The sequence below is a fragment of the Dendropsophus ebraccatus genome, chromosome 2, assembly GCF_027789765.1.
Source record: "Dendropsophus ebraccatus isolate aDenEbr1 chromosome 2, aDenEbr1.pat, whole genome shotgun sequence".
Classification (NCBI taxonomy): domain Eukaryota; kingdom Metazoa; phylum Chordata; class Amphibia; order Anura; family Hylidae; genus Dendropsophus; species Dendropsophus ebraccatus.
In genome coordinates this window covers 196893530-196952444 of record NC_091455.1, presented here as the reverse complement: position 1 = coordinate 196952444, position 58915 = coordinate 196893530, and the positions used below count along the sequence as shown (strand labels likewise).

At 42.6% G+C, this 58915-nt stretch overlaps 1 protein-coding gene across 1 annotated transcript; it reads right to left on the bottom strand.

Annotated features, from left to right (window-relative positions):
• Positions 1 to 3932: 3932 nt before the first annotated feature.
• MRC1 (mannose receptor C-type 1) lies at positions 3933 to 58708 on the bottom strand. The gene is made up of 30 exons (XM_069959029.1): positions 58438 to 58708; positions 55040 to 55435; positions 52166 to 52339; positions 43287 to 43448; positions 42116 to 42229; positions 41780 to 41923; positions 39350 to 39532; positions 37851 to 38008; positions 37245 to 37355; positions 35543 to 35658; positions 30725 to 30873; positions 30083 to 30276; positions 29674 to 29801; positions 28131 to 28218; positions 27110 to 27254; positions 25085 to 25126; positions 23058 to 23221; positions 20465 to 20532; positions 18844 to 18944; positions 17356 to 17498; positions 15962 to 16076; positions 15705 to 15871; positions 13782 to 13884; positions 12166 to 12401; positions 10789 to 10954; positions 9846 to 9995; positions 7732 to 7848; positions 5742 to 5909; positions 5593 to 5631; positions 3933 to 4872 (listed from the first exon to the last, which is right to left on the bottom strand). Exons 1-30 carry the CDS (start codon positions 58493 to 58495, stop codon positions 4631 to 4633), a joined length of 4341 nt encoding a protein of 1446 aa, XP_069815130.1. The 5' UTR covers positions 58496 to 58708; the 3' UTR covers positions 3933 to 4630.
• Positions 58709 to 58915: the final 207 nt, after the last annotated feature.

Here is a 58915-nt window from a genome sequence, read left to right as displayed (position 1 = left end):
CACCTGCTACTGCCATCTGCCAATCCAGAGCCACCTGCACCTATATAAACTAGCTCCACCTGCCCCTTCTTGCCTGAGCATTGTTGTATTTCAGCACACGTAGCAAAGGTGTCTGTCTGCTGTTTCTGCCAAATTCTTGTATATCCTGACCTGTGCCTATTCTTTGCATTATGTTTTCTGAGGTGCCTTTAAAGGCACCTGCCCTAATCCTTCATCTGTTTGACTACAACACCTGTGTTATCCCTGGTACTGCTCTGACCTTCCTGTTGATGACCACTTAACCACGTATACTCAACCTACTCCCCGGTGCCTTTCTTCGACTCTACCTGGTTCTTGGGAACCAGCTGCTGATCACACTGGCAGCACGCTTGCAGAAAGGGTAGGTAGGAGACTGGTACAGGTTTTCTTGTACTACATCGTTCATTGTCAACATTTAACAATATGTATTGTTTGCGTGCAAACTTTTCTAATTTTCTATTTTTTTTTTTTTTTTTTTTGCTGCTGAGAAGCATTAGCCTGTCTCACACATCAAAGTGTGCGGTTGCCATGGAGAGAAGGAAAATTTCTTCACAAGTTATAATATAAATAGCAGAAATCAGAATTACTCAGAACTTTACTATCAACATTTGCTTTAGTAAAAATGCATTATGGAAAAAAAAGACAAAAAAAAAATAAAAAAAATTGTAATTATGTGGGGGATGCTTTTTCCCTGCACTTACTACTGCATTAAGGCTTCAATTCCTGGATAAAATGGTGATGTCACGACCCGGGTACCGCCTGGAATTAAACCTAGGATTTTCTGAGGTTCTATCAACTCTAGTCGTGACATCACCATTTTATCCAGGAAGTGAAGCCTTGATGCAGTAGTAAGTGCAGGGAAAAAAGCACTTTATAGGCATTTCCCATAATAAGTGTATATTGGTAATTCATATAACTTTTGGATGGCAATACTTTAATAAAAAAATTTGCCGGACTTCTCCTTTAAGAATCATATTTATGCCTTATGACAGATTTAGGATCATTTGGGTCAATATCATCCCCATTGCAATATCAGATAGAACTCCCAATGATATGTCCCCATACCTTGATCAGAGTTGGACACATCAAACTTTTTGTAATCTTAGAGTGAAAGGGGTTCTTAGGGACTTTTACATTAATACCTCAGTGAGTTACTTATGGTGCGTTCACACCTACAGGATCTGCAGCTGATTTTCTGCAGCAGATTTCAGTTAAATAACTGAACACAGCATCAGATTTGATGCTGTGTTCAGTTATTTAACTGAAATCTGCTGCAGAAAATCAGCTGCAGATCCTGTAGGTGTGAACGCACCCTTAAACAGCATAGCTTGCAGGTCAGTGGGAGTTATGCAAATTGTATAACTGGACAGCCGCAGGCCACAGACGGTTGGAGAGTCTAGGGAGCCCTTCAACTGAAGATAGGTGCCGGTTCCAGAGGTGGGACCTGCCTCTAAGGGACACTTCGGCCCTCTGTGTAATAGATCAGCCAATGACAATGATCATCGGCTGATCATGTCAAATGATCTGATACAAAAATCATTGACCACAGACTGCACATTGCTACGTGTAATACACACATGTAATGCACGGCCAACAGCTAACAACTGAATAAACTGTTATACATTACCTCTCCACGCTCCCAATCTTCTCCTGCCCTCTGCTGACTTCCAGCTGCAGCTTCGGGGCGGTCTCTGGGCTGACAGGTGGCTCAGCCAATCACTGGGTGTGGTGGCCCTGACCAGTGATTGGCTGAGCGCCCTGTAACCCCAGAGACTGCTCTGAAGCTGCAGCCACGACCCCAGGAAGCAAGCAGTGGGCAGGAGAAGATCAGGAGCGTGGAGAGGTAATGCATTATAATTGTTTAGGGCAGGGGCTGCATGGACATCACTAATGATGTCTGTGCAGCCCTTACTAAAAGATACTCAAGCCGTGTAATAGGCTTGTTCTAGCAGAGCTGTGTAATAGGCTCTGCTACATTAGTACTTTATTGATCTGGCCATCATCAGCCCGTCTAATAGGACCCTAACTGTACTGTTTCTTTATGCTAGTTAGAAACAGAATTATTATTATTATGTGGTCTAGGGTATTGAGAGTTGGAGGTGATTTTGTGAGTCTTACTTCCAAGTAGTCTTGGATTTTTTTTGGAAGAGGTTTTGGGTCACTGGCCGCTCTTGTCTGCTCTACATACAACGCATTTTGGAAAGTAGTAAAAAAAAGCGACACACACACAAGACTAAAAGAAACACTTTATTGTACATCTGTAACAATGATTGGAAACTGCCCAGGCAACTGAAATCTGGCCAATGATTTGTGATTATGTGTAGATCAATGCACAAGTGTGTGTCGTGAGATAATAGAACAAGGCACATTTATCTGGAATAATGCTGTTTTAATATGAATGTGGGATTTACACGGTCTGAATCGTATATTACATCACCTACTTTTTATGAGCACTATTTTAAGTGGCGTCTATTGTATCCGGTCATGTCTCCTTAAATGATGAATCACAACATTTCATACTCAATAATTCTCAACACCATAGCAACCAATCCTTATCCTGATACTTCTTGCTGTAAACAAGCCTTTCTGTTGAGTGTTGTAGCTATTTTAGATACGGAGGTAACTGTCGCACCCAGGTCAAAGGGTTTGGGGAGGCCCATAGGCTCCTCTGCCATGTATAAAGACACCAGTATTATGAACATCACCGGAGTCCTGTTCCATATTTTACATTTTGTCTTATTTCTTTGTATGTTTTGTGATTTACCATATATATATATATTTTTTCTATCACCTGCACAAGGCTGGGATGGGCCACAGGACAATAGACAATAGGCAAGGATTTTTGTATCTAACTCACAGGCCCTCTATGGGTTTGGGAATTAGGACTCACAGGCTCTCTATGGGTGAGGGAAGTAGGACTCACAGGCCCTCTATGGGTGAGGGAAGCAGGACTCAGAGGCTCTCTATGGGTGAGGGAAGCTGGACTCACAGGCTCTCTATGGGTGTGGGAAGCAGGACTCACAGGCTCTCTATGGGTGTGGGAAGCAGGACTCACAAACTCTATGGGTGAGAGAAGCAGGACTCACAGGCTTTCTATGGGTGAGGGAAGCGGGACTCACAGGCTCTTTATGGGTATGGGAAGCAGGACTCACAGGCTTTCTGTAAGCGGTGGTGGTGGGGAGCAGGACTCACATGCATTCTCTATGGATGAGAGAAGCAGGACATAAAGGCTTTTGCTATGTTAAGGGAACCAAGACTTCTGAGTGGTGGGGAAGCAGGATTCCGTGCAATCTCTATGGGTGAGAAAAGAAGGACTCACAAGCTATCTGTAAGTGATCGGTGAACCATGATTCTCTTTATGGGTGGGGGAAGTAGTACTCAAAGACTTTTGATGTGGTGGAGGAAGCAGGACTCACAGGCTTTTCTATAGGTGGGGAAAGCAGGACTTGAAGGCTTTCTCTATTAGTAAAAGGACTCGCAGAAAGACTCTTTGCAAACAATAGAAATTGTATATCCCGTAAGCTCAATATCTCCCCTTCTGCCCTACGCTGACCTTAGGTACTGTATGTGAAACATTTATTTAACTCCAAGACTTTAAAAGGGTTATCAATAGGGATGAGCGAACCGGCCGAGGTTCGGGTTCGTATGAACCTGAACTCTCGGCTTCTGATTCCTGCTGTCTGCCCGCTCCGTGGAGAGGGTGGATACAACCTTGAGGACCGTCTGGAAAGCTGGGATACAGCCATAGCCATAGGCTGTATCCCAGTTTTCTAGGCGGTCTTTAGGCTGTATCCACCCTCTTCACGGAGCGGGCAGACAGCAGTAATCAGAAGCCGAGAGTTCAGATTCATACGAACCCGAACCTCGGCCGGTTCGCTCATCTCTAGTTATTAAGTGCTACAAAAACATGGCCACTTTCTTTCAGAGACAACACGTCTCTTGTCTCCAGTTCAGGTGCGGTTTGCAATTAAGCTCCATTCACTTCAATGGAACTGAGAAGCAAAACCCCGCCCAAGCTGAAGACAAGAGTGGGGCTGTCTCTGGAAGAAAGTGGCCATGTTTTTGTAGGGCTGGATAACCCCTTTAAGTTCTCATTGCAGTTATTATACCTTTGCCCTTTTCCTAATCTCTTCTTTTGAGGGATTCAGGTGTCAAGTCTGAAGCAGTTAAAGTAAAAAAAAAAAACTAAAATCACTAGAAGCCATATTTACTAAATGTAAATAAAAATGATTACATCCAGACCGTCCCATGTATTTAGAGACTTTCAAGATTTGTTCACTCCATAGAACAATATGTACAGAATGTTGTAGCCATCAACCATTAAGTGCATAGTCCTTGTAAATAGTAGTTCAACCTACGATGGCTGCTATTGTTGGGAGTCAGTTTTGGTTTTCCTTTTTGTTAGGACCTCTGTCATATAAATGGTGCCTGTCTATTGCAAAAAATAAAAATAAAAGTAAAAAAAAATAAAACAACCCTGTATGGTGGAGCTCTTGGAACAGCCTCCAGCCTTATTAATTTGCCATTGGAGTCATAATAGGGGTCTACATCTCAGCAGCATCTGTCACTACCTGAGACTTACTGTACACTCGACGTCTGGTTTTATGGAGAGTTAGGAAATGGCATGTTCATTTTGCTCAATGTTTTCCACTAAGATGTTTGTATCATGTGTCGAAGGTGCAGGGTTACCATCAAAGTATAACGTGTTGTTGAAGCTGGAGTCTGGTGGTGGTTTGTTCTGTTTTCTCCTATATAGATAGTAAACTGCTATGGTGGAAACAGCAATGACTAGTATTACCACAAAAACCACCCCACCGGTTATGCCATGGGAGGGCTTCTTGGACTTGATTTCCTCTATTGAAAAAAAACAAAAACATAACATCAAAATAAAATAAAATAAGCATTTTAATAAAATCAACAGAAGGTTCTCCAAAAGTTTCCTCAAACTTTCAAGCCCAAGTATATGACTATGTGGGTTCAGTAAATAAATAGGGCATGGTTTTGTCTGGTATTCGTCCATGTCACCTCTGAAGTTATACCTCTGAGCCATGTCAAGGGCAATTTTAAGAGTTTTATATAGTCTGGTGTAAGGTCCCACTAACAAAGCCTTTTTTGGCTGTTTGCCGTCTGTTTTTTGGGAGAGTCGTAATTTCACGGCCGAATAACGTCTGTTATTTTACAACAAAGGCCGTTACTTGGGCTCAAAATGACAGCCATGACTGCATAACGTCTTTTTTTGGCTGTTTGCTGGCCGTTTTTTATTGGACAGCCGTCATTGCGAGCTCACATAATGGATGTTATTTAAAAACAGCGGTGATTATTCCACAAATAACAGGGCTTGCTTTGAAATAATGGCCCATATTTGGGCCCAAAACAGACAGCTGTTCGAAAAAGTCTGTCAAACAGCTAAAAAAATTGTGTGGTCGTACCCTACAGGTGACATTTTGGTTTGTTGGAGATTAACAAGCAGCACCAAACATGCAGAATTGTGAATGCAGCTCTGGAGTATAATACAGGCTGTAATATAAATGAATATATAATTAAATGCTTATATGAATGCAGAATATACTGTACCGGGGGGTTTCTCGTTGGTCTTTTCGGTAGGCAGTGGAACTGTAAATACAATTTATAACATATTGTGAGTTTTATAATCGATCATTGTACAGTAAGTATAATATCAAATATTTTGCACGTGCAGGGACTGTTTTTGGCAAAAAACTTACTTTTTAACCTCTTACATATATAGCCTTTATAAGAAGAGCAGTATATGTTATTCCATGTCCCCTTGGTGGCGTACATTTCCACGCAGTTTTCATCAGAACTGTCTGAAGGTTCTCCTGTATTCCAGTTCACATAGTCCAATGGTGTGTTATCTAACCAAAGCCATTTTTCTAGAAATGAACACAGATACATTCTTATTAGAGATGAGCGAACCTCGAGCATGCTCGAGTCTATCCGAACCCGAACATTTGGCATAGCGGGGGCTGCTGAAGTTGGATAAAGCTCTTAAGCTGTCTGGAAAACATTAATACATGGATATGTTTTCCACATAGCCTTAGGGCTTTATCCAAGTTCAGCAGCCACCGCTATGCCAAATGTTCGGGTTCGGATAGACTCGAGCATGCTCGAGGTTCCCTCATCTCTAATTCTTATTAAAAATAGGCAATATCCCTAAAGAAAATCTTTCTTGCTCTGGACGTTCCTTACATGGACAGAGGTGGCAGCTACTGTATGTAACTGTACTTGTATATTGCACAGCTGTAGTAACTAAGGGGTTATTGTTTGTTACAATCTGCGTACCAATGAGAGCCCTCTTTTCTTCTCTACCTATCTCTATGCTCCTTTCTTTTTATACTTTCTTCTTTACCACTCACAGGGGACATTACACCTCCTGTAGGAAGTCGTTACATAGGGAGAGGAAGTACACACCCACACTTAGTCAGTGTGTAGTCTAGTCGGTGGTAGTGGACAGATGCGCATTGGAGACGTAGACATCAGTTTCTTGAAAGCAGCACTTCTACACACTATGCAGTGTTAAGCTACTCAGGAGAGGACAAGTCAGGGAACACCCCAACCCACACTGAGAACACGTCTAAAAGTGCAGGACAGTACCCTGATATCAAGAGGAACTGATCCGGATAAAGCAAAGTTTCTAGAAGCCTACATACTCTTTCTCGCATCACGGGTGTCACCAGGAAATCCTGACCACTCTGCTCAACTCAGGTAACAAGGTCTGGGGCTTGTGTAACCCTCATAGGACGGGTCACCTGACACTGTAGGGCAAACAGGTGGTACACGACAACAAAGGTCGAAACACGGGCACAAGTATACTTCTTCTTTCAAGTCTTCAGTATTCTACTCCTTCTTCTTCTAAAGTTTCGGCAGAGCACAGTACTACTTTGGGTTGGGACTCTAACAACAAACTTCTCGTTACTGTTCTGGACTCTCAGTACAAACTCACAAACTCCTCTCTACTCTACTTCTCAACACACAACCAAGTCAGCTCAGCTCTTCTATTATACGGCACAGATTCTGTTCAGTCACATCTACAGTCTATGTACAACTGCTGTATAAAGTGTTCTCACAGTAAAGAAGATTTATTTATGGTAACAGGACTCAGTGATTATTGCTACACAGTAGGTTATCTTGGGTTATCTCCCCTTTCTGTGGGTGGAGGTACCAATAGTCTGGGTGGGTCACAACTCCACTCTGGACCACCGTGATAAGCACCCAAAGGACCCCCTCACAGCCTGGCAGGTCACCGACCACAAGGGAAAGGATATAGCCAGCCTCCCTTAAATAAAAGCAGGTGTGCCCCCATACCTGTGTGCCCCACTGGCACTGGCATCGTGACAGAACAACTACAGGCTGAGCTGTATTCCGACCAACCACCACAGTGGTGGCGTCACACATCACCATTTGGCAAGTGACTGGTCGAGCGCCCATGCGGGCGCACACCACACAAACAGCAGCTGAAAAGTACTGGAAGACTTGAGCTATTTAATTAGAAGTAATTTATAGTTCTGTATAACCAGCTGATTTGAAAAAGAAACATTTTCTCTGGAGCACTGCTTTAAGAAAGTCATGAGCACAGAGACTTGAATGAAGAAAAAAAGAATAAAACTAATTGATGTTAATATAAGAATATAAGGTGAAAGAGTGGGTGAAACCAAACTTATCATATATAGGGTAGCAAGTACCGTAGTACTTTACCTTCCACATTTCTGTAAAGCCCAACCCAAAAAGATTTCACATTGTCGCTGAGCAGCTCCATATGATGGAAAAGGAAATCTAATTCAACTGAATCTTCAACTGAGACTAAATTGGCTCCTGAAAAATTCAAAGGTTATTGGTATAAAATACAGATGTAAAATACAGTTAGTATAAAATCCTTATAATATGTTGGTAGGCTGTAACGCTTCGCACCATATTCAGTGATCTGCTGTTGGTTTAGAGATACGTAAAACAGCAATAAGGCTCAGAATGTTCAGGCCATGTTCACATCGAGTTTTTTTGGAACCCTTATTGTAGTTTAATTTTACAGCTGTAGACCGTGTCACAGAACGGCCGATGTTTGTGAAGATCATCCTGGCCGGCCGGATGAACTTCAATTCTATTGAATTGGGATGCGCCTGCATCCCAATTCACCATAGCACACAATGGAAATTGCGTCCGGAGCTGCACTTTCCATTGTGTGAACATTCAGTGGTGTGCGGCCGCTATTCAACGAATAGCAGCTGCGCAAAACTGACGTCAGTTTTAACTGCAGCCACTAGGAATCCTGGCCGGAGTGTATACTATGTGTATACACTCAGGCGGGGATTCCCTCTGACTGTAATGCAACGTGAAATTTCTATTAATTACGGCCGTTGTTATAACGGCCGTGATTAATAGAAATTTAATGTTGTGTGAACTTAGCCGTAAAGTGTAAGGGTAAACGCACAGTACATGTTTTGATATATTTTTTATAATTTTTTTTGCATTTTTGTCACTTTTTTCTTTTACAAGAACGCTTCATTACATGAAATCAAAAAGCTAAAACCTGATTTAAATAAAACACCTATAAAATAACCTAATATATAAAAAAAAAAGAAAAAAACAAAAACATGTATAAAAAAAAGTTTTAAAGGGCAAAAAAATCTTAAATATTTGAGTCACTAAAAAAAAAACCTAAAAATAGACTGTTTTAACATATCCATACAAGATACAAAATGAATGCATTATGTGAGGCTTAGATTAACAGTATTTTGAGTAAGTTGAGACCACAGCTTTATGGAAAGCCAGAAACTGACTTTAAAGATTTCATAATGTCAATTTAAAATAGAAAAATAAGATTTAAAGTGGACCTGTCACCCCCCGTGCCGGGGTGACAGGCTCTCGACCCCCAGCTAGATCCCCTTATACAGACCTCACCTGGCCGAGTCCTGCTCCCGGAGCCGGTCCTGGGACGGAGATATTCTGGTCAGAAGCCGGAGATAGGTCCAGCGTCCATAGAGAATGAATGGAGCCGGACGCATCTCTGCAGCGCGCACACGGCTCCATTCATTCTCTATGGACGCCGGACCTATCTTCACAGCGTGCACGCCGGCTTCTGACAAGGATATCTCCGTCCCGGGACCGGCTCCGGGAGCGGGACTCAGCCAGGTGGAGTCTGTAAAAGGGGATCTAGCTGGGGGTCGAGAGCCTGTCACCCCAGCACGGGGGGTGACAGGTCCACTTTAAATCTTATTTTTCTATTTTAAATTGACATTATGAAATCTTTAAAGTCAGTTTCTGGCTTTCCATAAAGCTGTGGTCTCAACTTACTCAAAATACTGTTAATCTAAGCCTCACATAATGCATTCAGGTCTCCTTTAAGGGGTTGTTCAGGCTAGAGTAGAAGCATAGTTACTTTCTTATAAAAACAGCAACACCCCTGCCCTCGGGTTGTGTGTGGTATTACAACTCCATTCAATTCAATGGAACTGAGCTGCAAAACCACACCCAAACAAGAGTGACGCTGTTTCCTGGAAGAAAGCAGCCATATTTTTCTAGGCCCGGACAACCCCTTTAAGATTATTATCCTCGACAATACATTGATCTCAGGATGTTTTAAGGGTCTTTTACACAGGCCGTATATTGGCCAGGAAAGTTGCTAGAAATGCTCCTTTGGCCGATAATTGGCCCATCTAAAAGTGACAGTGATCAGCTGAGTAGCAGGAAAAAGCCTGATCCTCGGCTGATCGCTTCATTTGAGGAAGTTTTAAAATCGAATCTATTTCTATATGAAGCCTTTCTTTCCTCCCTGATTGCACATGCAGCACAAGGTAACTAGTCATAGAACTCACCAACTCGAAGACATTCCATGGATGCTTGAGCCCAGTTTCTAGTATATGATGATTCAACAAGGTAGCAATGGCCACGGAAGGGTAACCAGGACTTTCCACCTGTTTCCGGGCAAGTTCCAGGTCTTTGAGGTGGTTCAGTGGGAGCAAGAACTTTAAGAAACAAAATGTAAGTAATGATATGTATCTGTTACTATAACAATAAAAACAACACATGTAAGGGTCCTATTAGACTAAGCCATTTTTCATTTCTACCGATTAACGATAAACGATTGCAAACAAGCACTTGACCTGAAAGTATTCACCATAATACAATCGCGATATACAAATGATCGTAATTATGAATGAACGATGTGTACATACACTGAATGATTTGCGAACCATTAACAATGATTTTATGGTCATCTCAAAAGATGCGATCAACGACATACAAACAAATCTTTGTTCGTCATTCGATCATTGCCTGCCTATTTGCATGTGGCAGGGCCCTTAGTGTCTTCATGACCATTGATAGCCCACACAAGCCGACAACTCACCCTTGAACTATTTGCTGTAAAAGTGTAATAACAGGGGTTGACCTGGGAGCAGAAAACATGTCATGTCTTTGACTCCCTGGTGCTCACTTCTGCTGTCCCATCTTGGAAGGGAGAGATGTGAAGGGAGAATGTAAGTCCTGGTTATCACATGTGAGCAAATCCTTGCCCACACATGACCAATAGGTTCACATTGTAGCCGATCATTGGGATTTACACCTTCCAATGTCAAAGGCCTGTTTCTCTCCATTTGGTACTGGGGTAGGTGACTATGACTTATTTTGTCCCTTTACTGCACCCGCAGCCATATATCACAACTTTTGTGAAGATGGACATCCCCTTTATGTAATGTTTTAGTGTTTCATATTTCTAAGGTATAGTATAGACCTTCTACACATGGAGCCCCATTTTACCAGTTGTCTGTTTGCAGATAGCTGAATAGTTCACATCACAAGACGATGTCTTCCATTGTCCATCGACGTCTATGTAAACACAAGAGTTTCTCCTCCTTGGTTCCCCCGCGGCCCATTTTGTGTAGCGAAGCTTCCAGTTATCAACCCAGCGGTACATATCACTAGACTTGAATAATAATAATAATAATAATAATAATAAGTAAATGAATGTTACCAAACAGTCCATTATTGATGAATGGAAGAGACAATACCTGGTTAAGGCTATGTTCACACAACGTATCTTTTCAGAAAAACTATGGCTGTTGTTGCAATCGGCAACAATGGCCGTACTTTTTACAGAAAGATACATTGTTTAGTATTCTATGGGATCCCAGCCGGAGCGTATACACATAATATATGCTTCATCTGGGATCCCTAGCGGCGCCGCAAATACCTGACATGTCAGTTTTCTGCGGCTGCTATTTATTGAATAGTGGCCAAAGAAAACCTTGTCACTAGTCACTAGTGCGCACTATGGAGCGAGCAGCTACGGCCGCTCACTCCAAAGGATGAAGTGGAGAGTTCTGATGCAGGTGCGCATGGATGCACCCGCATCAGAACTCTGCGGGGCTAAAGATCATCCGGCGGCGGTTCCGGCGAGCGGCGGTTCCGTGACCCGGCCGGCCTCTTACAACGTGTGAACATAGTCTAAATAAAGCGCCTTTGTTTTCTTACTACATGTTGAAGTTTTTGATGAGGATTGGCATGGTGGTCTTCTTTTCTACAGGTTACATGAGAAATTTAAAGGGCCCCATACACCTTAGACTATGGTCAATCTAATATATATGGGGGTCTCCCGAATGACCACCAACAGATGATGTTGGGGAGATGGGGTCAGATGTGATAGAAAATTGCCAACCCCTTTGTTCAGGGAGAGATACCCCTCCTCTCCCCATAGAGAATATAGGAATGCTCGGCATTCACACGTTCCGGGCACGGACCGTAATAATGAATGATGTGCTATGGAACGGAGTTTGAAGTTCCCAGCATCATGATTCATTATGACGCTGTAGGCTCGGAAAATGTTTAAATCCATGTCAGTACAGTAGGTTAAAAATTTAAACTGTTTTGGGGCTCCCGGCATCATAATGAATCATGATGCCGGAAACTTCAAACTCAATTACATAGCACTTTTTCCATATTTACAGCCCATGCACGGAACATGTGAATGCCCCTTAAGATAAAGAAACTGAAACACATGAAAAGAAAAAAACTAAATAATAGCAACTTCTAAATACAAGGGTATACAAAGAAGAACCGAGAACCGCCTAAGGAACTAGGAACGAGACAAGAACAAGGTACTAAAGAGAGCCAAGGAATATATAATATTATACAAACCTTGTTACTACTGGTCAAGCCGATCCAAAAAGGCTCCTTATGTTTAGCTAAGTGAAGTTTCAGAAAAGACGTAGTATATTCATTCAAGATGCTGACTAGTTCGGCGTCTGAACTCTTGCACACCCGACGGGCTTCATCCCACTTCATCTTGGTTTTAATAAACTTGTAGCTGGCATCTCCATATTTATATTGGTTAGAGACCGAAGCTGTAGTAGGAGCAGCTGGTATATTGGCATCTAAATAAGAAGAGATTGAAAAGGGTTTAACAGAAACCATGGATATCTACAATATCAGTCTATATTCACACAATGTATGTTTTGTATAACTCACGGACGTTGTTGCAAGTTGCAACAAAGGCCGCGATTTATACAAAACATACGTTGTATTGAAATGAATGGAATCCCAGCCGGAGCGTATACACATAGTATATGACATGTCAGTTTTGTGCGGTCACTATTCATTGTGCTCCGGCCGCAAGCTCCATTGTGTGCAGTGGTGAATTGGGATGCGGGCGCACACGACTGCGCCCGCATCCGGATTCAGCAGGAGTAAGGATCATCCGGCTGGTACTGCAGTACCTGCCGTGATGATCTTCAGTAACACCGGCCGTTCTGTGACCCAGCCAGATCACAGCACGGCCGGTGTTATACGCAGTGTGAACACAGCCTCATACTGTATGGTGGTATCAATAATGACTTCCCAGGGACAGAAGCTAGTACTATTTTCTAGGTTTTACCTTGCTCTGTTAATATTTTAGAAAAAATTGTCTCTGTGGTTGGACTGGACCCCCATTGCTCCATAGAATTCTCCCAGGTGGAAGGTGGGATTCTAAAGGTGGCCATATACTGTACCTTCAATAGGTATTAGCTATTTCCCACAATCTCCCCATAACAATGGAGAGAGTAGGGGTAAGGCAATGCCAGACAGATTTGACAGAGGCTTATCGCCCCAAGAATATAGGGTCATCCAAACAAGACAAACCCATCATCTCTTACAGAAGAGTTGGAAGGCCCAACGGACTGGCCCAACTTTTGAGTAAAGTTTAATGGGACCTTAAGACAAGTATGGGCCCAGACGCAATTCCTTTACTGCAGAGAATGCTCCAGTGGACCAAGTTCTAATCCAAAAATGAATTCCTACCACAACAAGGTCTATAAGGTTCCACAGAAGAAGTCTTATATATATATATATATATATATATATATATATATATATATAGATATATATAGATAGATATACAGTATAGAATACTTGTGGGCCTATTAGATCGTTGAGACATTTCTCACCCAGCAGACTTGTAATAAAAAATGAATTCTGCTTATTCTGTATGTCTTGGAATAATTTTCTCCTATGGTGTAGTATACCCGAGGTTTCCCATAAAAATTGCTCTCCCCCTTTTATTTGATATACAGGGTATCATACATAAATGCATTCAAGATGGCTGCTTTGTTGGTGGTATGGCCAAACAAGTTTCCCTTTCCCCAACAGCTTTTGTATAAAATTGGATCACCACCTGTCAAACCATTTTCCTGCTCTATAGGTGTCTCCTTACTTTACAGTCTCCTCACTTTTGAGACATCTTGGACTTCAGCATATGAAAATCCCAGGCGGCCTACCTTTAGATTTCTGGCAGATGTATCCTTTGTTTAATTCACATTCTTCTTCAGTCCATGTACCAGCATCCAGTATAGTTCCACGCTTTATAGATACACAGTCAGTCTAGTACAAAATATAGGTATTCAATATTGATTAAAAGGAAAGACCATGGGAGAGATTTATCAAGCGTGGTTTAAAGTGAAACTGGCTCAGTTGCCCCTAGCAACCAATCAGATTCCACCTTTCATTTTCTAAAGAGTCTGTGAGGAATGAAAAGTGGAATCTGATTGGTTGCTAGGGGCAACTGAGCCAGTTTCACTTTACACCATGTTTACACCACATATCTTTTCATATACACCAAGAAAATGGCGCAATTCTGCTGCCTCTGTGTAGGAAGCTGTAGAGGCAGCAGGGGTGCAGCCACAAGTATTGGGGGAGGTTTAATAAGCAAATTTGTGATTTATACAGTTTTTTTTTTTTACTCTTCTTTAGACAACCAGGCGTGGCTTAGAGTTAATAGGTGTGTTTTATTTAGAATAGAATAGAATTTTCAAAGCTTCATATTTGGGTTCTTTTTGCCTTCATTTTAGGTTTGTGTTCTCTCAGCCAGCAGCTCTTAAAGGGGTTATCAAGGAAGCAGATAAGGTACTACCTGTTCTGCTACCCGGTGCTTCACTTCCATCCTTTGGCCTCCATCTTGAAAGTATGTCAGGAGCATTGTGTGTGGGTAAATCCATACCCACACTGGACATTCAAGAGCTTACCAATGCTGCAGCCAGAGGAAGTGTAGCACCAGGGAGCAGAACAGGTAGGACTTTTTCTGCTTCCTGGATAATCCCTCAAACAAGAGAAGGATCAGGAATGTTGGTACCCGATCCTATTGTTCTAGTAGATATAAGCCAGTAAGAGATCTGTCTGGCCGAAACTTCCTATAGACTACACATGAATGTTCAATCACATCAAACATTCATGTGTATGGGGAGGCCGGGAGATAACTGTTAACTAGAGATGAGCGAACCTCGAGCATGCTCGAGTTCATCCGAACCCGAACGTTCGGCATTTGATTAGCGGGGGCTGCTGAAGTTGGATAAAGCCCTAAAGCTATGTGGAAAACATGGATATAGTTATTGGCTGTATCCATGTTTTCCAGACAACCTTAGAGCTTTATCCAACTTCAGCAGCCCCAGCTAATCAAATACCGAACATTCGGGTTTGGATGAACTCGAGCAAGGTCGAGGTTTGCTCATCTCCACTGTTGACCAAACAAATGCTCATCCAATAGCGTTGAATGAATGGCTACCATTACTGGCATTAAGTAAGCTGTGTTCTGGTTCAATCAGGTGTCTTCTTATATGTTAGACTGAAACCCTGAGGGAGAAACTGCAGCTTCATCCCCCATCTCCCCTGTTTTCTGTATTGGACTTATTGTTCACATTAAAGAGACTGACCTCCTGAATAACATGGACAATAAGTAGTCCTCTTCATTATGAGCATGAGCCCAGTAGTCCTCAATATTCAAATGAAGCAAAAAACTCTGCCCATCAGCTGCTGATTGGCAGTTATCTATCCATGCTGCGTATAGGCAGTCAGCCCTCAATCAACAGCTGGAGGGCGGGGGGAGGGTGTGGCGAGAATCCCATTCTCCTGCATATTAGGAGAACAGCTAAACAAAATGATGTAAGTAATACACCCATCTGTTCAGCATTTCTATCACTAGTTTATGCTGCCCTTAAGGTGGAATAAACCTAGTGAAAGATTCACTTTAAACATTTTGGGGACCAAGGAGGTGTATGATCTGTGGTATGTCCAAGTGATTCTTCTAGCAAAAAAAATGATTGTTCAAAGTGGACAATCCCTTCAAGCTGTGATATGAGGCTTTTAACAATGTGACTACTATCCTGTCATAAAAATCTGCCAGATCAGTAATACATAATATAACTTACATCGTCATCGTAGGCATAGACGTGACTTCCTGAAGGATGGCCTTTAGCCCAGTTTGTGTAATACACCCCGCTCTGATCTGTCCAAAGAAACTTGTGTTCTGAATTCACGTCATTCATTCCGATCCACACATCAGCCTTTGCGTCTATTAAGTTAGCTGTCAGGAAAGCTGGAATATAACAGACCAGATACGGTATTGATGTAGATAAGCAGCTGTATAGTCATAAAATGGGAGACCACTGGGACATGTCTTACATACATTGGGTCAAATCATCATTTATGGTGACCAGATTTCCTCCATTGGATATACATGCGGTTCTTGCAGCGTGCCAGTCAATCAGTTCCCCCTCTTCATTGCCAAATATTCTATAACACTGAAGCATATGATATAAAGTGGATTGAAAATGTTATGACAATAAAAATCTACCAAGGGAGCTCACTGTATAGCTTCCCCTGCAGCTACTTAAAAAAAAATAAAAAAAATCTAATTTTATAATTTAAAGACGTATTCCGGTGAGGTAAAATACATGTTGAATCATCCCCCCTCCTGGAGAATAACAATTTGTTGCATACTTGTTATTATCTATTTAGTCTGCTTCCCCCAGTTCTGAGCTGCTGCTTTCTGCTGAAGACACAGAAATCTGTGTGTGAGTTGCTCTCTCCATCTCCGCTCTGAACCCCCTTCTCCCCCTTCCTTTCTGAGATGGCTCATGTAAACAGTATACCTGACTGGCTGTCTCTGCACTCTGTAATGCCGGGAAGGTTAATTTGATACCAAGTTGCTGGTGAACTCATTGCGATTAGCAATGTCTCTGCACTTTGGCATTACAGAGTGCAGAGACAGCCAGTCAGGGATACTGTTTACATGGAAGGCAGGATTTCAAAGCAGAGATGAAGGGAAAAGCTCACACACAGTTTTCTGTGTCTATAGCAGAAAGCAGCAGGCTCATAACTGGGGGAAGGAGACTGAAAAGGTAATAATAAGCATGCAAGGAGTTGTTAGTCTCCAGGAGGGGGGATGATTTAACCTGACCAGAATACTTTAACTTTTACAGCTCAGGTGGGAGGTCCTAGATAAAGCTAAGAAACCCTGTCTAAGTGCACCTTGCTAGAAATAAAGCGACTCAAACACTTGACTGCATAAGTATTCAAGTCCCTGCATCCTAAGGCTATGTTCACACAACGTATATTTTCGTAAAACCACAGCCGTTGTACAATGGGCGTGATTATCACGGAAATATACGTTACATAGCCGTCTATGGGATCCTGGCCGGAGTGTATACACATAGTATACGCTCCGGCTCCCTCGCGGCGCCACGAAGAACGGACATGTCAGTTTTCTGCGGCCGCTATTCAGTGAATAGCGGCCGTAGAAAACCATGTCAGTGCCCATTATTGAGCGAGCGGCTACGGCCGTACACTCAATAGTGTGCAGTGGAGAATTCTGATGCGGGCGCGCATGGATGGGCCCGCATCAGAACTCTGCGGCAGGAAAGATCATCCAGCCGGTACTGCAGTACCGGTCGGGATGATCTTTTCAGAGAGCGGCCGTTCCGTAACCCGGCTGGGTCATGGAACGGCCAGTCTTTTACTCCATGTGAACACAGTCTAGGGGCCCAGTTGTATACTAATTTGTAAGAAGAATAAGGTTACCTGTTTTCCAAATGAAAGCCATTCCGATGGACAGCCGCCTTGCGGTGCCGGAGCAGTCGGAGCAGCTGTCGCATTTATAGAACTGTTTTTCCTTTCGCAGATAAATGTATTTGGATAACCACAATTTATGTCATTCCAATAACCTGTGATAACAATGAAATAATAATAAAATGATGCAGCAGTATTTTAGTGTTTTTTAACGGTGTTGTCTAGTTTTTATTTAACCCCCTACTACTGTATTACTTTACAAGCTGTTTTTACAGCACAGTCCTGTATCCGGAGCCATCAACACTAATAAGGAAGCCTTTAAATCATGCAGTATAGCACTCCAATGGTCAAAATTATCCTAAGGGTCTGTCCACACGTACAGACTCACAGCGTAAATCTTGCTGCGAGTCTGGCAGGTCCTGGCAGTTCCCTGTCACTACATACTCGCAGCTGTCTGAAAGACTGCTGCGAGTATGTAATTCTGCCGCCCCCTTAACCCCTTCGGCCTCCGCTCTGCTGCGTGTATACATTACCTCTCCTTGCTGCTTTGGTGTCCCGGAGTACTGCTCTCCTGCCCAGCCAATCAGTGGCTGCGGCTAAGCAACACACTGATTGGCTGGGCGGGAGAGCAGTACGCCGGGACCACGTACAGCAAGGAGAGGTAATGTATACACGCAGCAGAGCGGGAGCCGAAGGGGTTAAGGGGGCGGCAGAATTACATACTCGCAGCAGTCTTTCAGACAACTGCGAGTATGCAGTGACAGGGAACTGCCAGGACCTGCCAGACTCGCTGCAAGATTTACGCTGCAAGTCTGTACGTGTGGACAGACCCTTAAAGGGATTATCCAGGCTTAGGAAAACATGGCCGCATTCTTCCAGAAACCCTCGTCTCCAGTTTGGGTGAAGGTTTGCAGCTCATTTCCGTTGAGATGAATAACTCTTATTGTAAAACCCTACTCAAACTGGAGACAAGAGTGGTGCTGCTTCTGGAAGAAAGCGTGTTTTTCTAAGCCTGGATAACCCCTTTAAGGAAGTGTGCAGACTCCTCTTGGCTACTTATGTACATCAGCAGGAATCACTTTACTACTGTGTACAGGAGAATCCTGGAAATGGAACTAAGCTACTGAGCATGTGTGACCACCGATAAGATAGACATTTAGTGGACATTCTAAGAGTGAATAAAAAAAAAAAAAAATAGACAAAGAAGTTTTTTGTTTTTTTTTAATTATCCCATATAAAAAAATGTTTTGTTCGATATAATATAAAAAAGTTTTATCAAAGGGGTCAAAGGGTGTAAAATATAGACTGGTGTAAACAGCCCACAGCAACCAATCACAGCTCCTCCTTCATTTTACTAAAGCTGAAAGCTGAGCTGTGATTGGTTGCTATGGGCAGTTTACACCAGTCTATATTTTAACCCTTTGATAAATCTCCCCCTTTGTGTTTGTATACATTGTGGACATATTTCATAGCCACAGTTGTCATAGACACAAGATGTACCTAAGTTTCTATACATCGTAACACAGTTCTCATCATTGTTGGCAAAGTTGGGTTCATAACTTGCCCAGGCAACATAGTCCATAGGGGAACCATCCATCCACCTAAGAAAATACAAACATTAAGGTTATCATATTGTTCATATCTTGTAGACTGATGGTTATATATCATATAATATATAGTATAATGAACTATTCATTAGTATCAGCTGTTTGGCCTACCTTTAGGGTATGTTGCCTTATAAATGTGATATATATATACACTATCTATCAAGGCTATCAATAGTTGATGAGCAGAGTGTGACAGATGGCAACTTAGCCATTCAGCTGTTCTGCACCCAGAAGAACAGAAACGGAAGCAGTTAGCGCCATACTTCTTGTAGTGGTGGTGCAGGACTACTGCAGCCTTGGATTCTATTTAAAGTCATGTTCACATGCTGTAAGAGACTGGCCGTTCCGTGACCTGACCGGGTCAGGGAACAGCCAGTCTCTGAAAAGATCATCCCGGCCGGTATTGCAAAGCTATGGAGTAAGCGGCCAGATCCGCTCTCTCCCTAGTGTGCACTGACATGGTTTCCTGTGGCCGCTATTCAATGAATATTGGCCGTAGAAAACTGACATGTCAGTTGTGTGCGGTGCCGCTGGGGATCCTGGCCCGTGTATATGCTCCGGCCAGGATCCCATAGGCAGAAAGGTCACATATTTTCGTAATAATCACGGCCGCTCTATAACAGCCGTGGTTTTACGAAAATGTATGTTGTGTTAACATAGCCTTAGAGTGTGGGCATCAAATAGCTGATCAGTGGGTCCCCTGTTGGCACCCAATTATTTTTATCCAAAGATAAAATAAGTAGTAATATAAAGGCAGACTGTAAAGAATTATGTCCTTTTTGGCGCCGCTTATCTCCTCTGACAGTCAGCACTGACCTCTATGACCTCTGATTACAGCTGTCACCCAGCTCTGTGCCTGTAATCCTCTGTTCTCTGCTTTCTGCTGTCAGCTAACTCCCTCCTCCCCCCTCCCCTCTGTATAGAACAGACAGGGTACGTCTGATGCAACAAGTCACAATTTCCTGATTTTTTGCAGTGGATGGAAAAGAGGGAGGGACCTGGGAAAAGGCTTTTTAAATGCAGATAATGACATATTTGGCTAATAAACCCAATTACAACGTTTTTTTAAATCGCCTGAACTATTGATTTCTGCAAAAAAAATAAATAAATTACAGTGACTCTTTAACTTCTCACACCCTGGTTTACCAACAATGTAGGATCTCATCTCCTATTACAATTAGGCGTGTGCATGACCAGAGCTAGGCCTATACTCTCTAGACGTTCCATAGCATCTGCATGGGCTCTCTGTATGATATGTACATTATAATAAGCCAATGTCCTAGATTGCTCATTATTCAATTGCTATCAGAAGGAATCAAAGTGGTTTCCTAAATGTTCTCAATACCACATACTATAACATTTCTGCAGATACAAAGTTCACTAATATAACTTTATTTCATATACTTGACAAGGCCTGAAAACATCATCCTGCCTTGTCTGTATATAACAGCCACACAGCTCATATATAAATCGCATATAAAATGTACAGTTGTCATCCTAATATAAGCACCTACATAAACTCTCTATCCACTGCCAGACGTAAGCCAATAAAATAAGAGTCGCTCTTCCCAGTCTTTAAAACCTAAAAGGGAGGATAGAGAACATGAAGGTAAGTGTCTGTGATCAGAATCTGTTTATTAGATGGATGCGGAAATTCTCCTTAAAGCATTACTGTCATTTTTAGTAATCTGACAAAGATCCCAGAGTAGAAAAGCTATAGTATGTGCCATAGAAGAATTAAGTTAATCAGCTTTTTGGTGCCTTAATTTGCCTCTTGTCTACACTGTTCCTACCCCAAGATTCAAACTGTTCAAACAATTCCAGTTTTACATCATGGCTTTTGTCTTGTAGTATCTTGATCTGCTTATGCTTTGCACAGTAAACAAAGTATCTATCTATCTATCTATCTATCTATCTATCTATCTATCTATCTATCTATCTACTTAGAAATGAAACAAGTGTCTCCTTTCCCCTATACTACTCAGAAGAGGCTCTTTCCCTGCCTGCCCTTGGCCAGGTGATCACTGTGTGATGGCAGTGGTGGGTGGGGTCACAGATGAGGTCTTTTAGCATGCCTGGCAACAGAAAAGACAGAGATCATGTGACCTCTGTCTCAGAAGGGAGGGGGAGGACAGAGGAGTGGAGACAGAGTGGACCAGGAAGTGAGGATTTTCTGCAGTCAGGATGTGCTGCAGACAAACGGACCAATTCATGTAATAGAAACCTATTTCACACAGTCTCAGAATTTGGGTGATGATTGAACAGGGTTTCCTAACCGGAGTTCCCCATTAAGGATTTTTTGGGGGTTTATATAACTTATTGGTAAATAATATAGATTTTTTTGTTTGTTTAATACAAGTCCTCATACAGCTACACTGGTGAAAAAATTGACTTTTTTTTACGCAAATAAATTCATTCAGTACTGAGGGCCAATACTTCTTGTGCATTTCTTCTTGTTGATCTCCCTGAAATGCATCATCATCTTTACTGGAACGTGTAGCTTGCAGGGTCTGCCAATGCTTCTAGCAGTGTGAGAGGTTCTGTACATCTCCTCCTCTTGTTAGAGATGACCCAGTTTTTGTGTGTAATTCTATTCTCAGAATTGTCAATAGTAAATCAGCTGAAAAATTCCTCCAAAATGTACAATGCCGTGTCTGCGAAACAATGAAGGGGATTGGCGTTTGCCGCGGTCATCTGATCGGTGCAGGAGCCAGAAATCATAATAAGGAGGGAAATACTAAAAGGGCAGACTAGATGGACCCAGTGGTCTTTTTCTGCTGACAATCTTCTATGTTTCTATGTACCAATGTGATATTAATGGTGTACCTAGTCTGAGGTTGAGCTTTTACTAGTAAAATCCCTTTCGGGTACAATCATACAGGGTAGATACATTACTGATTTTTCACAATAGATTCACGCACTGTATAAAAAAATTGCCCATAAATTGTCCTGTCGTGCTGATGTCTGATCTGTATCATGTCAGTTCTTGTTGTGGAATTAATCTGGGTTTAACCTATTGAATTTGATGGGGAAATCAAAATCCACATTAGGATACATCACCGACTCTCCACTCCAACTTGCTTCTGGGGTTCCCGTATGGATGTTCCGCTCAGCCAATCAGTGGCTGCTACGGGGCAGTGCACTGATTGGCTGAGCGGGACAAGCAGATGCAAGCAAAGCAAGCTGGAGCGGGGAGCAGGTGATGTATGCTCTGGCCGCCTGGGGGTTCACTTACATACTCACAGCGGGATGTCAATCCAGTTCTCATAGGGATGAACTGGCACTGGATCTACAGCGGATCTCGTTGCGAATTCGCAACGTGAAATCCGCTGCGGATCCGATGTGTGTGAAGGCACCCTTAAGGGATGTTCCCATCTGGGAACCAAGGCTCCCTGGCCCCCTCCAGCCTCATTGTAAGACAAAAGAACAAGCAAGTCAGATACACCAGTAAGTTAGTAGATTGGCTTTTAATGACTTACATAATCATTTTTTTTTTTTACCCAGGCTCAAGTGTCCAGGAGGCAGGGCTTAGCTGGTGAAGTGCCAGGGTAACTTTCACTTCTTCGCTGCCCCACCTCTCCCTGTTCTTTATGACTGATGTACAGAACTGTACGCTGTACGCCTTGTCCTGTATGTAGCATTGCACACCTCCTTCCCCCCACTTCCTACCGTTTTAGCGAATACACAGAATGCCCATGAAATAACAATTCTTCTTGTTATAGCTCTGTGACGTGCTGCTCCTTTGTTATTATTACAAGAAATGTATGACTCAGTAACCAAATGGGTGTTACCAGTTGGTGGCATGTTCCTACACTGTCTAGCAATGTCAGCTCTGATTGGATAGTCTAAGACATTGTAAGGACACCCCCCCAATTGGTAACGCCCAGTTGGCTATGTAATTATACATTTCTAGTAAAAATAACAGAGGAACGGCACATCACACAGCTATAAGAATAGGTGACCCAGAAGTGTTATTTCATGGACATTGTGTATATTTACTGAAACAGACCAGGCTGGAGGGGTGATAGGCTCCCTCTAAATCTATAAAAATCTTCCTGGCATCATTTTACAATAAAAACAAAATAATTTTTTACATTCAGAACTTACATATTTCCATAGAAATCTCCTTTCTGATTCGCTGGTAATGGTGACCAGATCCCCGAAGTTACGTTTGCAGAATTCACGTGCTTTATCCATGGGCATTTCTTCCTTGCTGATATAGTATTGTCTGTCATCTCGAATTACCCAGCCGTCACTTGTTATCTCGTAATCTATGAAATAAAGAGAAGATTAAAACACAGCAAGGAAACTGTATTCCAGTACTAGGGAAATGGGGCTCACACTGGCTTTAAAAAATAGGAATACTCACTAACTCTATTTCCCCTAAAAGGAATACTCACTTACCCCATTCCCATCATTGTTGCTCCAGTGTTGTCCAGTTCCTGCTGATCTCAACAGCTCGTCTCAACAAACAGGAACTGCACACTCAGCCAATCACTAGCAATGGTGATGACCCGCCCTAGGGACTGATTGGCTGAGTGGGACTACCTTATGTTAAGACATGGTACAGGAGCTTGTTGGGGAACTGGGCACCATTGCAATGGTAGTGGTGGGATCGAGCCCCACTGTGAACACTGAGACATTTCTCTTTAGTTATTGCAGTTGTGGTGTAATACAGACATTAAAGGGGATGTCCCTTAAAGTAATGTTGATAAAATCAGATGTGTACCCCATACAGTGTTAATGTGCTGTTTCTAGTAATGTACACACCACCCTGTACTGTCTTTCTCCCCCCCCTGGATCTCATCGTTTCCTAGTTTCCTCTCTGAACTATGATCCTGCTGTTGCCATGTTAGGGTGGGTCCACATCTGCGCAAAGAATTTACCTTGGATTCCGTCACTCGTCACTCATTTCCGCCTGTGCCATAGACTCTTTTCAATGCACGGGCCGATTCCACCATCCGCCGAAAGAATTGACATGTCAATTCTTTCAGTAGACGGCGGAATTCGTCTGACCATTGAATGGAGTTTATGGGACGAGTGGAAATGTGCGCAGGCGTGAGCGGGGACCAGTGACAGAATCTGAGGTAACTTCTCAGGGCGTATTCTTCAGTGTGAACCCACCCTAACAGTGTATATACTTTCCCACAATCCCTCTTGCTTTCAGGCTCAGTGGAAACAAACTGCCAATACTTCCTGGAGATTATAGTTAAACTGAGCACGCCTGACCTACTTTAGTGGGTCGTAACCAAGGGTAACAATGCAGACATATGGCGATTTAGTGTTATAGCTGCCTATGATAGGCCTTAGTCATACAGGTGATGATAGAGGTGCCCATCTACATCAGTCCTATATCGTATTGCTATACTCAGGGGTGTAGCTAGGATCCACGGGGCCCCATAGCAAAAAACTGTAAGAGCCCCCCCTAACCTTCGCACAACATAAAGCACTGCACACACACACACACATATATATATATATATATATATATATATATACACACTACGTGATGTGGCCAAAAAATAAAATCTTTAAAATCTTTTTAAAAATAAAAATTGACAGGCAGAACAGAGAGCCAATGGCTGCTTGCTCTGTCAGTCCACTGTATTTAACTATAAGGGTCCATTTATCCTTATGGATAAATACATAGGTGCAGAAGCAGACTACCTTCTGCTTAACCCCTTATGTACTGCAGTGTATAAGTGACTTAATGTTCAGAAGACAAGGAAATCTTTGCTCTACTGATGGTGCACTGATAACCCCTGACCTCTGCACAGAGCAGGCAGCAGCAAGAACAGAGGTCAGGGGTTATCAGGGCAGGGAAGCAAAGTTTTTTTTTCTTCTGCCGGTTAACCCTTTTTTGTGTTGCAGCATGTAAGTAAACATTGGGTCACTTACACACTGCAGTACATAAGGGGTTAAGCAGAAGGACACAGGAGGCTGTTATCTTCTCCCCTTGGCCCCCCTCCAGCATGGGCCCCATAGCAACCGCCTACCCTGCCTCTATGGAAGCTATGCCACTGGCCATACTGTATGCTTCTTGCATTTTTGCCTGGCAATAATATGTTATCAATGGATCCTTTTACTGGCAAATCTGCAAATACTCTGCATTTAAGGGGGAAAAATCTACTTACCGGGAACTGCTGATTTTGTGGGTTCTGGCTTTAATATTGCACCTAGGAATAAAATGATAATGTCATTATAACTGCACCTGAACCTGTCATTCTATACAATATCATGATGTTACAGTACAACCATCAACAGGCTGCAATCCCCATCACAACCACTGGGAGGCCACATATAGCCACATATAGCGGAGATACTGGAAGAGTCCAGTAAACCCATGCTAGCGATAACCCATAACTTCACATGATTGGGATACAGCTTTAAGAGTAAGTTTTCTTCCCATATAAAATGTCTAGGCTTACACTACAGGTATGTTAATTTTCATCACTGGTATTAGTTACAGGTAACGCAGTGGTAATCCATCTTTCAGTCTTCTTGTTATTAGCTCGATGCCCTTGTCAACTTTAGCTACAATCGCTGTAATTTTGGAGATACGTATCTCCTCTGTCTAATGAAAATGCCTGATAACTGTTTACTTGGCAGCTCCTGTGAAAGATATAGTACAGGAACAAACTTCATGAACTTTTTTTTTTTTTTTTTTGAGATTCTTATCTTTTTCTTCATTTGTCCATATTTTTTCTTCAGACTCCTAAGCATTCATGCACTCATAGATTTATATGTGACCTTATTGTACACCTTGTATATGTCATGCTCTACTGGATACTGTATAATAGAGCTATGCTTCTAGGCAAGAATAGATCTTTATTACAGTGCATTTTGGAGAACAGTCAGTGTTGGTTAGACTTTGAATTAATTTACAATTCCTGCTTTAACCTAAGTGCTATTTCCTTTCTGACCACTAGATGTCAGCAGAACATTAAATAAATTCAAACGTTGAAAGAAGTCACTTATAGTAAAACTATTCCCTAGGAAAAGAACTACTTAAAGTGACTGTACCACCAGGCCCAGGCAGAAGCACTGGAGGCGGGCTGATCCACCCTTAGTGGAAGGAAACCCTAGTCCCCTATGATAGGGTTCCATTGATTATCATGGAGTCACGTCATGGAGGAGCCCACCTCCAGTGCTTCTGCCTGGGCCTGGTGGTATAGTCACTTTAAAGGGGTTATCCAGCGCTACAAAAACATGGCCACTTTTTCCCCTCTCTTGTCTCCAGATTGGGTGGGGTTTGGAGCTCAGTTCCATTGAAGTAAATGGAGCTTAATTGCAAACCACACCTGAACTGGAGACAAGAGAGGGGGGAAAGTGGCCATGTGCTTTTATTGTTTCACCTACGGAGCTGTTTGAGGCGTTATGTTTTGCGCCATAATCTCTAGTTTTTATTAGTACCATATTTGTGTAGATCGGACATATTGATCGCTTTTTATCATTTTTTTTTTTTTAATCTAAAATGTAATAAAAAAAACTAGCAATCCTGGCGGTTTTTATCACTTTTTGTTTTCGCCGTCCACCGTGCGGGAACAGTATTGTTTTATTTTAATAGATCAAACAATTATGCATGCTACGGTATATTATATGTTTACTTATTTTATTATTTTTATGTTTTATATAAAAATTAGGAAAAGTGGGAAATTTCAACTTTTATTGGGGGGGGGGGGGGGTCTTGGGCACATTTATAAAAACTTTTTTCTATTTATTTTTTTTACACTTTTTAAGTCCCCATAGGAAACTATAAATCACATACATTAGATTAGTAACACTGATCATAGCTATGCCACAGGCATAGCATTGATCAGTGTTATCTGCGATCACTGCACTGAGCCTACCTGTGGCAGACTCAATGGATCTGACTGACGGGGAAGAGGTAAGAGACCACCAGATAGACTGATAGACTGATACACTGTGGAGGTCCCTATCGGACAGTGACAGCACAGCTTCTGTCACTGACATTTAAATGCCGCGATCACGGCATTGAAACGGTTAATGACGGGTGGCGGAGGGATGGGGAGAATTGTATTTTTTTTTTTTTTTTTATGTTAGCATAAGACCGCAACAAAGTGTCAGAAGTTGGAAGGATTTGAATGCATTGCAAATTGTGCATTTGTTGTTTCTTTAGGATTTTTGTCGTTTTATACCTTTTTTTAGTTCACAAATCCAGTCCTGTGGAATATCACAATGTTTGTCATTCCAGGACAGGCGATGATCCGTATTCACCTCCCCGCAGAGTTCCAGCCCCTGGTAGTTGTTGGGTTCTCCATATGACCAGTTTTCATACACTAACTACAGAATATAAGGGACAAAAAGCAGGAACATAAAATATTTATCGTTGACAAAATCAATCAATTATACGCGTCATGTGACCAACAGGACTTTGTGCCCATGTGACCATTAATAGCTCCTGACATAACGGTCTTATAGTGAGCCATTAGAAACAAGTAATGGAGGTTCCTATTTAGTGATAGCAAGCAGGGATCTTAAGCAGCACCTTGAATTCATATAGCAAGTATATTGGAATTTTATGTAATGTTATATTAGACTGGGTTCACACTGCCTTTTTGCAGTCCGTTTTTGTGTGCATCCGTTTTGATCCGTTTTTTCCATTGACTTCCATTATAAAAAAAAAGGATCAAAACGCATCCATTTTTTTAGCGTACACAAAAATAAGGTCAAGTACGTTTTGATCCTTTTTTTTATAATGGAAGTCAATGGAAAAAACGGATCAAAACGGACGTACACAAATGCATCCGTTTTTCCATCCGTTTTTTGAGCATGCAGTATGAAGAATAAACTATGAGGCTATGTTTCCACATTGCACATTTTACAGTTTACAGTCGCCTGTTGGACAGATGTCATTTTAGTGCCAAAATACGGATGTATTATGCAAATTCTTTGTCTTAAAATGACGACCATTCTAAAAGACGTCCATAAAAGCCACAACACCATGGTTTGACCGTTTTACAGCTGTCTTTGTGGCCGGCTGGCGTTTTGGCTCTATTACAGTATGTCAACGATTTGCATAATACGTTCGTAACTTGCATAATACGGACGTATGTTAAAATAATGGCTGTTAAAAAAAAATCTGTAAAAAGGCCAACAAAGTTTGTTGTAGAAATATAGCCTAATACTATAAAATATGAAGGATAAAAAATTACTTACAGGAGACTCATCTGACCATTTGAAGCCTTCATCTGGATTACTGTTCACTAGACCGACCCAGAAGACATGACGGTAGATGCCTTCATGTCTTGAGTAGAAAAAAAAGAGGAAGAAACTACTAGTAAGTAACTAGACATATATAATGCAGCAGACAGAAAAAGCTGTTTCAGGATATAAAGCGCGCTACTATTACAATACACGTGAACAGATATATGACTAGGACATGATATGTGCCCATTTATATCTAGGCTACCAGGGACATGACTGGGGGGGGGGGGGATGGGTAATTAGGCTACCAGGGACATGACTTGGGGGGGGAGGGAGGGTTAACTAGGCTACCAGGGACATGACTGGGGGGGGGGTTAACTAGGCTACCAGGGACATGACTGGGGAGGGGTGTTAACTAGGCTACCAGGGACATGACTGGGGAGGGGTGTTAACTAGGCTACCAGGGACATGACTGGGGGTTTAACTAGGCTACCAGGGACATGACTGGGGGTTTAATTAGGCTACCAGGGACATGACTGGGGGGTTAACTAGGCCTACCAGAGCCAACACTGGGGGTTAACTAGAGTACCAGGAGCATCACTGGGGGGGGGATGGGTAATTAGGCTACCAGGGACATGACTTGGGGGGGGGGGAGGTTAACTAGGCTACCAGGGACATGACAGGGGGGTTAACTAGGCTACCAGGGACATGACTGGGGAGGGGGTGTTAACTAGGCTACAAGGGACATGACTGGGGGGGTTAACTAGGCCTACCAGAGGCATCACTGGGGGTTAACTAGACTACAAGGGGCATCACTGGGGGTTAACTAGACTACCAGGGACATCAGTATCAGGTTAACTACAGCTACCAGGGGCATCACTAAGGATTCACTTCAGGTACAAGGGGCATCACAGAGGGTTAACTACAATAGCAGGGGCACTAGGGGAACAATACTTTGCCTTGCCCTGGGTGCTGCAAACCCACGCTACTAACTACCGCGCACACTATGCGGCCGTGGAATAATTTTACTAATGCCCGACTGGCCCACCCCTGGTGTAAGGCTATGTTCTCACTAGGTTTAACAGGGTCCGTTGCATAGCAACAAATAGAGCATTTATTTATCACCTATCCTGTGGGGTTATCGCTTAAATGGGTTATCCAGAGAGCACCTTTTCTGCTTTTTGGCGCTGCACTTCCTCCTTCTGACCGTCCCTGGTGATAACTTCTGACACAAGGGGAGAAATTACCTATACTTCCCAATGTTACCGATGTTGGAGCAACATCAGGTAGGTATCGGACATTTAGTGCGGGCCTGGTTTCACTCACACATAATGCCCACAACACCCACGACATGCTCTCGTTCCCGCTCTCGTTCCCCTCTCGTCTGTGGAAGTTATCAGAGGCGGCCAGACAGAGGAAGTGGAACAGAGAGCAGAAGAGGTACTTTTCTGCTTTACCTTTTTAACTAAAATGCAAGAAAAGGGAACTATATAGGCGGCAAGATATGTGGCACCTACACTATCCTATGCATTACCCATAATGTAATCTTACTTACAGCAGCAATGACCACACCGCCTGCTCTTCTTCCTTGTCTGAGATACTGAGTAAGTCGCCTCCGATTGCTTTGCAAAAATTCTTGGCATCAAACCATGACTTTTTCTCACCAATTTCTACCATGTAATGCTGTCGGAAAATACAGATGGAATATTTTATGAACATTTATTGTAGACATAACAGGAAAAAGTGTGATGTCCTCCCAATTTAGAAAATTTGCTAAATTTGTTAACTTTACATCTCAGATTTTGGCCACATACAGCACTGTTGAAATCGCCTACATTCACATACCAATGGAGCAGTTGTATCTATGCCCATGTCTAGCGGCAGTCACCTCCACATTACTGTGTATGTATATATATATATATATATGAATAGAAAACACATGGAGTGTCTTTCTCTCTCCTTACTTTGTAACAAGCACGGGTGGATGACTTCCAGTTGGGTGGACATGTTGGTTCTGGTGTTGTAGTCGGAATAGGCGGTGGTGTCACTCCCTGTGCCCACTTTTTGCACACATACTTAGCACTTTCCTCACAGTTCATAACATCCCATAATCCGGCTTTCCTCCCAGTTCTCATAACGACACAGCCCTGTTTCCTGCCTTGAAAATTCAATAAAAATTTAGAAAAAAGTTTTCCAAATGTCCATATAGGAAAGTTAATGTATGGAAAGCTTGTTGATTCTATGTGCAACTGTATAAACCGAACCCCAAGTGGGACGCACCCTGTTCACATGCTGCATTACGGCCTTTGGACATCCTAGGGGAGGGGGTTCCACATCCAAGACATCTCTCTATGGGCCAAAATGGAGAGCTACTCTACAAGACCCAGCCTATCTATGCATTACATGGTGGGCCATTCATTTTAAGGATTAGAAAAACATGGTCACTTTCTTTTAGAAACAGCAAAACTCTTCTTCTTAGTTTATATATGGTATTGCAGTTCAAATACATTAAAGTGAATGGAGCTGAGTTGTAATACTACAAACCACCTGAGGACAGGTGTGGAGCTATTTTTTGAAGACGGCAGACATGTTTTTCAGTGACTTACCCGGCATGTCAGCGTTCCAGTGTGTGTACAATACTCTTTCCTTGTTGGTCCACTTAAAGTTGTTTCTGTCCTCTATATCAGAGAGTCCTGTCCAGAAATATTTCTCTGGTCTAAACCCGATCAGACTTGTCAGATAGGCCTGTTCAAACCTGCAAGGAATGATGTGGCAGAGATGAGATGCGGCAGGGTATACAGGCCTGTATTATATTGAATGATACAACATGTGCCCATGTAGTGTAATGCCATATAGTGTGCAAGTAACCATACTATACAATTATGAGCACCATAGAGTATGTTTATAGAGTGTAAGCCCTCACTGGAACAGTCCTCTCTCCCTATGTACCAATCTGTCATATACGTCACTCATGTAGTTTTCTTGATTTTATGTTACATTCTGTATATTAACCTCTTCTCATCTGTACAGCACCCTGGATTTAAAACTTAAAATTCACAAAGTTTGCTCATCTATACTTACCTGTCCACGCTCCCCCATTGCCTTTCTTCTTCAGTCACTGCTGTCCCCTGCAGCTGCCAAAATCCTGCTCAGCCAATGATTGATTGTGATGGAACAGTGCCACAGCCAACGATTGGCTGAGTGGGCTGTCACTCTTGAGACAATCACTGCTTGCAGCGCTGTCCCATCTCAGTCAGTGATTGTCTGAGCAGGCTGGTTGCATATGAAGACACCAGAGACCTGGAGGAGAACATAAGTGGGAGCTCAGATAGATGAGCATATAATTTTTTTTGAAAAAGTGAATGTACCATCAGGATATCCCCTTTAAGACTCTCACATGGATAGAACAGCGTCCGTGCGGGGAAGGCGGTGCCACGGTCCTTTTTTTTCAAATGCGGCCCATTTCCCACATATGAGCCATTCTATTCCCGGGATTTGAGTCAATGGAGATGTGTCATGGAGAGGCGGGGGCTTCCTCCCAATGGGGGGGTGGGCCGGCCCGCCTCCAGTGCTGCAGACCCTGCTGGTGCCCAGGAATAGAACAGCGCCCAACGCGAAAACTGGGCCACGGTTAAAAAATGGGCGTTCTAGCCATGTTAAGATCTTAAAGTGAATGTACCTGATGGTCCATTCGCTTTAAATTGTGCCACCACCATCTTTATTAGGGATGGTCCGAACCCGAACGCTCGGCAGCAGATTCCCGCTGTCTGCCCGCTCCGTGGAGCGGGCAAATACAGCGGGGGGAACGCCTGGAAAACTGGGATACAGCCTATGGCTGTGGCTGTATCCCAGTTTTCCAGGCAGTCCTCCCGCTGGATCCGCCTGCTCCACGGAGCAGGCAGACAGCGGGAATCATTGCCGAGGGTTCGGGTTCGTGCGAACCCGAACCAAACTCGGTCCGGACCATCCCTAATCTTTATGAACTCGTTCTGAACTTTGCAAAAAGTTTGGCTCCGTACCAAACCAAACTTTTTGCAAAGTTTGAAACGAATCTCGGTCCGGAAGATTGAGTTTGCTCATCTCTAATAATAATATTTATTATCATTATGGCTGTACAGAACAAAACAATAATAGAAGCCTAAATAACATTGCTATACTGAAATACAGTAGTAATCAAATAACATACTGTACATAAAGTAATCTAATGACCTGAACCTAAAACAATATATACAATATATGTCCTGAATACTGCTGCACCATACAGGATACTATTCCCAAGACTCCCGACACTACACACATCCTTATCTCTGCAGCTCCCTCCTCTTACGTTCCCATTGAGATGTCTTATGTCTGAAAGCTTCCGTTCCGCCTGATAACCTCTCTTTCCTCCTTATCACGCTGTCTTTCTTGAGGATAAGCGTCCTCAGGAAGTTTGAAGGACGGAGATGCAGCATCAGCATTACTGAAATGAGTGATAACTGACGGCTATAACAATGTATTCGCTGATCACTGCAGAACACAGCGGAGGATATTCCATGTCATCCCGACATACGTCTTATGGTATGCCATCCACTCACACAGCCGATTTTAAGTGTGACGGCACGAATGAGTCAGTAAGGATAAGGCGGAATCCACTCTATGCAGGGAATTTACTAACACAGCTTCCTGGCATATATAAGTAGCACATTTTTAATCTGATGAGTAAACTGGGAATGGCCATTAGCTGGCCAAGAGATTTACGTGAATTGTGCCAAAAATTTGCGTAAATTATTGCACAAATTTGCTTACTTTGGTTCAAGACCATTGTATTAAACGCCAGTTTTAGTAAATTCTCTTGTATGTCTATGGTGCATTGATGTCGTATACATGTCCAAATGTATGCATTGATGAATCCATAGGTGGGAATTTACAATTTTTTTCACCAGAAAACTAAGGTAAAACAGAATCAAATTTTTGCGCAACACTCTAAATTGTTGGACAAAGATCTAAATTGTTTAAGCAATACATAGAGAAAAATATAAATTATTGTGCAACACTGTCAATTTATCCACGAAACACAGGGAAACTTGCAACTTTTTTAGTCAAATAAGCTATTGCTTAAAAGTTTACAACAATTTTACACCGAAAACCTATGCTAAAACCAGTGATATTTTAAAATTATTTTTAAATCAACTGGTTTCAGAAAGTTATAAAGATTTGCAAGTTACATCTATTCAAAAATCTCAAGTCTTCCAAAACTTATCAACTGCTGTATGTCCTGCAGGAAGTGATGCATTCTTTCCAGTCTGACACACTGATCTCTGCTGCCACCTCTCTCCAGGCCAGGAAGTGTCTAGAGCAGTAGATATTTTCTATGGGGATTTTCTACTGTTCTAGACAGTTCCTGACATGGACAGAGGTGGCAGCAGAGAGCATTGTGTCAGACTGGACAGAATACACCAGTTCCTAGCAGGACATACAGCAGAAGTAAATCTATATAACTTTCTGACACCAGTTCATTTGAATTTTTTCTCCAGAGTACCCCTTTAACAATTATATTTAACATTTAAATAGACCTGTAAGCCGTTTTTCTGACTAAAGTAAAAGCGGTGTGGAATAAAACTTCTTACCCTGATTCCGTCATTCCAGCGCTGAGATGTAAGCTTTAGAAATATTATGCAAATTAGGAGATATAGCCCTTAGGGTGTTCCCCTAAACTGCAAAAACCCAGCACAGTTTACAGAGTGGGTACTAACATGTAGACATAGGAGCGTTAGTAGGCAGAGAAGAGGCTAAATGTTGCTGGTCTTAAAGGAGAAGTCCGGCCAAAACTATTTTTTTATATGTTATTACTTACGGAAAGTTAGACAAATTTCTAATGTACATTAATTATGGGAAATGCACATATAGGGCTATTTCCCTTAATTTAGTAGATCAGGGAGACTTCAGATTCTCTAAAAAGAGATGACGTCACGAACCGGGGGTGTAAATACAATGGATCGCCTGCAGGGGCGCACTATATATAGAAGTCAATGAGTACCATTGACTTCTATATATAGTGCGCCCCTGCTGGACACTCCATTGAAATTACAATGGATGTGTATGTACATGTAGTACAGTATACAGTATACAATGAATACATTTATGGAATACCTTGGGGAGCAAGTGTCCTTGCTCCCCATAGTATTCCATAAATGTAATCAATCAGTACATAACAGTAAACCCGCCGCCGCCACCGAACGCCCGCCTCTACCGAACGCCCGCCGAATCGCCGCTCTGGACTACACTCAACTACTACTCTCATCAGATAGAGTAGTAGCTGGGTTCTATCGCCGCTGCTGCTGCTGCTGATGGGCGCAGGGGGAGCTGCTCATCACTCTGCAGCTATCATCCCCCTCCGCTCCCCCCTGCTCCTCCGGCCAAACTTTACTCTATGTGATCGCTGAATCTCCGCGGGCGCCGCTCTCCGATCACGCATGCCGCCTCCCGGTGCTTCCTGGTGTCCCCGGCCAGCATGCGTGATCGGAGAGCGGCGCCGGCGGGGATTCAGCGATCTCATAGAGTAAAGTTTGGCCGGAGGAGGAGGGGGGAGCGGAGGGGGATGAGAGCTGCAGAGTGATGAGCGGCTCCCCCTGCGCCCATCAGCAGCAGCAGCATCGGCGGCGGCGGCGATAGAACCCAGCTACTACTCTCTCTGATGAGAGTAGTAGTTGAGCGTAGTCCAGAGCGGCGGTTCGGAGGGCGTTCGGTAGCGGCGGGCGTTCGGTGGTGGCAGCGGCGGGCTTACTTTTATGTACTGATTGATTACATTTATGGAATACTTTGGGGAGCAAGGACACTTGCTCCCCAAAGTATTCCATAAATGTATTCAATCAAAAACACTGTATACTGTATTACATGTACATACACATCCATAGTAATTTCAATGGAGTGTCCAGCAGGGGCGCACTATACATAGAAGTCAATGGTACTTCTATATATAGTGCACCCCTGCAGGCGATCCATTGTAATTACACCTCCGGTTCGTGACGTCATCTCTTTTTAGAGCATCTGAAGTCTCCCTGATCTACTAAATTAAGGGAAATAACCATATATGTGGATATCCCATAATTAATGTACATTAGAAATTTGTCTAACTTTCAGTAAGTAATAACATATTAAAAAATAGTTTTGGCCGGAGTTGTCCTTTAAGCCGCAGCCAGATGAACCCCTTGTGTAAAAATGTTAAAGCTTATATCTCAGCGCTGGAATGATAGATTAAAATAAGAGTTCTATCTCCTGATTCAGAGTACACTGACTTTACTTTAGCCAGAAAAAAAAATCTCCTGATGACAGCAAGAATATATTTTTGACCCATGAAGAATTGATGCACACAGTTTATTAGAATACTATATATAACTTTTTATGCAATTATTATATATTTTTTATATAGAATATTATGGTACCTGTCTTCTACAGTCATCAAGTACGCTCCCATACTATTGCACGTATTGTTTGCTTCAGGAAATGAACTTGCTGATGTACTGATCAAATAGCAGTAGTATCCGTGTCTTTTCCAACCCTGTCAACATGTACAATGTTAGATATCAGTTCAGTTCTGTATGTAGGGACAGATGTCATGCCTGAATGTAGAAATGGAGGTGATGTCCTAATACCGGAACTACAATTCTAGCTAGAGTAAAGTGGAAATCCGACCCGAATAATAGTTATATAAACAGTGTCATTGTCATATGTCACAATTTCCTATAAGTAGAGGCCGTGAGCTGTGATGACCACCTGTTTCCTGAACGAAAGAGCTTCACATTCTGCAGAACACATAAGCTCCTTTGGTAATGCTTGACGGTTTTCAATAATGGAAATCTATGAATCATATGGAGCTCTCCTAGCAGCACTGAAGGAGTGGTGTATAATATAGTTTTTGGGAACTGGCGATCCTACCAATGTCTACATCACAGGTAATTAGATCACTTTTGGGTGGATTATTCCTTTAAAGCAAATGTACCATCAGGTACATTCACTTTAAGTGTTGAACATGAATAGAACCGTGCTGGCGTTGGGAAGCCAGTGCAGTGTTTTTTTTTTTATGAACCACGGCCCAGTTCTCGCACATGGTGCCAGTCTATTACCGAGCACTGGCCTGGGCTAAAGCACTAGAGGTGGACTGGCCCGCCCCCAGTGGAAAGAACCCCCAACCCCTCTATGACTTTGATTCTAATGGAGCTGCATCACTGAGGGGCGGTGCTTTGCTCCCACTAGGGGTTGGCAGGTCCACCTCCAGTGCTTCAGCCCGGGCCGGTGCTTGGTAATAGACCACAAGACACACACCCCTCTCACGGGTGGGTCAGGGATTCCACTTATAATAACTTACACTAAAACCCACAGGCCGAAGCCCGGGGCACAAACCCCAATTAACGAAAATACCCCCCCAAAAAATCAGGTTCACTTTGATTTTTATGGAATATCATTAAAAGTTATATTTTACTTATTTTTTGGGGGGGTATTTTCGTTAATTGGGGTTTGTGCCCCTGGCTTCGGCCTGTGGGTTTTAGTGTTAGTTATGGTAATAGACCAGTCTCGTGCGCAGGAACCCGGCCGTGGTCAAAAAAAAGGACCACAGCATTGGCTTCCCTGTGCTGGCGCTGTTCTATTCATGTGAATGTACCTGATGGTCCATTTGCTTCAAATTTCCCACCAAAAAAAGCCTTTGTGAGAAGCTGATATTTAAGGAATAGTTGTGGTAGTATCTACTCGCTTGTTGAGGTCACAGCTCAGATTTGAAAAAAACTGAATAGAGAAATACAATATAGCTGTGATATGTGAAGATGCACCTTGTGTCACTGCTGGCAACAGCACAAAAGTATTGCAGGGCACCTATTGAAATCAGTAGAAGTCTTCAATTGTCTTCATTGCCCTCAATAAGTGAGTCTCTAATAAAGAATCTACTAAATATAATCCTTGGATCCACCCAAAATGGAATGGATCAGTGGATTGGTATAGCCTACAATAAGACTGAACGTGGATGGATCACTCAACTAGATTGCTCTTAAATAGGCAGTGTCATTTCAATAAACTGTATACAGATCATCAGTATAAGCCCCCCCATATACATTAGATGGTCCACGTATGAAGTTCTACTAAATAGTGTACCTTATCGCACCCCTGCTCCACAGCTTGCTCATGCACATCTACAGGTAGCGGTTTTCTCTTGCAAAGATATGGAAACTTCTTCTCACACATCTTGTCGGCCCAGTGCCCATCCTGTATAGAAACAAGTGAGGCTAATTCATTATTCCTTGTAAAAACTTAATGGGATTGTGGTCTTTTCCTTGCGTTATGTAATGGTCAGCCCCATTTACTTCAGTGAAACTGAGCTTTAAAGGAGAAGTCCAGACATATTTAACATCCGGCAGCCGGCAGGGGCGGGGGGAATTTGATCCAGGAGTATGAACTTACCTCTCCCCATGCCTGTGGTGAGAGGTAACACCGAACTCACAACCCATGCCGGAAGGCATTTTCCAGTGAGTTGTGATGAAGTCCCGGCTGATGGACTGGCCGCTCAGCCAATCAGTGACTGGAGCTGCGTCCCACCCCAGTCACTAACTGTTTGAGCAGCCAATCCGTCAGCCAGGTCGTGACATGTCAGTAGATCAGTAAATCAGCTATGTTTTTCTAATCCTGGATAACCCTTTTTAAGTAATGGTTCCTACTTTGTAATTTTTGTTTCTACATTACAGGAATATATTCAGGTTGTACCTTAGCAGATAAAGCCACACAATCTTCTTGTTTGTTGGTCAAGTGAGACGGTTCTCCTCTTTGCCATGTTGTATATGTCACTGGTGATCCATCGCTCCACTCAAAAAAGAGCTGAGTCTTCAAATCGTTCAACCCAATCCAAACAAATTCAGCGTCCCCTAGAACAAAGAAAAAAAATTGTGACGTTTTGGTAATCTAAAACGTCTAAACGTCTAAAAATCTAAATCTAGCAGCCTGCGGAAATCACATTCTGACCACAGATCGGAAAAATGGACTAGAAATCTTATAATCATTCAAAAGAATATCAAAAACGAAGTGGCCCCTCAAAGATTATTATTTGTTGAGGCTATGTTCCCACAATGGGAAAATGATGGCCATGTTTGTGTACATCATCTTTTTTTGTCGGTTTGATGGTAATTGTTTTAGGACGGGCATCATTTTGAGGTCAAATAACGTCTGTTATTTCATAATTAAGGCCGTTGAGGTACAAATAATGTCCGTCATTATGAAATAATGGCCGTCACATAGCCCAATTCAAAGACATTGATACATATTCTGCGGTTGGAAAGCCAGAAAAATCCACCGTAGAAAGGTTATGTGCAGATTACAGATTATATCAAAATTTGATGCTCCCATCAGTGGAGAAAAATCATCATCAAAGATTCTTCAAAATGTCCTACAGGTCAGTTTCCTGGTGTCAGGTCAGTTTCTGAAGCAAAACATCTGCAGTAATTCTGCTACATGTGAACATACCCAAAACCCTTTCAGGACTGGGCTAACTTTGGCCATAAAAAGGTTTTTTGGGAAAAGTAAGAGATCGCGGGGGTTCCGACCTCCTTACCCCCCCCCCCCCACCCCCGCCGATCTCCGTATCAGGCCCCAGCTTCTCTGTTATGAATAGAGCTGCGGGTACAGGAAGTCTATGGTTGTCATAGCTACCCTTGGGGCTCTGCAATCGCTTTGTACAGCCTCAATGATGAACACAGAGGGAGGATTCTCCCTCTGTTCTCCCTATAGATGCTGTGGTCGCACTGACTGCAGCATCTATAGGGTTAACTGCATCCACTTCACCCAAGGAGGCATTTTTGTGGTGCATTCCCATTCATGGACGTACAGTCACGTCCCTGGTCCTGAAGGGGACAAGAGGTGGTGGGTTTCAATCTCAATCAACGCGTACGTGGGTGATGTCTAATGTATGCACAATGTTGCATTTTACGGCTATTAGACATGGTGTCGGATGTGGAGCACCCCTTTTACTGCCCATATAATTGTTTTTGAAAGGGTTAAAGCAATCCAGCGAGTGTTAATATTATTGCAATGGAGGTCATGGAGGTCCTTGGGTTGGGACCCCACCAAGCACACAATAATATGCAAACCTAAGCATAGGCCATCAATGTAAAATTCAATATAAGCTGAACCATGTTGTGAGGGGATCTATCAAGTAACAGTGACTTCTGTGTAATTCATATATACAGTATATGAATTCAATAATTACGTACCGAACTCAAACTGTGAGGTAATAAAGCTTGATTCTTCAACATTGTGCAAACTTGCAAGATCCCCCTCTTCTTTCCTGCACGCTAACATGGCGTCCTTCCAGATCATAGTTTCTTTAAGCAACGTATAGCAGTATCCATTATAGGGTATCCAGGATGCTGGACAAGTGATTGCATCATTAATCCCTGTAACGAGATATAAGACCATGTATGACCATTGTCCACTTACGGTTAGGCTACGTTCACACAGAGCAAAAGGAGCGGATTACGCAAGGAAATATTTCCGCCTGAAATCAACTGACGCTGAATTCCGAGCAGAATATAAGCAGAATGCAAGCAAATTCCCTGCGTATTCTGCTAGGAAAGTGTTCAGCTCGTAATCAGCTCTTGACAAATTCAGCGCGGAATACTCGAGGAATCCGCGCTGAATCCGCATGCATTCAGCGCTGAAATTCAGCGAGTATTTGGTGAGTAAACTAGACTATACCAGAACATATACTAGAATCCTCCTCCCCCCCTTTTTCCCCATTTCCGCGCTGATTCAGCGAGTAATTTCCGCTTGTATTACGCTTGTATTCCGCGCTGAATCCGCGCTGAATCCGCACTGAAACAGAAAATCAGAGCCCCATTGATTTGTATAGGCTTCCGCTAGCGGAAGAATGAACATGTTCATTCTTCTGGCGGAAAGCGGATTAGTTCAGTGCGGAAATTCCACTGTGTGAACTGCAGAGCAGAATTTCCATTCAACACAATGGAAATTAGCTCTGCACCTATTTTAACGGCTGAAATTTCAGCGCTGATTCAGCGCAGAAATTCAGCTGCTTTTGCTCAGTGGGAACGAGCCCTTAGGTTTTAAGCAGACATTATCGGTAGTGTAATCCTGAAAGGTATGTTTTATATTGTCCATAATGGCTTTTACAGTAGGTTATTGGAAATGGAGAGAAAATAATTTTACACTTAAATATACTATGATATCAACCTGTCAAATTCAAGACTTTAACAATAAAAAGTTTTAGATGACCATGCACCCCCTACTATAGGGAAAGATGTGCATCCAATAAAGGATAATTTTTTGACAGGTCAGAATTGAGTGATCAGCCCTTGAGCGTTTGATCATTTATTGGCTGATCGCTGTCCTTATTATATGGGGTGATTGGACTGTGTAATGGAGCCTTTAGCAATTTAGTTATTTAAATGCCTTAAAGGACAAGTCTTGCAAATTCTAAAACTTGGCAGCTGGCAGGGGCAGGTGGGAAAATTGATAACAAGTACTAACTTACCTCTCCCTGTGTGAGTGGCGGGACTGGTCACAGGACCCCCGCTAGGCTCTGGAATCTCCAGAGCTGACTCTCGGCTGATGGACTGGCCACTCAGCCAATCAGTAACTGGGGCGGGACGCCTCTCAATCTCGGGGGGGATATGCCTTCCGGCGGGGGGTCCTGATGTCGGTCCTGATGCTCTCCGTGGGCACAGGGAGAGGTAAGTTCGTACTTGTAATGAAATTCCCCCCTGCTGGCTGCCGTGTTTTAGAATCTGCCAGACTTCTTTTTTAACCCCTTAATGACATGGGGCATACGTTTATGCCCCTGGCCTGGCCGCCTAGGCCTTAGCAAATGGGCATAAAGGTGGCCGCCCACATCTCCGGTCACTTACCAATCTGGACCAGCGCAGCGTGTCTGCGGGGGTCCCGATCGCATGACTTTACTGCCAGAGGTCTCTTACCTTCCTCTGTGCAGTCAGGTCTTCAATCCTCTGATAGAGTCTGCCATAGGCCACAGACAGGCCCTATCAGAAGATCACAGATAACACTGATCCCTGCTATGCTATGGCATGAGCAGTGATCAGTGTATGTAATACAATGTATGTATGTAAAAGCCCCCTAAGGGGACTACAAAAGTAAAAAAAAAAAAAAACAATAAAAGTTTTAAAAAATGTCGCCCCATACGACCCCGTCGGTGAAAAAATAAAAGCGCTAAAAGAGTCACAATAGGGCCATTTTAAATATACCTATTTGCAAAAAAAAAGTTTTACTGCTAATAAAAATAGTAAAACGTTAGAAAACCTAGTAAACATGCATATCTCTGTGTTCAGACCGACCTATAGAATAAAGAAAAAATGTCAGTTTTACTGTAAAGTGCATTACGTAAACATGGAACCCCCCCCAAAATTTGCGGAATCACATTTTTTGACCCAAATTCACCCCATAAATGATATTCTGGGGGTTCCGTCATTCATTTAATGGCAGAATGAAAGATGCCATTAGAAAGTAGACCTGTTCCTGGAAAAAAAACAAGCCCTCACATGGCCCTGTAGGTGGAAAAATGAAAGAGTTATGGGTCTTAGAAGGCTAAGAGGAAAAAACGAAAACGCAAAAGTGACAATTGGCCCGGTCCTTAAGGGGTTAAGGAGATTGAGAGTATATCTTTTTCCTACCTGAAGGTGGAACATAAGAGGCGGAGCTGTTGCCTTTTTTACAGATATAACCCAATTTTTGTGAGCACTCCTTGCTCTCCCATTTGCCGCTCTTCCCAGGATTGAGTGATGCACAGTTGATTCCAGGTTCTGTTGACGGATTTCCTGTTGCAGAAGACAAAATGTTTGCATCAAAAGGGACATAAATTCAGTAGGTGACTACTTGAGGTTTTTGAGAATGTCCATCTCCGTAAATTTGTTGCTTCCCAGGATAGATTATAATAATGTGATTATATTGAAGGCTAGATAAGTGGTTCTTTATAATTTACCATGCAAAATGCCAACGTCAATATTTACCTGGAACCCAGTTGAGATATCTAAATGGACCTCCACTGTCCCATCTCCATCCAGCATTAAAGTCCAGACTGTTGAGCCCCATCCATAGGACAGCACTAAGAGCATTGGTCAACCCTATAAAATAAAACCAATTAACACACTTGATTCAATTATCCACAATGTTGATCTAGAAAATAGAGTAGGGCCATTGTAAGTTATAAAACATACAAGTAGGTATCAACCTAAATATACCCACCCACCCCCTCTACAACATAGTAGAGGACACCATGGGGTCCACAGACTGGTATGATATGTGATATGCTATCTGGCCATTAGTGGATAAGTAAATTATTGTAAGTTTTGTACCCAAAGAAGGGAATTTGTCACTAGGTTTATGCTGTCTTGAAAAGGCAGCATAAACTAGTGGCAGAAATGCTGAACAGATCATTGTATTACTTACATCATTGGGTTAAGTCATTCTCCTAATATGCAGGAGAATAGAATTCATGCCGCAACCTTCTCCCTGCTCTCCAGCTGCTGATTGACAATTGACTGCCTATATACAGCATGGATAAATAACTGCCAATCAGCAGCTAATGGGTAGAGTTTGCTGGAGATCATGAATATCCAGGACTACTGAGCACATGCACATAGTAGAGAGGACTACATACTGTCCATGTTGTTCAGGAGGATATCTCCGAATCAGCTGCACAGAACAATGTAAGTGATACATCATTCTGTTAAGCTTCTCTGCCACTAGTTTATTTTACCCTTAAAGAGGACGCCATAAACTTAATCACTCTTTAATAGTGATGAGCGAATACTGTTTGATCGAATAGATATTCGATCGAATAGTAAGGTATTCGATCTATCAAATATTATCGAATAGTTTGCCAAATATTCGATAAATATTCGATAAACGTTCAAATCCCCCAGCTTCAGGTTTTTACCTCCAAGTGGTCGAATAGATGTTTTTCAATAATCGAATACTTGTTCCCATAGACTTTAATGGGATCGAATATTTGATCGAATATTCGAATATTCGGGAGATATTCGTACGAATATCGAATATTCGAATATTTCACTATTCTCTCATCACTACTCTTTAATCATTTACTTTAAGATATCCTATGCGATTCACCATGCACACAATTGTGTCCATCTCCTATAGATCCTCTATATTGCTCCTTACCTGAGATGTAGGATTGTTCATGTAGTTCGGTTATACTCAGCAGTTCGGCATCTTGTTGCTGGCAGCTTCTCCTGGCCTGGTACCAAGTGAGGGCTGAATCGGAGTTAATCTGATAGTTGACACCAGTAACTGAATCTGTGGTCCACATGTTCTCAGATGTGGCTGAGAAGGAAACATTGAAAGTTTTATTGATGCTTTTCAGTCTTAAATACTCTACCTTGTTCCTAGTATGTTTGCTACTTTCTTTAGGTAATGGTGGATTGGAGGACTCTGAAGTGCTTGAGATCTGTCATTGGGTAAATTAGTTTTTTTTCTATTGGTGGCAGGAATGGAATACCAAATCATAGACGTAGACCAAACTTTGCGAACTTTTAGGGAGAATGGATGGGCCAGACCATGTAAGTTGTAATGGGTGGTGAGGACCAGTGCAGAGATCCCTGTTCCCATGGTCCTTGCAAGCACAAATTGAGGAAATAACCCAAGGATTATGGAATATAAGTGAACCTACTGAATTTATTTCAACATTCATAACCAGCTTTAAGTTCCATTATAACCTTTTGGTTTCCTATTACAGGATGGAGAGAGAGTACATTCATTACTTTGTTTGTTGCTATGATGAAGCTCTAAGATCTCAAAGACTTGTTGACTGACCACTAATCCTTCTAACTTCTCCATACTCACTTCCTCATTTACGCTTTTTGAGGCAGAGTTGGGAAACCAATTTTTTACCCACTATATATATATGGATATATTTAAAGGGAACCTATCGCTGAAAATGCATAATTGAAAATACAGGCCAATCTGCGGGCAGCACGGTATAGAGCAGGAAAAGCTGTGCAGATTGATATATAGTTACGCAGGAAAAATTTACGGAGAACGTGTCCTTCATGATAATGTCTTTTCACTCTGGTCATATAGGCAGTGCTGGTCTATTACAAGATTATTGTTTGTGAACTGAACACATATGTTACATAGTTACATAGTTAATATGGTTGAAAAAAGACACATGTCCATCAAGTTCAACCAAGGAGGGGATGGATACAGGGAAGGGGGAGGGGTGATAGGTTCTATACATATGCATTTATATTATTTTGCTCTAAGAACTTGTCTAGCCCTGTTTTGAAGCCCTCTACTGTTTTTGCTGTGACCAGATCCTGTGGTAGACTGTTCCACAGATTCACAGTTCTCATGGTAAAGAAGGCTTGTCGCCTCCGGAGATTGACCCTTTTTTTCTCCAGGTGGAGGCAGTGCCCCATTGTCTCTCTAGGCGGAGGCAGTGCCCTCTTGTCTCTCTAGGCGGAGGCAGTGCCCCCTTGTCTCTCTAGGCGGAGGCAGTGCCCCCTTGTCTCTCTAGGCGGAGGCAGTGCCCCCTTGTCTCTCTAGGCGGAGGCAGTGCCCTCTTGTCTCTCTAGGCGGAGGCAGTGCCCTCTTGTCTCTCTAGGCGGAGGCAGTGCCCTCTTGTCTCTCTAGGCGGAGGCAGCGCCCCCTTGTCTCTCCAGGTGGAGGCAGTGCCCCCTTGTCTCTCTAGGCGGAGGCAGTGCCCTCTTGTCCTTTGAGGGGGTTTTACCTGGAACATCTTTTCCCCATATTTCTTGTAGGGGCCATTTATATATTTAAATAAATTAATCATATCTCCCCTTAAACGTCTCTTCTCCAGACTAAACAAATGTAATTCTTTTAATCTCTCCTCATAACTAAGATGCTCCATTCCCCTTATTAGTTTAGTTGCCCGTCTTTGTACCCTCTCCAGCTCTAGAACGTCCTTTTTATGAATCGGGTTCCAAAACTGGACAGCATACTCCAGATGAGGCCGCACCAAAGCTTTATAAAGCGGTAATATTATATCCCTGTCCCGAGAGTCCAGGCCTGTTTTAATGCATGACAATATCCTGCTGGCCTTAGAAGCAGCTGACTGACATTGTGTGCTGTTCTGTAGTCTATTATCTACAAGTACACCCAGATCCTTCTCCATCAGCGACTCTCCCAGAGTAACTCCCCCTAGGACATATGATGCATGCGGGTTATTAGTACCCAGGTGCATAACTTTACATTTATCCACATTGAACCTCATTTGCCAAGTGGACGCCCAAACACTCAAGGTGTCTAAGTCATCCTGTAACATCTGAACATCCTCTTTAATTCAAGTTCAGAGCTCCTCCTCCGCTATAGCTCCCTCTCCAAATTTAGTGCATAGGACCGCCCACTTGACTACTTAACCCAGAATAAGCTGTTATTTACACTAATGTCAACATATTCCAGAGCAATCACTAAAGACCATATACTGTAGCTATCTGTTCAGCTCCCCCGGCCTTATTACATACCTACAGATTGGACTGTATTTTTACTGTGACAGGTTCCCTTTAAGAGGGTTGACCTCATTCACTGGTAAAAAGATTGTATGGCAAAAGCAAAATGTCATTTACATTAGAAAATGTGTGCCTGGACATAAGAAAGATCAATGGGTGCCGCTTCTTCAAAGTTTTGTAATGTAATTATCGGGTATGGTGGGATTTTTTCATTGTTTAGATGTTTGGCAATTGGTCATGTAGCATTCTGATGCAACATGTGACCCCAGTCCTTAAAGGGGTATTCTGAGGGGGTTTAAACAGGGCTCTTAGTTTTGAATTGGATCGACATGTGTGTTGCCGATTCTTTCATTATCTATGGAGCTGCCACATATAGCCAAGCGTAACGCTTGCCCACCTTAGCAGGTTTTTTAGAAAATGAATAGATTAAAGACATGCGAAACAACCTGCAAAGCAATGGAGTTGCAGGTCTATCGGTAAGACCCCCCCCCCCATGGTCCCACACTGTTAATTTATGTTGGGATTAGAGATGAGCAAACCTCAAGCATGCTCGAGTTCATCCAAACCCGAGCGTTCGGCATTTGATTGAAGTTGGATAAAGCTCTAAGGTTGTCTGGAAAACATGGATACAGCCAATGACTATATCCATGTTTTCCACATAGCCTTAGGGCTTTATCCAACTTCAGCAGCCACAGCTAATCAAATGCCGAATGCTCGAGGTTCGCTCATCTCTAGTTGGGATCTCCCTTTTTACTTAGCAAATAATTATGTGATGAATGAAAACAACCACTGACGGAGTTACACACTGATGTGTCTGGAGAAGCGTTGGATAACGCGAAACAGCTGTCACCTAATTACATTATGGCCGATTGGCGTCTTGCCTGCTAGCTGTATGCATTCATGAATTTGCTGAAATAAATATGAACGATGCTCTGCACGATTTGATGGTGAGTGCCGCTCCTTCATATTTACACACTGATGTGTCATTCTCCTCTGCAGTCTACAAAGCTCCACAAGCCTTAGACTGTTCCTACTACTGCAAAATACAATAAAAGCAAGTGATTCCTCTTAGAAAAACTATCTGCCTATTATTCCTGTTATTCCCTCTTTTGTAAATGAGGCCCCAGAGAACCGATCTGCGACCAATTATCTGGTGGTTCCCTCTGAATGAGGAGGAAACCACAATGACACGCTGACACGTGAAAGGATTTCTTTTTTGTCGACTATTGTTTACTTTGACCCTTTTCCTAGGATATAATCTGGAAAGCTATGCAAGCATACAGGAGAACAGGAAAAAGGAAGCCACTCACTTTCTAACTGGACCTGAAGGTCACTTCCTCCTCCAATATAAAAAAAAACTGCCTGTAACTAGTTGCCATTGTACTAGATGTAAAATCTCAGGAGAGAAAAAAAGCTCATTTCTAAACTTTTTTGTATTGAAGCAAAAAATGAAAACAATATCAGATAAATAATAATAATAATAATAATATTAAATAGAAAATACATGACAATGTTGAGGGACCCTAAATAAAAGCTTTTTAACCCCCTTTTAATGTATTATTCATATAAATGGCCAGAAACATTTGAGCCTTTTTAGTACATGGAGCTTTAGGGCTGGAATCACATGTGCAGTTAGGAGATAGGATAGAATATAAACTGGAAACAAAATCTAAAAGAAAACTTTTTTTCATTGTGGTTTTTGCAAAAAACACCTATGAAAAATAATAACAGATGTCAGCCTATAAGCTCATACATGGCCGCATTATGGACCGAGACTCTATAGATTTATAGCATAATCTTTAATATTATGAATAAAAATAAAATTATTAATAATAATAAAAACATTTATTTTACATAAAAAATATATATATATTTTGATTATTATATTCGCAGTTAGACCTGCATAAGGTTGTAGGAGATCACTTAAATTTTTATTTTTAGGAAGGGAAATAAGTCCCCATCTTGAGAATATAAGCCTGCTAATACCTAGCAGATATTGATGCTATCGCCTGATCTAGTACAAACTATAACAACCAGTAGCATTGCTGGGCACTAGAGGTGAACAAAGCAGCTGGAAATTTGTTTTGTAAGGTTCGCAAATTTTGGGTCAAATTTAATTTAATATTCGCAAATCAAATCTTAGCGAATTTCAATAAAACAGCCAGACTATAGTAGCTACATAACTGGGACTATTACAGATGGACGAATTTGTTAACGCATGTCAAAAAGTGTCAAAAATCGGAAAATCACAATTTAAAAAAAAAAAAAAATTTAATCAGCCGGTCAATTATTCCATTTCAGCCATGGACAGCAGTGGACCTTGGTGGAACAGCGGCGTAAAATATATATAAGCTTTTTAATAAACCATTGAACATGTTCCTAAATAGCACACTCAGTTCACTAATGAAAATTAGTTTTTGAACACAGTAGGAGTGGAGTGCAAGCACTGATTATGTAAGGCGCATAACTCAATAGGAGTTTACAGTACCCAGTGCCCAGTGAGTGATTAATGTGGACTTTGTCTTCACTGGTCCCAGTGAATTCCTATAGGCACCCAGTTACTTGGTAAACTGGACACTTGGTTGGCAGCTACAACAAACAATCCCCCACAATCGGCCCTCCGATCCTATCCTCTCCTCTCTGTCCCTATATCGCTCTGTTAGTCTCTCCCTGCTCTGCTGTAACTGCCTGCTGCCATCCTGCTTTTTCCTCCACACACAGCCGACTGGCCGCCTCCGTTACCTAATCTCCTTATATAGAGGGGAAGGTGATGACATCACAGAGGAGCCTGCAGCTGATTGGACGGGCGCTGGGGGTTATGGTTAATCCCTTTCTCCAGTGACCTTTTTTTTGTGAATTTCCTTAACGAATCCGTGTGACAGCGCAATTCTCTGCAGGACTTGCTTTGCTCATCTCTACTGGGCACCATGTAATTGGCAGTCAGGAAGCTAAAGATGGTGAGGAGCCTTCTGGCCTTGTCTTTGTAGAGAAGACTAAATCTGCAGACTCTTTATCCCCATGTATGAAAAAATTTCCCAGAATTGCTTCTACTGCACCACAATCATGGTTGTTTAACCTTTAAAAGTCACCTCTATCCACCCCCTCCCCTCAAAAAAAATTAAAAAAAACCCTGAGATGTTACAAAAAATGGCTTAGGGTTCCCTGATTACTCTCATTTGTACATTTCCTTAATACGTCCTCCCGTTTGCGACTTTATTGTAACAACTCAGGTAATAGTCAGATGTATGTGAACTTAAAGGGGTTGGCCACCTTTGTATAAGACACCATCAGAGTGAGCCTTCACTGCATTCTGGTTCTTTATAACCATACCACTCCACCCCCACTGTGCCTCCAACCTGGTGTCTTGGTGGACGGCTCCTCCATCCATACATGGCGTCCTGTGGAGGAGCATGTGATGATACAAATCACTCTACCCCTTCCACTGCACCTATGCCCCTTGCACAATGAAACGTTATGTATTATCACATGCTCCTCCGTAGGGTCCTATGCATGGACGGAACAAATTTTCCTGTGAATACCCCTTTAGTTTTAGAAATGGGAGTAAATATCATGATGGGCGTGATTATACAATCAGTTAGCGGGAATGTTTTACATGGTATAGTTAACACACACCACCCGACTGTATAATCACACCCAATCACTCCCATTATTAAAATTAGGTTCACGCCCATCTGATTATTAACTGAATTGTCAGACAAACTAAAAACCCACATACTGTATCTCAGTAACTGGAGGGAGTATCAACAAGAAACCGTAAAAAGGCTATGTTCACACAAAGTTTTTTCCGCTCCGTTTAAAATGACGTCCGTTACTTTGAGTCTAAAATAAGGGACGTTTTTTAGCTGTCTGGCCTCCCCTTATTGCAATAACTGGTGTTTGCACATTATTCTAGTTTGGGTTACTAATTGCTCTTTGGGTGTGGCTTAATTGAAAAGTCCATTGAATTTAATAGTAAAAACCGAGAAAGAACAGTAGAAAAAGAAAAACTGTGTGTAAACAACTAATAAAAAAGTCAGCTGTTTGCAAAAGACGTCCGAAAATAATGATCATGTTCATTATTTTGACGTCCACTGTAAAAACGTCTGTAATTCAATGCATTGGACGTCCGTCTTCCCATTGACTTCAATGCATTGCCATTGCAGTCAGTTAAATCCCAGCAAAAACTGACATTTTTTTTTAATATGAAAATCGCCCACCTTTTCATTAATTTTGACGTTGTGTGAACCAAAGCTAAAAGGTGTGGTGATATTTAAAATTGTAAGAAAACTTACCCCAGATCGCTATGAAGTCAATGGGATTTTTAAAATGTGACCATGGTGAGAATTAAAAAAAAAAATAAATAAATAGAAATAAAATAGTACATGTGAATACTTCAGCTTTAGGATAATGGGATCTGACATGAACGCCATTAGAGGTAGGGAACTTGCTGACAATGTAGGAAACATGGAAACCTGGTGATCTGAAGCTCTTGTTGACAGAAACATTATCAGAGGTGAATGACCGGAGCAGATGTTTGATGTTATGCTGCTAATGTGCATTGTCCGTGCCTAAAATAACAAATGTATCACCGGGCAAGTGCTAACTCCCCCCCTTCGAGAAAAACAATGGAAAACGTGTATTGTTATAGTTTTGAGTAAAATAGCACTCACATGTGACGCGGCAAAACTGTTGTTATGGCTGTAGGCCAAGATTGTTACCATCCTCTTATCTAATTGTATACTCACCCTGTATGCACTCTGAGCAGAATGGGAGAGATTTATGGGTGGGTGGGGGGGTCATAGGATGCAAACATACAGGGGTCAACAGCATTTGAGAAAATGAAGCCAAATTTATCTAAATGGTGAATATTAGTGATGAGCAAACTTTCTGAATGTTTGGGTTTAGCCAAACCCGAGCATATGGCAATAGACTCTGGCTAAACCCGAACATTCAATGAGTTCACTCAACACTAATTAATTTCAATTACTAGATGGTAAATTTATAAAATACATTTTATAAATTTGTAAAATACATCCCTAAGCTATGTTCACATGTATTAATCACAGCCGTTGTTGTCCATTTGCAACAACGTCCGTGATTAATATAAAAGTTGCACTGCAGTCAGAGAGAATCCCGGCCAGAGTGTATACACATAATATACACTCCAGCCGGGATCCCAAGGGGCCGCAGGAAAAACTGACATGTCAGTTTTGTGCAGCCACTCAGGCCCGCTTCTGCCATGAGGCGGAATGAGCCTTCCGCCTCAGGCGGCAGATTTTGTCCCCCCTGCTGTCATTTTTGTTAAGTATCACTTAACAAAAATGACAGCCGCTGCTCACCTGTCCCGTCGCCCGCGCTCTCCACATCCCGTCAGGTCCCGCGATGTCACCCGGCAGCTGTCACGGACCTCCAGGCTGTGGTGAGTGCCCGGGGTCGGTGGGGGACGCGCTCCACGCGACCTGATCACCCCACTTACTCACCTCAGCCTGGAGGTCCGTGACAGCTGCCAGGTGACATCGCGGGACCTGACGGGATGTGGAGACAGCGGAGAGCGGGGGCCGGCTGCGGCGTGGGACAGGTGAGCCGTTTGTATGCGGGGGAGGGGGGGGGGGCTTGCCGGCAGAAACCCCAGAATCGGCCCTGCAGCCACTATTAATTGAATAGCAGCCGCACAACACTGATAGCTCACACAATGCTCATACAATGTTCCGGCCGCACTCTCCATTGTCGGCTATGGTGAATTGGGATGCGGGCGCACACGGATGCGCCCATATCGCAATTCAGCACAAATGAAGTTTATCCGGCTGGTGCTGCAGTACTGGCCAGGATGATCTTCACTTACACCGGCCGTTCTGTGACACGGCCGGCGTCTTAAAGTGTGTAAACCCGGTCTTAATTTGGACAATGTCCTGTGCTGTACATTGTACAGTATATTGACAATGCCCCTCCTTATGATGAATTATAGTGGCAAAATAATGCTATAGAATACGGCATGGAGAGAGAGGAGCGGCTGCACATCCCACCTATGGCTGACACTAATGCCGCTAGGCCTATTTAAAAAAACCAACGCCAGGATGTCGGCATATAATTTGATCAAACCATATTGCCCCGTGTACCACGTGCAGGTCCCCTGGCTCACACGGGTCCCTACGCTAACTCCACATTGTGTCGGTCAGCGACTGCCAACCCCGTAAAGCGTGCACATGCAGGGAAGGGAGGCCATGGAATGGCCCCGCAACCCCAATGTCACAGGACCAAACCCAAAATGCCCCCCCCCATAACCCAGCCAGCGCCACCGGCGGGGAAGGCTGCCCCCAAACAACACAAGTATGAATATGGTATTGCACTCACCATGACTGCTGCAGACAAAATGGGGAAGATAGGAGGTACTGACATGTGACCACAGGTATAATAATATATAGAGCAACACTACAACTAACCAACAATAAATTGCTCGAATAATATGGACATTACCAATTACTGAGTGTGTGTCAGTACCCACTGATCCAATCATGAGGATAGGTCATCAATACATTTTTCCTGGGCCTTACAATAAATCAGTTTATTACTCACATGTAGATGGACAAAATCCATACATTTTGTCCTTATCATATTCCATAGTCGTAGAGCACCACAGTTTTCCATCTGATCGTCCAGACGTCGTACAGTCTGCATACCATTTGTTATCAAACTTGAAGGGGAACACACAGGGCTGACCATTGGCATTTCCACCCAAAGTGAATATCTCTGTGGGGAAAGAAAACGCAGCATTGTTCATATCAAGGGTATGATGGGATATCAGGAATCAGGTATGTAATAGAGCACCTTACCGAGAAAATGAGAATGAAGGTATGTCTCTTACCTAAACCCTCGGCGCTGTTCCCGCGCATATTTTCTTTTACTCCTTGGTTCGGAAAGACCGTTAGGAGCACTGCTCCGCCCCCATAGCACCGATCCACCCCCAGCTGGCCCGCCCCTTCTAATGATTATCAATGGAGAGGGCCGGAATCGAAGCTATGGGGACAGGGCAGTGCTCCTAACGGCCTTACCGGATCAAGGAGTAAACACCTAACTGCACAGTAACAGCGCAGAGGATGAAGGTAAGAGACATACCTTCATCCTCAGCGTCTCCTGCATAATAAGGGAATATCAGAAGGTTAGATTAGTCTTAACTGCTGATAGTTCCCCTTTAAGGGGAAAGTGGGCATCCATATGAGGAGGACAATCCTATTGACATCCTTAGGGTAGGTACAGAGATTTTCCTGTATTACATGAATTGCCAAAAAATAGCTATAATGTAGTATAGAAAGAAGGTAAACACTAGTTACTGGGGGGAAAAAAAATTTACAGGGGAGATTTATGAAACATGGTGTAAAGTGAAACTGGCTCAGTTGCCCCTAGCAACCAATCAGATTTTAATTTGCAGGACTCAAAGGAAAGTGCAGCAGACAATGGTTTTAGGTTTCCAGCTTGCTTTGTTCAGTCTATTAAACTCAATAGGCCCAGTGCCAGTACGTCAGGGAATACATCACATACTTTTTTGATAAGTTGCTGATATTTATTGGGAAAACGTGATGTGAATATTGCCTTTCAGATCTTAATATGGGACCAGGAGCTTCAAGTTAGAATTCCTGCGATTTTCATTGCAAATTAGTAGCTGTCCCCCCACTTAGTTGTAAGGTGACTCACAACGTCTTTTCCTGGCAAAGCAACCAGAAGATGCATAGTCTTCAGTACTTATCAGGTGCTGTATGTCCTACAGGAAGTGGTATTTTTTACAGTTTGGAGAGCAGGAAAGGTTTTCTATGTGGATTTGCTGCTGTTCTGGACAGTTCCTGACATAAACAGAGGTGGCAGCAGAGAGCACCGCGTCAGACTTGAAAGAATATATCACTTCCTGTAGGACATACAGTAAGACTTTTGATTTTTTATAGAAGTAAATTGAAAATTTTTGGCATTTTCTGGTACTAGTTGATTTGAAAGAAAAAATGTTTTGGTGAATAACCCCTTTAAGGAAGTTGTATATGTATAGAGGGTTGACTTCTGGTCTACCTTACATATCAAAGGCAGAAAATTTACAGCTACACCCCTCCCCCATATATTCCAAAACAGAGGGAAACATGCCTACCAATTAATGCACCATCCTACCCATGACATTATTACTTCCCCTGCACTATACTACATGTTAACTACATTGTATCATTGACCCAATGAATGGTGTGTCTTTTACCTTCATCCTCCGCGCTGTTCCCCTGCAGTTAGTCGTTTACTCCTTGGTCCAATAGGAGCACTGCCCCTCCCCAATAGCGCAGATCCGTCCCCAGCTGGCCCGCCCCTTTCAATGATTCATTAGGCTGCGGGCTTTGAAGTCGGCTCTGCTCAATGCCGCTCCTCCCCGGGTGCTGAAAAAAAAGTTGGATCCAGTCCTGGTAAACTAAGAGAAGTTTCCCACAATGGGATCCATCTTTTCCCAGCACCCGGAGAGGAGCGGCAAGCAGCGGAGCAGAATTCAAAGCCCGCAGCCTGATGAGTGGAATACAGATAGGAATGAAGTGCTTCGCTTCGTTCCTACTGTAAATTTGTTCATCTCTACTTGGAATTATAGTGGTAACATAAAAATATATGATGACCTCCTCTCTTCCCTGTTGTTTAGCTTCTTGGCCTTTAAGACTTGACTTTATGGCAGAGTTTAAAGGTCATGATAATGGGGGAGATTTATCAAACATGGTATAAAGTGAAACTGGCTCAGTCGCCCCTAGCAACCAATCAGATTCCACTTTTTATTTCTAACAGACTCTTTGGAAAATGAAAGGTGGAATCTGATTGGTTGCTAGGGGCAACTGGCCCAGTTTCACTTCACACCATGTTTGATAAATCTCCCCCAATGTGTTGTAGGTGAGAACATGCAATAAAGAAGTATTCCAACTTATAACCGTTACCTGATTGTGGAGGACCTGGGCCTGTCTCATCTCAGAATGAAACAGCAAGTTATGTGTGTATGTCGTTGCCCATTTATTGCCTATGGAGCTGCTGGAGACAGCTGAGCGCTGTCTCCATCAGCTCCATAGACAATGAATGGTGATGTGCGTAGGTCTTAGATTCTTATTCTCCAAACTGAGGTGAAACTCTCGTTCTCATTAGAGTTGATCGAACCTTGGGAAATCCTAGATTTGATCAAACTCAAACATTTCCGAACCTTCCGCATTTGATTCCCCATGCCTTCCCAGTCCATGGGGAAGTAGGAAACTGCCCAGGTACCGACTGGAATTCCGGGATACAGCCTATTACCTAGCCTGAATCCTGAAATTCCAGGTGGTACCCGGACACTCTCCTCCTTCCCAACCCTAGTTCTCATACAGAAAACTTTTTGACATGGACATTATTTACCTAATTCCAAAAAAAAGTATATTATAGTACTCCCTTACATCAGTGAGATGTTCTCCTTACCTTCATACGCCTTAGAACATAAATCATCCGGAGTCAAGTAGATTTTCCACCTGCTCCACACTCCCACGCCTTTGTAGATTACGACGTCTTCTTTTTTGTTCCCATAGTTCAAATGAAGAGGGGATCCCACAATCCCGAATAAAGTCTCATTTTTACATTCCCACTTTTGGAGGTCGCTGGAGCCGTCACACGTGTATAACGTCACCGCCGACATATCCGCTATGGACGATACACCCAAACATTGGGATGTCCCCACATTTATGAGCTGGTTTTTAGAAATCCACCGAAACTTCTGTCTACTTAACCTCTCCATGCACGGAGCTGTCGCGACCATGGTATTTCTAATATCTAGACATTTCTTGTGGTCTTCATTGTAGATCATAAATGTGTCGGAGTCTATAAAAAAAAAAAAAAGATTTTAGAATTTTCAAAAAATTTGGTGCAATTTGTACAATTTATTTTCACATGCCTTTTTATCTATGGGAATTATTAACCTTGATTTAGAGCAGCATTCCAATTGGGGCTCCCATGCACACTCAACAAGAACCATTGGAATCCTTATACTCTACGTTACTATACTCTATCGTTTCTTTGTGGAAGGGATGGCGGTAAAAGCTTAGTGGGAAAAAAACATTTGAATGGGGGAGCAATGCACAAAGCCCATAAATCCCTAGGGGGCTCTGTGAATGACACTGTGTGTAGGGGAAGACACCTGGTAATGATTGGGCATGTGTGAAGTGCACAAGTCAGAGGTACACAAGGGGAACAGTATGATTATATAGCAGTCGGCCATACTGCAAATTCATATAAACCCGGTGCTTCATCCAACCAAGTGCTGGGACCATGAATGTATGTTTAAAGCTATGGTTGGAGATTTTAAAGGGGTTATCCAGGCTTACAAAACCATGGGCTTTTTTTTTTCTCCAGAAACAGCATCACTCTTGGATGTGGGTTTGGCTGCTCAGTTCTATTTAAGTGAATAGAGCTGAACTGTAATACCACACACAACCTGAGGACATGGCAACTTAGGGTGGTATTACACGGGCCGATGGGGGCCCGATAATACCTGTAAACGAGCGCTGATCTGCTAGATCAGTGCTCTTTTACTGGGCCTATTACACGGCCTGATACTCGTTTAACAAGGGCTGCATGGACATTGTTACTGATGTCCTTGCAGCCCTTGCTTTAACTATATACTTTACCTATCCACGCTCCGGGGCTGCTCCTGCAGTCCGCCTCTCCCCGGGTCCCCCGCCAGCTGACAGGCCGCTCAGCCAATCACAGGAGGCGGCGTTCCCGGCCTGTGATTGGCTGAGCGACCTGTCAGCTGACAGGCCGCTCTGAAGCTAGAGCGCGCGGGACCCAAGGAGAAGCAGACCACAGGAGCAGTGGATAGGTAATAACATCGTCAGTCGCCGTCCGCGCACTGCTATTACATGTAGCGATGCGCGATCAGCACCCGACAATTATAGGTTCTAACCTATATCAACGATCAGCCGATGACATTGATCATCGGCGATCGTTGTCTTTATTACTCGGAGCGATAATCGGCCGAATCGGGCCAATTCGGCTGATTATCGTTCCGTGTAATAGTACCCTTACTTACTAAAATCTATAAAATCAGTTTTATACCAGCGCTGTAGTTGGTCCTGGTCACTCTCTTCTAGACATATGCCAGCTTTACCAAGAGTCCATCATTAGATGTCACTTGAGAATAGGCCTGGCATCCATATCTTTAGTACATAACCTCACAGCAACTAGAGGAGCATACTGATGGTCATCCTGTGATCTCTACCATCACGCCTTCCATGCCATGGCTTTCTTATGAACAGATGAACTATAGTGGTCAATAACTAATTTAAAATTTACGACTCTGATCCATTTTCTCAATTCAGCTCATGCCAGTAGCTAATAATGTTATAAGTCAATGGAGTGAATTAGCAGAGGAATCTACTTTAATGGTGCGTTCACACCTACAGGATCTGCAGCTGATTTTCTGCAGCAGATTTCATTTAAATAACTGAACACAGCATCAAATCTGCTGCAGATCCTGTAGGTGTGAACGCACCCTAAGGATGTTTTGCCTGGATCCACACAGTAGGATTATAGGTTGAACCTGATGGACATCTTCTTATGATAGATTTCCATACAGTCAAGGTTCCCAACTTTTTGTAGAACTTCCCCTGATTAGTGTAGGCAAATGCAAAAAATGCGTAGGGCACAGTGAGAAGTGATTTATGCTTCCTATTGAATGTCTGTCAGATTTGGAATGAGAGGACAATTATGGAATTATATCTAAGGTTGATCATGTACTGTACAATTATGGACTATGGGGAAGATTTATTAAACATGGTGTAAAGTAAAACTGGCTCAGTTGCCCCTAGCAACCAATCACATTCCACCTTTCATTCCTCACAGACTCTTTGGAAAATAAAAAGTGGAATCTGATTGGTTGCTAGGGGCAACTGAGCCAGTTTCACTTTACACCATGTTTGATAAATCTCCCCCTATGAGTATATTGACTTACCTACTGTATGCCATTGACTATCAGAATCAAATGTCACTGTACTATTAGGGATTAGTTATGAACGTACATGGTTGATATTGCATGAATAACTCTACGAGTGGTTTCCATGCTTTGTACTGAGATACACATTTTACTAACATAAAATTACACAGTGCTTACATTTAATTATCCAGGATTACAAAAACATAACTGCTTTCCTCCAAAAACAGCACCACACCTGTCCACAGGATGTGCATGGTATTACAAATCCACTGACTGAGTTGTATTACCACACACAAACTGAAGACAAAGGTGGCGCTGTTTACTGAAGGAGGCACCTCTGTTTTTCTAACGCTGGATATCCCTCCTAAATAACTTGCTGTGCACACAGAAATACTATATTACAATGCTCATGTGAACCTAGTAATAGGAAACATGTTGGTATTGTCTTAAGTAAGTGGTAAGTAACTATATCTGCATCTGAATGTAAGTTTTCTCCTTTTTACTGTGAAGAATACAAAGCAAAATCTATTACAGGTTGGACAGCTATCATGTATTATGTATAGTACTGGTCTCCTCGAATGCTCCAGGAACCAAATGTGATGGCAACACGTGCCCCCTCCCCCCCCTATGGTTATTCTCTTGCAAGTCCCACCATTGCTTTGATATCTCTAGTGCATTATAGTCCATGTAACGGCCAGTAGCTGAGTAGTCACCAAGAGGGCCTATATACTTCTATCAAGAATTTTATAAATTGCATAAAGTCTATTTCATGTCCTTTGTTCTTGCACTGCACCACATAACACAATGGACAATGTCCAGATGTCCTAAAATATCTAGAACCAAATGTACAACTCAGCACAGCAGAAGTAATAGACAGAAATCAACTCACCCAGCTGATAGGACGGCAAGATGAAGTATAGAAATAGGAGTAATATGGAGGCAGTCATTGTAAATATCTCATTGGTTTGGAATTAAAATCTCCTAGAAGTCCTAGAAGTTGGAGCTTAACCTGCCGGAGCAGCGAGCCTTCCCTTTACTTTAGGAAGATGACTGCGACATCCCGGGAAAGTTGTGGCCTCTAAATGATAAAGAAATATCCTGTCACATGGAACTTTAAAGCAAACAGGAACTCCCAGTCCTAACTTTGCTTTCATAAGCTAAATTTCTATTGACTGCAGCTTCACGTAAGAGGCTACAAAAGCCGCTGATGGTTTCATACTCCTCTATCGTGTGGTTTCTTGGAAACGATTTGATAATTCCTTGTACAATTGGTTTATTGGCCATCGTAGGAGCACATGATGATTTTATGGGATATCAGGAGTATCTGGCAACTTTAGAGGAATGTATCCGGAAAACAGGATGTCCTA

Excerpts from the sequence above, each read along its gene's own strand:
- MRC1 (XM_069959029.1), bottom strand. The coding sequence starts at position 58,495 with ATGACTGCCTCCATATTACTCCTATTTCTATACTTCATCTTGCCGTCC. Across the intron at positions 41,924-42,115 it reads ATATCTCAACTGGGTTCCAG|GAAATCCGTCAACAGAACCT; the intron begins GTAAATATTGAC and ends CTTCTGCAACAG. Across the intron at positions 35,659-37,244 it reads TGGAGCAGGGGTGCGATAAG|GGTTGGAAAAGACACGGATA; the intron begins GTACACTATTTA and ends ACATGTTGACAG.